Below are 69682 nucleotides of genomic sequence, written 5' to 3'. Positions count from 1 at the left end.
GTCTTTCTTCTTTCTACAGCTTATGGGCACAGTGCAATGCATACTTGGTGCGACTGGAGTGTGAGTGTGTGCCTGAAGAGGAAGATAAACTGTTCCAAGCGCATGCCCGGCATGTGCCCTGGAAGAAGCTTCTGTTGTTTGAGAATTAAGTGAACCCGAGAATTCAGGTGTCATGCCCTGACCCTTTGTTCAGTAAACTGAAGAGTTCATGTTTAACGTGTCTGCTCTAATTCTTCATCCACTGATTCATTTCTTCTGTCAACACCCATTGGCCACCTGCTGTGGGCTAGGAACTGTAAGGGTGGCTGGGGGACAGGTTCGAGGTCCCTTTGAAGATGCACACAGGCACGGACATCTTCTTCAGGTTAGGTGCATCAAGAATATCTTCCCCAGTGAATATGAGCTGACTCTTAAAAATGAGTAAGAATTAGCCAGGGAAAGCTGAAGGATATGAGTGTAAGAGTTCCAATAGGAAGAGAATAAAAGAGACCAGGGTCCCTGGCCACAGACATGACTCAGGGGCATGGCCCACAGATGGAGGACATGAGACTCTCCAGAGAATTTTACTTTATCGCTTAACCTGCAGGGAAACAGTGAAGAATTTTAAATGCCATTTAGGATATCACGGGAGAACAGAAGTGTCAGGGTGGGAGGTGCAAGGGCAGGAATGAAGACACTGCCAGAGCCAGACTTGGAGGTCAGTTACTGAGAAACTTCTTGGTAGGAGAAGCAGGAGGAGCTGGTCCCTGGAAGTGGGGAGCGAGGAGGAAGAAGGTTGCTGCTATGAGGGACTCGCTGGACAAGGGGGAGTTCCCAGAGTGGGGCCCCTGGTCTAGTTTGGAGGAGAGATGGTGATTTCCGACAGCAGGACTGACACAGGCCTTGAGGCAGCCCCCCAGGCCAGGCTTCCAGCAGAGGCTGACAGGCAGTAGAGGACAGAGGATTAGACCTTGGAGAGGCCGAGGAAGCTGGCAGGTTGAGTGCAACCCGAGGAGCTGCACCTGCGGCCGGTCTGGGAAACCAAGCTCCTACTTCCATTCCCACAACAGCACCATCAACTCGAAATGGCCTGAGACCTCAGGGTTAAGCCCATCGTGAGGGTACCTGAGCCCTAATGTCTGAGGCAAGGGTCGGGCCTAACTTAATAACTAATTAGATTTGTGGCACCCATTAACTCCATAATTAAGTCAGCTTATTAGAGTACTACATTATCTGGGCCATTAAACATCACCCTTTGGTCTCTGATAGTGTAACTTCCGCAGTGACATCAATGGTGGGGATTTCCCCGTTGTCCTCGGATCATAGAGGACAAGCATTATACAACTTTTCACACATTTGGGCTCCTGTCACTGATGAATGGCTCTGTGCCCTTGTCGGTGAGGGGAATGTCCACGGGGCCCTGGCAGAGGTCAGAACATACCTCTGTGGTCGCACATCATAAATCAATTCCAACATTCCTCCTTGTTTCAGATATCCTGACCCTCAAGTCTCTTCCACGTGTCCCTAAACTAGTGTTTAGCCTACTGAGCACCCCTAGCAGCTTGAGCCAAACTACTGAGCCCAGAATCACTGATTGCATGTGCCTGTGTCCTGCCCTGATCCCATGGTCTCTTGTCTCCTTTCTGTTCCAACACCCTCAGGATGAAGTAAAAAGCGTATTAGTTGGGTCAACGTTTGCAAAGCCTTGCAGTTCTTTTGATGTGCACAGTGTGTCTTCATGGCGAGGCCTTCCGAAGTCCTTCAGATTGCCGTCCCCATGATCTAGGGGACACACTGAGACATTGACGAGGTTTGTCTGCAGAAACAGCCCGGAAGCCTCTGCATCAGGCGAGGTCACCGCAGAGACTTTGGGAGGGAGGGGCCAACGTCCTTAGCCCAAGGAGGGGGAGGCATCCTTCAGGAAGGGATGCTAAGATCTGGGAGTTCAAGGTATTATGACGATCGGAATCCAGCCAACTTCAGGTCCCCTCCCTCTTGATAAGCCCTGTGTTGCTCAGGTGAGGTCAGGTGGGCTCAAAATTTCACCTGGCTCGTCAGTCAGCAGTCTCTCCTTTTCCATGTTGGGTTGATGTTCAGAGACACACACTCTGTCACTGCAAGAGTGAGTGAAGACCTTCGCCATGGCAGGGGGCGAAGTCATCGTGTCTCCGACCCTGCTCGGCTGGGCAGCACGAGAGTAGGTGCTGGGGTCCCCAGGGCTGAGTGGAGGGAGGAAGCTGATGACTGCACCTTTGCGCTTGTACGTTTTCATTGAATTAATCTGTTTTCAGCCCACAGCCTCACCGACCTCTTTGCACTGTCCAGAGTTCCAAGTCTGCCACCTTCCTGGCTCAGCATTTCCAAAAAGTAAACTCTCCACCTTCAACCAGGGTGGGGAGAGGGTGCAACAAGCCAGGGAAGGGGGTGTAGGGGCCAAATTTCTCCTTGTTCAGACTTCTGGTCACTTCTGCCCTCTCTGAGTTCTGGTTCTAGGAGCTGATGCCTAAGTGCCTACTGGTATCTTTCTGCTCCTTGGGGCCTAACTTGTTTCCCTGGCTCCTCAGTATTGCTTGATACCCAAGAGTCTTTAAGGGACATAAACATGAGCACAAAATCTCAGGAACTTTTCCACATACACTCCACATTCCCCTCCACCCCTCAAAGCTCTTTTCCTCAGTCCAGGGGTTTATAGACAGATGCGAGCAGATCACAGGCAGCGTGGGGAATGGTGGTTTCAACAGTTCGGGTGCAGAAACTCAGACTCGGAGAAGGCGAGGTCTTGCCTGAAGACAATCAGCTCATTAGGGGTGTGAGCCAACTTCGAACCTAGGACTTCCCCTCCAGTTCCAGGACCTGCCCCTCTAATAAGCACTCTCTCAGACAGACCTGACACGGGCCCCATGTGAGAGGTGAAGATTTTATTAGAAGCCGGTGGTGGCCGTCGCCCGTGCGTGGGGCGCCGCCCAGCTGACCCTAGACTCGGCAGCAGTGCTTGTACCGACTCCTGCACTCGGCGGGCAGGATGGAGCAGCCGTGGGTTTTCTGGTTTTTGCAGACACCGCCCATATTTTCACATTCCCGCTTTTTGTTCTCTTTTTTGTGTCCTGTGAAGGAAGAGGTGGGAAAAACAAAACAAAACAAAAAGAAATAAAGGCCTGTTGAACCAAAACTACGAATTCACCTTGTGCAGTGAGAATCTGAAAATCACTGGCCACGGGACAAAAATGAATCCTCTCCCCGCGTTGGCATATGACCTGGGAGCTGAGAATGGCTTTCACGGTTTTTAAGTGGCAGGGAAATAAATAGAAGAAGAGAAATATTGGATGATTTACGAAAATGGTATGACGTTCAAATTTTAGTGCCCGTAACTAATTTAATTTTATAGGGAGACAGGTGTCCCTTTCGTTTCCACATCACCGGCGGTGGCCCTCCGTCTGCAGCCGCAGAGGCGAGTTGTGGCGGCAGTGGCCCAGCGGCCAGCAGAGCCCAGGTGTGCGTCACACTTGGCCCTTCACATGGACAGCTGGCCCACCTCTACCAGGGAGGGTCTTCCCTTTTCAGATGAAGACACTTTAGATCGGAGACATACTTTCCATGCTTGTCTAAAAAGCTTCCTAAAGTGCCCTTTTCCTTGTCCAAAGGGCAAAATGGGACAAAAGCAGAGCCCTGGTGAGTGAGACAGGAACTGTGCTTTCTCACTCCTGAAGGCAGCGAGGCCGCAGCCTCGGCCCGCGGTGCGCATGTGCGCTCCCGTGCGGACTGAAACGGCAGGGCCCGGTGGGGGGACTCGGCCGGTCAGAAGGCATCATGGGAGGAGACAGAGTCTGAGTCCAGGCTAGAGAGAGCAGGAGGGAGACCGACTGGCAGGCACGAGGAAGCCACGGCAGAGGCCCCTCGTTGGGATGGAAAGCCAACTCTGCCTGGGGTTAGGATTCCTGGCTTCTAATTCCGGCGCCTCAGCTAGAGCTTTCCTCCGGAAGCTGCAGATTCTTCATAAGGACCCAAGGTAAAAATAATTATTAATTATGTATGCAATTCATATGTATTTATATGCACATTACAACTATGGAGATGTATTTATAATTGATATCATTCCTATTATAAATATGAATATACATTCATATATGGAGGTAAGCAAAAGTAGGTTTACAGTTGTGATATAAATAAATAGTACAATAAGTAATAAATACTACAAGAATGAAGTGTTTCGCATACCCACACCTGTAAGCCTACTTTTGCCCACCCTGTATATCCATGTCCATACTTATATTTATACCTATGTGTCTATATATCTATTGCGTGTCTATTTCCATTAGGCTGTTCACCATACAGGCCCGGCTGTCCATTTTCTTGACGCAAAGCAAGCTTTACCTTTTGTGTGATTAGGTGGGGCCAGAGCACTGGCCTGGGTCGTCAACTTTGAGCAGAAGTGACATGCCTTCTGGAGCCGGGAATCACCAGCTGGGGCTCCTGGGGGGGCTCGTCTCCAGCACCGGAACCAGCAACGTGCCCAGTGGGGGCTGCTCAGGCAGCCGGGCCTGGGCAGCCACGGTGAACACAGCGCCTCTCTGGCCACGAGTCATTTGTGACCAGAATGAAAACTTTGCCCCTTTAAGATGCCAAGGTTCAGATGTTGTTTTCCCCATGGCGTGACCTGGCAGGTGTCGACAAATGCGTGAGGTTGCCAAGTGAAATGTGGGACACCCATTTAGGTTTCAATTTCAGATACACAAGTCTTCTAGTATAATAAGTATGTTCCAATAGGTATTGTATGGGTGATAGTCATACTAAAAAGTGTTCATAGTTTTACATGTCATATATTTAAAAACATTTTTAAAAGATTTTATTTATTTATTTTTAGAGAGAGAGGAAAGGAAGGAGAGAGGGAAACATCAGTGTGTGGTTGTCTCTCATGCGCCCCCTACTGGGGAGCTGAACCACAATCCGGGCATGTGCTCCGACTGGGAATCAAACCGGCCACCCTCAGGTTTGCAGGCCGATGCTCAATCCACTGAGCCACACCGGCCAGGGCTTACATGTGATTTAATAAATAAACTTATTTTTCTGGGAAAATGTTAATCTATCATCATTACTAGTGCTGGGCAATCTTGGGAAAGCCTTTTTAATTTCTTCATGCTCCTCCATCCTTAATTGTCAGGGGGAGTACATGGGGCACACTGTGTCCCTTCCAACTACGGTGTTAATCGGTGGTTACATATTTCAGTGCCTCAGTGGATTACGAGACACTTCGGCCCCTTCTACTCTGGGCTCCTAGGTCAGCCACCGGCTCATCCTACCAGTTGGATCTACAGTTTACCTGCTGCCGCCTGGGTAAGGCACACGAGGAGGAGGATGAGAAGGAACAGGAGCCGCATCTCAGGAAGTGAGTTCTTGGATTAGAGGAAAAACTGGCAGTGTCTGGTGGTGGCTCCTTCTTCAGCGCACATTAGCGGAGGCAGGTGGTCTGCGGAAGAGTTTGAGATGTTAAGCCAGAGACAAAAAGCTTGTCTTCCTAATGAAGGTGTTCATTTGAGGCTCGTCTATAATGTGAGGAGGTTTTGTCTGTCACGTGGGTACAGATCCACGTTTCTGCCTGACAAAAAGGAAGACCTTTAGTCAGCATTTCCTCCTTAATTCTCACTTCTGCTTATGACTTGGAGGTTTGGTACTTTTTCTCCTTGAGAAAAAGATAATTTAAAAACTGAGTTGTTTTCGCAAATTATCTGGTCATTCATTCATCTTTATGGTAGGTGTCCATACCGCTTTCTGGCAAGTTAGTGTCTTGTTTAGGAATATGAAGACCGTCTCCCTTCTTAGGAGGTAAATAAGGAGGTGAAATTTTGTAAATTAAAATACTGTCTCCTGTTGTACTCAGTCTTTTTTTTTTGCTACCTATTTAAAAGAGTCTGGAGGCATCCTAGACAAGCTCTTACCATGCCACACTCTCACAGATGTCATGACCAGGTGAGACTTTGGGGACCGTAGTAGTTCTTCTTCTTTTTTGTTAACTTTTAAACAATTGAATTTATTGGGGTAAAATAAATTTAACCCACCGTGGCCGGGTTAAATAAGATTATATCAACTTCAAGCCTAGAATCCTGTAACCAATTATCTGTGTGTTACATTGGGTGCGCACCACCCAGAGGACAGTGTCCCTTTGTCACCATATGCTTGATGTTTTATGTCCCACCGGTGAGTGACATCCTATGGCTCTTGTCCTTCCCCACCTCACCTATTTCACTTAGCGTGGCATTCTCATGATCCATCCATATCATCACAAGTGACAGTATTTTTTCATACAGGTTTTCCATCAATGCATTATTGGGATGAAGCCCAGAAGCATCCAAGGTAGCACACTGAAATTCTCCTCCGTCTTTCCCTCTCCATCTCAGTTCTACTTTGTTGTTTATATGTCTCCCCTTCTCACTATGCCATGAATTCCTAAAATAGCAAGTCCTGTTATCGTCTCACATTCTCAACCCCTTGAACAGTGTGCCTGGCATAGACAAAATAGTCAAATATGTTTAAATGAATTAGTGCCAGTATAGAAAAACCGATTTGTGAGTGAATCAAAAAATGGACGCATGGAAGAAATAAACGAGGGAGGAAAGGAAGGAAAAAAAAGGAAGGATGGAGGGAGGGAGGAAGAAAGAAAGGAATGGAGAAAAGGGGACAGAGGGAATCTGATTTCCCTACTTATCTAAAAATAGCCACTAATATTAGGGAGGAGAAAGGTACATCATGACTAAGACACAAACATCAAAGGACTCATCCCAGCCATGAAGTAAGCACTTAAACTTTGGGGGAATAAAAACAAAAGGAATTTCACTTCACAGTTAAAGAACTTTGGCATCGGATTGACCTTGATTCACAGCCCTTCATCTGCCACTTATTAGCTGAGTGACCTTGAAATAGCCTTTTGAAGCTCCAGTTCTACCTGTACCTTTGATGAAGAATCAAGTGCCACGCTCCCGTGTCCCATCTCTGAAACGGGGACATCAGAGGAGTGAGTGGCTGGCTGGTACCTCTCTATGCAGAGCTGTGCTGTGGCTGACGTCCTTGCTCGGGAACCAACCCAATGCAAGAAGGGCTTCCCAGGCCACCTCTGGGTTTCAGAAATCACACAAGATGTTGGTTTCTTCCATTAAGGGCTGGAATGTCTCAGAAAAACACTGAAATTTAAAACTGGAATTTGACCAAATTGTGTGGCTTTTATTTTGAGCCCATGAAATTAGAAGCTGGTAGTGAAACTTCTGTCATTTCTGAGATGGAAGAAAGACCATCTTCAAAAGAACCTAGAATTGTAGGTAAGTGAATAAAATTCCCCTCTGCATTTCATTTAGTACATGGCTCCACAGAACAATAACTTTACATAATTTGTCCCTTTCTTTCTTGCTGGAGCAAAGATCAAAGGAGAGTTTTGAATCTTCGCATCTGCATTTGAATTTTTCACTTGCTGAAAAGCAAGAGACCTATTTTAGTTTGGTGATATTCACTTAAAAATAGAGTAAGTGTAGTAATCTGTTTAAATAAGTCACATTTAATTCTACATAGTAGCTCTGAGGGTTTTAAGAGCTACTATGTAGAATGACCTTGACCCTAGCAGAATAATAATAGTATAATAATAATAATAATAAGTATAGAACAGAAAGTATAGACTGAAAGCTTTTGTCCACATTCCTACCTCCTATGCTTGTGTCCTGAAAGCAATAATTTTTATTGACTCCCTAAATATTATGATTTATTCCCACCTCTTCTTCTACCACATATGGCTTTCTCCTGAACACCCACCTTGCAATAGGTTCCTTCACCCTTCACAGGCTGTCTGCTGCTGTCCTTTCAGGCAGGGACACCTAAGAGCAGCTCACCATTGCCACACAATTAGGGATTGGGTCAGGTCACAATGGGCAGGGAAAGGGCTGATTGAGGTCAACATACATTATGATTCCTTCTGGACAGGAGTCCGTTTGGTAGACAGGTGGGGATGAGTTAGACCTGAGTGATGTCAACCCCCCGAGAGAAGGGTGAGAAGTGGGGACTATAGACACTCCCTCCAATGGGTGTCACTCAAACAACTAAGCAAAGAGAAGAGGCAGGTGAGAGCAGCATCTCCGTGCTCCCCCTGTGTCTCTGTTGTCTTCCTTCTGGTGTTTGGTCCCCTCTGCTCCCCAATGGTGTTTGGTGTCCCATGCTTGGTTATCTTCTTGTATGTGTACCTTCGAAAGGACTGCTTTGCTACACCTCTGACCTGCCTCATGTCATGTCCCCCTGGAGAGACACACTGTGTCTGACTCCACATTGCCACTGAGTGGGTCACAATTCATGAAGCCATGTTCCCCTCAAAGACAGTTCATAGATGAAGTGGACCAAGTCCGCTCCCATAGCGGTTCTATAGCCAAAGGGAGATGTAGAGGTTGACCCCACATGAACCACAAAGAAGGGAGGGCTCTGGCGGCATAATGGAGGGAGGGGCCCCTTCCTGTGGGGAGCAGGGGTGGGGACTGGGTGAAGGAGGCACTTGTTGGAGGGGTGACATGGGGCAGGGGAGGGCACACGGGGCTGGAGGAAGCGAGAGCGAAGTGTGCCTGCTAGGAAAGCACGGGGGTCACTGGGGAGCTGAGGTGACCCAAAGGGTCCTCTGAACCTGAAAAGCAGAGGCAGATACCAGCCTGGGGTTCCTGAAGGTCAGTAGGGGAGCTTTAAAGGGGCCCCTAAGGGATTTTGGGATGGGCTGGTGTGACCCATCTCTCCACAGAAACCACCATGACAAAAGGGCAAGATTCTTGGTGTTTGAACCAAGCTGTTCAATTTTATTTAAATTTGACAACTTTGCAAAGGGCACATTTCTGACTCCTCTGTGACAACTGGTTCTTCACTTTCAAATTACTTCCGCACGCAGCATTTTACTCCTGGCACGAGACAGTTGCCTATTGATTTTGTACCTCTGTGGCAATGGGTCGGCAAACATCGACCTCCTTTCCTCACGCACGAATGAGGAGTTTCAGTTGCAGAAAAACCTACAAGGAAAATAAAAAGGCCAAAGAGTGTCAGAAATCAAAGCACCATTTCCAAAAGCAATCTGTGTCTGTGTGTCCTTGAGTGAACCCTCAAGGTCGTGGTCACCCCATTATAATAAGAGATGAGTATAAAGTTAGGATCCACTTTCCAGATAGATGAGAACTGCTGAGGTCCAAGAGGTCCTTTATGTTTCTAGAACCAGCTCATTAAAAGCTCTGAGCTGGGGCCGAGGGAGGGGTGGGATTAGACAGAGCCTGTGCCCGTTCAGGTCCTCCAACAGTGTCACCAGGAAGCCCCGGGAGGTCAGGTTCACACGCAGGCCAGTGGTTTCAGAATCAGAAACAGCCAACAGGTGTCTATTTTAATCTTTCTTTTCCAAATCATTTCCTCAGTGAAGTATTGGAGCTGAGATGCCGCTTAAGATGCAGAGATTGTTTAAGGAGAACCTAATAGCTAAGTAACTGGCCATTGACAATAGAGATCGCTTTTAGGGCTACTTTTGTGGCAGCATTCCTGATCTCTGGGAAGTACCTCAGACCTCACCCTTCCTTGATCCTCTCCTCATGGCATCTCCAGCCTTTCTGCTGTCCTTCTGCTCTTCCTGCTCTTCCCGCCTCCCTCCCCGATCCTGTTCTGTGTTGGAATACGGCCATGGACAAAACCAACAAAACAACGACTTTCCAACATAGTTTCTGATACGTAATTGGCGACCTCACGTCTCTGCCTCACGCTTCTTTCTCCCTCCTTGCCCCTTTCCTCCTTGTCATCCATTTCCGTAACACTGAAGACGAAGTCAGCCGTGGGCATCCTGATGTCAGAGCTCCAAGCCCTGAGCCAAGAGCAGCCCTGTTGGGGGTGTGTCCTCAGGGATCTTCGAGCTGAGAAGGCAAAGACACAAATGTCTCCCCCAACAGTGGCTGCCCGTGTCCAGGATGGGCTTTGTTATTCCCTAGGTTACTGGAGACTCCACCCTTTAGTATAAGACCTAGAAAGTGACACTCTACACTTCTGTCCTTGGACAAAATCAAATTTCTTGCTTTCATTAAATAAGAAAAACTACCCAACAGAGGCTTCCTCTGTCAGCAGCATCTGATCTTGGAGCGTGGGGAGTAGTTGGTGTCTACAAGCTGGTGGGCACCTGTGGGGGCTCAGGAAAGAATCTGAACCTCCTTCCCTGGTGGCAACAGGCAGGGCGCTTGGATCTCATGAACAAGTGAGACTCTCTCTTTGGTCTAGAAGGGTGCGTAGAAGGGAAAAGATAGAAGGGAGGGAGAGAGCGGGGAGACAGAGGAAGACAGAGTGAGGAGAGGGGGAGAGATAGGAGAAGGAGAGAGAAGGGGAGGGAGACAGAGAGGGATTGCCCTGCCCTTCCCACCTGTGCGGCCCCCTGGCTCTGCCCCTCTCACCTGGCACAAGCAGCAGAAACATGGAGAGGAATGCAAGCAGAAGGTGATGGAGCCTCATGCTGGCAGTTGGGAAGCTGAGTGGCTGACTGGAGGTGAAGCTGAGCCTCGCTCCTTATATGAGGTTCCAGGTTCCAGCAGAATCAGCAGTGGCTGCAACTTGGGAGACTTCAGAGTAATTAAATTGTTCTTCTCACCTGTGTGTTATGAGCAAGCCCTTCGGAACACAAAGCATACCTACTCTTTATGCAAATCGGGATGGGGAAACTCTGGGAGAACCTCCAGGTGGGGTAAGGACAGAACCCGGGCGGGGTTGTCTCTGTACGGGAACAGACTTCCTTTCTTGCTCAGTTCAGGCGGGGCCTGGACAGAACCTGGGAGGGGCAGTCTCCGTACCAGAACAAACTTTCTGGAGCTCGTCTGCTTGCCCCGTGAAACTTTGAACCTGGCAATGCTGTGTGTCCTGCACAGTGTCAGGTCATACTAGGAACCAGGTCTTTCTAGAGTAAGTGTAAGGGACAAGAGATAGGTGGGCCTGAGCCTCTGTAGATTACCGTGGATGGTGACATTCATGTGGAAAACCTAAAATTTATAGTCTTCCCGTGTGGCAGGTGATGAGACAGTTACATGCTCTTTTTCTCTTCCTCAGAGGAAAAGTGGAGGGTGAGATGGTGACCCAACCTGTCTTCTCAGAGTCTCCATAGCACAAAGCAAGGGCAGCCCTTGCAGCTTAGGGTCACTCAGATCTCGGGTGACATCCAGCTGCACTTAACATCAGTACTTCGGAGCCACCGACTTGTCCCCTCTCCAGACATGCCAACACTGGGCTCTCCCTGTTATTTGGATCCCGTGGGGACTCTCTGAAGGACAGCAGGTTCTCCATGCCCTCTCTGTTGTTGACGGGACCCAGTTCTGAACGTACCCATGATCTCAGGCTCTGCCAGGTCTGTGGGTGTCACCCAGGACCTCCCTGTTGCTCTGAGACCTGGCCGAGTAAACGGTGGCCCCAGGACTGGAACAGCCCTGTGCCCCATGCCCAGGGGATAGCATCTTCAGAGACCAGGGTTGGTACATCCGTCCCGATTTCTTCCTCTCCAGTCCCCGGATGTTTGAGAGAGATAAACATCTACTTACGTAGATTATAATCCTCTATAGAGAATATACCAATGTGTTTGTTTTAGATGTGGTTTTAGGGTTACTTTTAACCAGTGCTCTGAGGAGATGCTGGAGGGCGATGTGGAATCTGGTTACGGTCCACTCTGTGTGCTCGTTAAAATGCCGAGCTTCAGAGGCCCAAGGTGATGGGCTGGGTGGAGATGCGCTCACAAGAAGCTGTGGGCGCCATCAGGTGTCAAGGTGGGGGTGGCCTTCGTGGGGAGTTTCTGATGGGCTGTGGTGAATGGCGCAGCCAGGCATGGAAGGATGTTGTGAAGGGGTCCCCATTGGCGGTGCCCCACATCTCTGCAGTCACTTCGTTCCCTGCCCGGTGACCAGGTTTGCCCTGGGACCCAGTCCCCACCATCCTGACCCTAACACCGTCCCTTCCAGGCCAGGCGAGACTCCGGCAAAGCTGGGTGGGCAAGGGGGCCTCCATGCACTCTGCCTGGACTCATCAGGTTTCCAAGATATTTCTCTGGTTTGGTGAAAGGATGCAGCCAACACCGTGCGTGCTACCCTGGTGATCTCATCATGTCTCTGAAGAGTGAGGACAATCCCTGCACAAGCCCCAGTGCCAGTTACACACACCAAATAATGGCAGTCGTTTTTACAACGTGAGGCCGAACTTCATTTACGATCTAGGGAGCAGTCTCATTTCTCCAGGGGTTCCAGGAATCAGCTCTAGACCTGTCCATTCCACTCCTCATCCGTTTGCGATCTGGACCGACACGGAAGGAGGCTGTGCCCTGTCTGCGTTGCTCTCAGAAACCTTCCTTCAGGAAATTCCTCAGGGCCTTCGAGGAGGTTGAAGGCAGTTAGAAATTTTCAGGCTTTTCCTGTTTGGTATCAGTTCCGACTCCTAGTGACTAGAGTTTTTACTACAAAAGGAATACTCGTACACTGTTACTTAGATGTCCACTGTGGAAGAGGCGGATTGCAGGACTCTCCTGCAACCATTTTCCAATGCCGGACAGACAGCAAGAGCATTTTAAATGGATTTTTATTGAGATACCCTTGGCATATCACAGGATATGAGCCCCAGGTTACAATATGAAGATCTCCCATTTCTTTATTTTGTAAAATGATTTTCACAGTGAGTCTAATTAACATCCATTTCCCCAAGTCATTGAACTATTTTTCCTTATAACAAATGAAGACTTGTCAGATCCACTCTCCTAGCAAATTTCAGATACACACATCATATTGTTAATTGTACTCACCATGCTGTGCCCCGCACCCCCTGGGTTGTTGCCCTTATAACTGGAAGTTTCTGCCGTCTCAGACCACCTCCCACCCCCACTGCCCCTGGCAACCACCAGTCTGTTCTCCGCCTCTGAGTCAGTTTTTAGGATTCCCCACACGAGTGAGATTAGATAGTGGTGGTCTTTCTCTGCCTGACTTAACACGGCTCAGCACCATGCCCTCGAGTTCCCTCCGTGGTGTTGCAAAGAGCAAGGTTCCCTTTTTCCTGGCTGAGTCACCCTCCATGGCACCCATGCCTGTTTTTCTTTATTTATTCATGTGTGGGGGAAAACTTCGGTCGTTGCCCTGTGCTGTTGGGGGCATAGTGCGCAGATACCTTTCCCGGGCAGTGTTCTCCTTCCTCCGGACAAGAGAGTGTTTTTCTGTACTTCTTGCCCGGCTTAGGTCCACCCCACCATGTACATGTCACAGGACCTTTATTTGCTTGTCTGTCCGTGAACATGAAGGTTGGTTTTGTATCTTAGCTTTTGTGAATAACCCTCCACAGACCAGGGGAGTACAGATATCTTTTTGAGGCCCTGATTTCTGTGCCTTTAGATGCCTTTACGTTGGGAAGGGGGATGGCTGGATCCAATGGCAGTTGTATTTGTGGGTTTTGGAGGAACCGCCAATTTACAGTCCCACCAAACATGCAAAAGGCTTCCTTTCCTCCACGTCTTTGATCTTCTGTTTTCCTTCGTAGCTATCCTAACAGGTATGAGGTGATATTGAGGTTTTGATTTGTACTGCCTTGGTGATTAGTAATGTTGACCATCTTTGCACACCCCTGGCAGCCATGCGTGGCAAAGGAAAGCATCGACGACGTGAAGAGGCAATTTGCAGAATGGGAGAAATATTTGCAAACCCTGTATCTGACAAGGGGTTAATATCTGAAATGTAAAGGAATGCGTCAAACTCAGTAACCGCAGCAACAACAAAAATCCCTTGATAAACCTGCAGAGGACCTGAAGAGATGTTTTGCCAAAGGCATGCACGTGGTCACTGGACTTCTGTTAGGGACTGCCCTGAATTTGTAGTTGCTTCTGGCAGTACACCTCAAATTTCTTTAAAAAAAAAAAAAAGAGTGTGTCCTGACCTTGCCAGGTCAGGTCCTGAAGGAGGGTGCCGATTACTGCCGCCTTGTGGCAGCTCTTTGTCTCTGTCCCCTAAGACGCAGAGCTGTTGGCCTGCTTCCGGGAAGCTTGGGCTACACCCGAGGTTCCCCGTGAGTTCTTTCTTTCTCCCCAGTGACCCAGGGAGAGCACGCCCAGTGGCACTGATTCTCCCAAAGACCCAGCGTTTGCTTTTCGTTCCCTGCTGTGTGTGTTTTCGTTTCACCCGTGTTCACTGTGGGTTTATCTGCTTCAGTTCTGGTTTATTGGGGGTAGAAAGTCAGCCTGTTGCATCGTGAGCCTCTCTACCACACAGACATTTAATGTTATAAATCTCTGAGCGCTGCCTAAGCGGCATGGCTACAGATTTCTTTTTTTAAAAAAATATTTTATTTATTTATCTTTAGAGGGGAAGGGAAGGAGAGAGGAAGAGAAACATCAATGCATGGTTGCTTCTCGTGCGTCCCCTGCTGGGAACTGGCCCCTGCCGGGAACTGGGCTGCAACCCAGGCATGTGCCCTGACTGGGAATCGAACCGCGATTGTCTGGTTCACAGATCCGCGCTCAATCCACTGAGCTACACCAGCCAGGATCAGATTTCTGCATGTTGTGCTTTCACTTCTGATTTATTTAAAATGTTTTCCGATTTCTCCTGTGATTTGTCCCCGGCCCATTGGAAACAGGCTGGTCAGTTTCCGCGAAGTTGGAGACTCTCCAGATATTTTTCTGTTATTGATAGCTTTTAAATTCTGCTGTGGATACGACATACACTGGATGCTTTTAAACTGCTTTCATTTTTGAGACTTGCTTTGTAGCTCAGCGCGGGCTATGTTGTGCCACATTTTAATGTGTTCTGCTCGTATTGGGGCGAAGTGTCTCCTCAGTTCCCGTCAGGTCACAGTGGCGGACAGGGCTGTTCAAGTGTTCTGTATCTTTGTTGATATACTCTTATTTTGTCTGCTTTATTTTTCCCGGCGAACAGATAAATGTTGAGATATCCGCCTGTGATTATTCATTTGTTTCTTCTCTCTCTTCTATCAGGGTTTCTGTAAAATTTTTGCAAGTCTGCTATCAGGTACGTTCTGAGTTAGTATTAGTGTGTGTTCCTGGTGAACGCACCGCTTTGTCACTAGAAACTGCCCCCTGCCCCCGCCCCTCGCCCGTTTATTCCTGGTAACACTTTTCGTCCCACAATCTACGACGTGATTTGCAGTCAGTTAGCCAACAGAACCTGTCTTCTTTCTTCGGATTAATATTTCCAAAGCCTGTCAATTTCTATCCTCTCATCTTTAGTCCATCTCTCTCTTTATGTTTGATATCTCGAGTGATTTTTTAAAAATAAGTAATGTGCACCCGAGTCTCGTTTTTCACTGACTTTACAACCTTTAAGATGAATGTCTGGGCTCTTAGCAGCTGAATCCGTTTCTCCATGTGGAGCCGTGTTCCCACCTGGCCTTGCTTTTCCTTCTGCCTAAAGAAATAATTCATTTTTCTCCTCCTCCTCCTTTTTCTTCTTCTTCCTCGTCTGCTTTTAACTTCTCTTCCTCCTCCTTTTTCTTCCTCCTCCTCCTCTTCCTCCTGTTCCTCTTCTTCTTTTTCTCCCCCTCCCCCTCTTTCTCCTCCTCCTCTTTTTAAAAAATAGTGCCTACTTCTTTTTTTAATAGTGCCAGCGTTTGCGGGTGAGGAATTCTCTTAGATTTATTCTTGCTGTTCAAAAAGTGTCACCTTCTTTTAAGAATAGGCTTTTTTAGAGCAGTGTTAGGCTCACAACAAAATTGAGGGGCAGGTACAGAGGGGCCCGCACGTACCTTCTGCTCCTACCGGCGCAGCCCCCCGAGCCAGCATCCCCACCAGGCGGCAGGGGCACTTGGTAAAACCCACGCCCTGGCACTGGCATATCATCCTCACCCGGAGTCCGTTTTACCACGAGTTTTGAAATATATTTTTCTGCCATGGAATTCTGGGTTGACACTTATTTTTTCTTCTGTTACTTATCAATATGGCCCCAGTTCATTTTGGGTGTCATAGATTTTAGTGATTTTATTTTTCTGTTATTGATAGCTTTTAAATTCTGCTGTGGATACGACATACACTGGATGCTTTTAAACTGCTTTCATTTTTGAGACTTGCTTTGTAGCTCAGCGCGGGCTATGTTGTGCCACATTTTAATGTGTTCTGCTCGTATTGGGGCGAAGTGTCTCATCAGTTCCCGTCAGGTCACAGTGGCGGACAGGGCTGTTCAAGTGCACAGGGCTGTTTAGTGATTTGGGTGTCATAGATTTTAGTGATTTGATTTTTCTTTTTGTTCCTCTGAGTTTAAAGTGGCTTTCTTTCAGGCTGCTTTTGAAGGTTTTTCTCTTGATCTGCTGGTTAATTTGGTTGTGATGTGCTGAGCATGGTTTTCTTTATGTTTACTGGGCGTGATTTCTTTGAGCACCAAACTTCTTGGTTTGTGGCTTCCTCAGATTTGGAAAACGGCAGGCTGGTCTCTCCTGACCTACCTCTTCCCTCACTCGCCCTCTTTCTGACTCCAAACCCATGTGCCGCGGAGCTGGACGCTTTCCTGCAGGCCAGCGTTCATTCGCGTTGAGTCTTTCCTTCCTCTCTCCGCTTCGTTTCTTCATTCGTTTGTGTTTATGCAGGCTCGGGCTTACTTATCCCGTCTTCTGCCATATCTTATGCTGTTAATCCAGTTCAGTGTAGTTTTTACTCAGATATTATTTTTCATCTGGGGAAGGTCCCATTTGGTTCTGCATCATCTCCTCATCATGATGCGGGTTTTTTTGGGCCTCAAATTTGGAGACATTTGTGGGATTTGTAACAGTTCTTCTGAGTCCCTTGTGGCTAATTCTATCGTCTTTGTCATCATAGGGTTTGTTGGTACTAACTGATTTTTCTCTTGGCTATAGACCACATTCTCCTGCTTCTTTGCACACCTAGTATTTCTGATTGGGTTCAGTATATCATAAAGCTTATATTGTTGAGTGATGGACTTTGTTGTTTTCCTTTAAAGAGTGTTAGATTTATTCTGGCTCGTGTTTAAGTTGTTTGTAGACCAGTATGATTCTTTCAGGAATTAAAAAACTTGTCAGAGTAGCTTCAGAACAGGTAAATCTGGAGCTCAACAGCCTTGCTAATAATGCAGTTCCTTTCTCAGGACTTTCTTGGGGTCTCTCCACTCTGTTGGTGGAGATGCATCTTTTCCGGCCTTGTACACGCACCTGGGATTTTCCCTCTAACCCCTGCAACGTGTTTTCCTCGTGAACTTTCACCCTAAGTGTGCCCACCTCAGCTCTCAGGCCAAGATTCATGGGGCCCACTCTGCAGCCCTCAAAAGCTCCAACCCCCAGATACCCCTTCTGGTGCTCTGCCCTGGAAGTGAGGGTGCCTCTTGCTGTCAAAGACTTCAGTCACTTTGACTCAGAGGGTGGCTGGTCTGTTGGCCTGGAACCTAATGGGCTGGAGACACTGTACGTGTCTCTTCAATCACAGCCCTGCTCTGCTTATTGCCCAGCATCTAAACCACCGTGTTACACCTTTGTCTGGTTCTCTAGCTGCGTACTGTGGGGGGCAGTTCCCATAGCAGTTCCTCCTTTTGTAAGATTTTCTTCCTTTATTTTATTTATATTTTTTAGAGAGAGGGGAAGGGAGGAAGAGGGAGAGAAACATTGCCGTATGAGAGACAAGTCGACTGGCCGCCTCTCACACACTCCTAACTGGGGGCCTGGCCTGAAACCCAGCCAAGTGCTCTGACTGGGACTCAAAATGGTGACTTTTCAGTTTAAAAACAAACAAAAACCCAACCAGAACTAACAGAAAATTGGACTGTATGGAAGTCTGACAACGAAGGAATTAAAAAAGAAACACTCATCCGGACTGGTAGGAGGGGTGGAGATGGGCAGCCTGGTGGGGAGGACTTGGGGCAAGGCAGTGGCCGGAGGATGGGCGGGTGAGGCGGTGGCTGGTGGAGTTGGCGGTTCTACATTCATGTGTGGATACACCTCAAGGAACAACTGGGGAGTGAGACAGACTGTCTAACCCAGGGTTCCAGGACAGTGAAATAAAGCCTCAAAACCTCTGATTGAAAAAAACCTGTGGGGGTTGCGGCAGTGGGAGAAACTCCCAGCCTCACAGTAGAGTTCACTGGAGAGACCCACAGGGTCCTAGAACATGCACAAACCCACCCACGTGGGAATCAGCACCAGAAGGGCCCAATTTGCTTGTGGGTAGTGGGGGAAGTGACTGAAAACTGGCAGAGATCTGAGCAAACAGCACTGTTCCCTCTTGGACCCCTCCCCCCCCACAGTGCCAGGACCCAGTGATGTAGGTTGCCCCACCCTGATGAATATCTGAGGCTCTGCCCCTTACTACATAACAGGTGCACCAAGACCAAAAAAAAAAAAATGGCCCAATGAAAGAACAGGTTAAAGCTCCAGAAAGCAATGAAGAGATAGCCAACCTATCAGATGCAGAGTTCAAAACACTGATAATCGGGATGCTCACAGAAATGGTTGAGTATGGTTGAAAAATAAAAGAAAAAGTGAAGGTTCAAAAGAAACCTTACAGGCAAGAAGGGGCTGGGAAGAAGTATTCAAAGTCATGAAAGGTAAAGACCTGTATCTAAGATTACTCTATCCAGCAAAGCTATCATTTAGAATAGAAGGGCAGATAAAACGCTTCCCGGGCTAGGTAAAGCTAAAGGAGTTCATCATCACCAAGCCCTTATTATATGAAATGTTAAAGGGGCTTATCTAAGAAAAAGAAGATAAAAATATGAACAGTAAAATGACAACAAACTCACAACTAACAAGAACCAAACCTAAAAAAAACCCCAAAATGAACTAAAGCAAACAACTAGAACAGCAACAGAATCACAGCAATGCAGAGCACATGGAGGGTTATCAGTGGGGAGAGGGAGGAGGGAGAGTGGGGGAAAACGTATAGGGAGTAAGTAGCATAAATGGTAGGAGAGAATAGACAGGGGGAGGTTAAGACTAGTATGGGGAATGGGAAAGGCAAAGAACTTGTATGTACGACCCATGGACATGAACTAAGGGGGAAGGAATGCTATAGGGAGGGGGATTCAGGGTGGACGGGAATAAAGGGGAGGGGGAATGGGTCAGCTGTAATAGCTTTAATCAATGAAATATATACCAAAAGAAAGGAAAGTCTATTTATTTATTTATTTATTTATTTATTTGAGAGAGGGGAAAGGAGGCAGGAAGAGAGGGAGAGAAGTTAGTTTTCTTTTTTGGTGCAAGGCCCCTTACTAGGCAGGGCAGAAGTGATGAAGACACAGTCCCTGCCCTTTACGATGTGTCGAATACTAAGACTGGAAATAGGCAATTGTGTATGATGCAAACAGCAAGCAGTTTTGTGAACGGGGCACTCGAGTCAGGACCGCGTGCTGAATCAGAGGAGAGACAGTATTTCCGTGGAAGATGAGCTGTGTTTTCAAGCAGGAGGGAGGATTTGAGGTGGCTCCTGAGGAGTGGGTTAGTGTTGGGAGAAAAGCTAGGAGAGAGGTTCCACGCCAGGTATGAGGTTGGCCAGAGTGGAGGCATGGGCGAGAGGAAAACGGAAGGATCGTTTGCAGAAGAGCCAGCTGCCCCGCTTTCTCTGAGGTGTAAAGTGTTCTGCAGGGCTTGAGGTGATGCCCGAGGGATACAGCGATGTCTCAGAGACAGATTCGATGGGGAGATGCTGTGTCAGGTAGAGGGACAGGACAGCTCAAAGTGTGGGTGGCAAAACAGCAAGGAGTATTTCAGGACAAACAAGGGGTCTGATTCCCCTGGGGTATAAAGTTGACGAAAAAGGAGAAACCCTTGGAAACTCGTTCAGGACCCCTTGGGGATTCCTCTAGGAGATTGTACTTGACCTGGATTACAGGTGAGTCCTGAACACTCTCTAAGTGGCCGATTTGGAACAACAACCAAAGTACCCAGGACTTTAAAAGCACGATGAAACTTGTGATTTTTTTTGAAAAAATATTTAATTGAACTTGGCTTCAGCAAACTTCAAGCAAGCATCTTCACACTCAACGACATCCTCCTCACGTCCGGGGTCTGTCACTGCTTCCTGCGGCAGCATTTCCGGCCCCGGAGAGAGCAGGTGCCGATCTGCTCCTCCTTCGGGAGGCAGCTCAGCGCGGCGCAGCGGCCTTTCCTGGCCTTGCAAAAGTACCTTTGCACTCTAGTTATGATTCCCGCATCACCTGCAAAGAGACAGGGGAATATGTGGGCAGGTTCTAGGGAGGCTGTGGGTGTAAATACAGGACCTTTGGAATTCCTCGAGTAACCTATTTGTTGTCTTTCTATTATGCTTTCTATTTTCCTTCGTTCTATGAAATCAGGAGTCAAGTCGAAGGTAGCATCGGGCATCCAATCGACAAAGCATCTAAGGGCTACAGCTCAGCCCTGGTCCCCCCATGGCACCGTCAAGTGTGCCGACGGGGAGCACCCACAACAAGGGACTCCTGGAAGGGCTGGGCCGGCAGTGGTCACCGGGGCATCTCTAGGGCCCCAAAGACACTGCCTCCAGCCACTGAGCTACTAAAATGGAAGCCTGTACTTCCGTCCTCAGGTTAAGTCGAGCTTTCCTGTTGGTATCAAAATGTCGGTGTCACAGCCTTCATGCTTCATTAACAGGTGTGTATTTCCATAAAAAGGTGTCTTTTGTGAGCTACTTAGTCTGTTAAGAGAGGAAGGGGTTGGGTGCTGGGGGAAAGAGGGAAGGGACTAAGGGCCTAAGGACTTGGGTGCTGGGGGAAGGAGGTAACCCCAACTGGTAGTTACAAAACAGTCATGGGGAAATATGTAAAACACAGGAGATAAAGTCAATAGTAATGGCAGCAACTACGTGTGGTACCAGCTGGGGTTCTGGAAATATCAACGGGATCACTTTGTAAAGTATGTAACTCTTGCACACTTAAAGCTAAAACAAAACAAAACTAAGGAAAAAAAAACAGAAAAATAAAAGTTGATCAAAAAAGGTTGGGAAACCTGCTCTCAGGTTCTTGATCCTTTTAGGAAGATCAGCGCCTCCTTCCCACACAACAAACCTGCCTGGTCTACACCTTCCCGAGGAATGAGGAGGGACTGACTTGAATGACATGCTACCCATCCCTTCCATCCTCTCCCTCCCAGCCCGTCTTACCTGGGACAGGGGTCAGGCACAAGAGCAGCAACGCAAAGAGCAGGTAGTAGACCCTCATGGCTGACGGCGTCACAGCACACGGACACTGGCTGGGAAGATGAGCTTGTTGACTTTATAAAGGTCCCAGGCCCGCAGCCACAGGCAGAGTGAGCCGGGGTTGCAATTCCTGTAATATCACAGGGATGACAACATGACGTAGTTCCTGGTGCTTCATGCCAATGTCTCTTACCTGACAGGCCACACCCACCAAGCCGCAGGTTAGCCACAAACCTAAGGGGTGAAGCAAAGTGTGGCAGGAGCACACAGCTGTCCTCATGCCCTCTGGGCTTCGGGAGCTGGCCCAGGTCTGACTCCGATCTGGTTGCAGATGTAGATGGGAAGGACCTGCCTCCTCTTGGGTCAGTCCTGGGGCGTATCGCTGGGAGATGACTGATCCCGCTCCGGTACCTCCAAGCTTCCTGCCTTCCTCCTAAAGCCCTGGGAGTATCTGTGGCCACCTGAGAACCCATCGTTCCAGCCCTGGACATATTCAGAACCAGGTGTAAACTCAGGCTGGGCCACGCCCTGGGGCTGCCCAGGTACACCTGAAATTGGGGTAAAACAGGATCAGCTTTTGGGTGATGAAGAAAAGGAGGGGAAATGGGCTGCGTTCCTGAGGCTCTGAGCCGATGCCCCTTGGCCATCCTGGGTGCTGTGACTTGGGCGAAACACGGCTTCCTCTTCATTGCCACCTGAAAACTGCCGAACTCATGAGTCAAGAAGGTGTCTCATTTCCCTTCATCAGAGAAAGAGAATGCTGGGATGATCTACTGGGGAGCCCGGCATCCCCTCCCAGGGAATGACACTTCCTATGCAAATGAGGGGCTTTAGAAGACACACTGCAGACCTCTGGTTACTCACAGCTCACAGCTCAGGACCATTCAAGGAAGTCCAGGAAGCAGGAGATGTCCTATGGGTACAGAGTCCACGTTCAGTGGGCCACTGCTTTCTTTATTTCATTAATGATCAGATGTGCACATTAAGGACTCCAATCAATGGCTTATTTTGTCCATAGACTCACGGGGAGTTGAAGTCACCATGACGCTGCCTGGCTGCTGCCTCTCGTGGATGCAGCCACACGGGCTCCACCGCCCTCCCAGGGTGTGTTGGTCCCAGGAGCGCGTGCTCAGGGCCTGGCGCACTGGTTGGAGTCTGTAAGCAAACTCTGAACACGTGCTGAAGAGAGAGACAAGTGTCGTGTGCTTGGGGTTGTTGGGGCAGAGGAAGGACCACGTCTGGTTCTTTCCCTCGAGGAGCTCCCGTGGAGGAAAAGGCAGGTGGACCCGCAACCAAATGAACCCCACGGGGCGAATTTCAGTGAGCATCGTACTGAGGGTTCAAGCACAGGGCTGTGGAAACGCGTGAGGAAGGCAATTCACACTGAAGCGTGCATTCGGGTAGCAGATGTAAGAATTTGGAATTGTAGACTCTCTTTTTTTTTTAATCTGACTTTCCTCCTGAGTTTAGGAAGGAGGTGAGTATGGAGCAGGCCGGGCACTGACTGTGGGCAAGTCCTCCGCTGTCTTCCACAGGACGGCATGAGGGGCCTGGGGAGGCTGCCGCAGGGGGTCATCCAGCTGCTGGCCGGGCATGCGGTCAACAGGGCCGCGGGCCTCTGCTGGGGATTTGCTTTTCCACGGGGCGAACAGACTTCCCGGGGAATCCTTGCTCTGATCCTTCCGAGACTGGGAGGTGTTTCTAAGGCAATGTTCCCATCCCACAAGTGAATCTTTGGGGAGAAAAGTCCCCTTTCCACGTCAGCTGACTGGGGAGCTGGGGGCTGCAGACTGCACCGAGGCACAGCCCCTTGGAGCATGTCTGTGTTTTTAAAATGTTGTAAATGTCAGGCAGGTTGGTGGTAGACCCCCAAACAGCAGAAGGATGAGGTCATGTTCCTTGCCTCTCCTCTCCCACTGAGCACCTCTGGTAACCGGGACTTGCCTTCGTTTTGACACATTCTGCCTTTCTTTTCACGTGGAAAGTGCTTCCAGCCCCTCAGGTAGTAGCAGCAACATGTCACTGTCTGATAATTAATGGTGTCTGGACCGTGTGACGAGAGCTGGGAGCACTCCCTGGCCCCTTCGAGTCCTGGGTGTCGGACGGCTAGGGCCGGCAAATGCCTGGGACAGAGGCCCCAGGTTTTCTCCCAGGTCCGAGTTGATGGTTTTCTGCGTCGATGAGGTTGAGAAGAGAGACTTAGCTGCTTTGTTTCTGGTGTTCCTTTAATTTTTGGGGGGGCTGTTGTCACAACGTGGAGCAGAGGTTTGGTGGATCCCCGTTCTCCATTGGGGGTTAGCACTGCGTGGGGGGAAGAGCACGCGGGTTGGAGTGGGACCCTCTTCCACACGCACTCGCTGCTCCGTCACGTATTGTCTGCGTTTGCTGGGGTCGCTGACCGGAGTCTGAGAGCGTCTGTTCTGAGCAGTAAAGCTCGGAAAGTGCTATGTGCCATTTCTAGCCCGCAGGGAGAGCCCCGTGCGTCTACGATACGAGGTCGATTTGCGAACTGCAAGTTGCCACGTGGCCCATGCAGCACCCAGGGGTCCTCTGAGGGGACGACTCATGAGGGCTGCTCAGCAGTTGCCAAGTGGCTGGACGATCGTGACCCTGGGCTCCCAGCGAGGGAACCCAAGGTTCCAGCTCTTCATCGTCACGTCAGTCACTTCACCACGTCACCAGCCTGTTGTATTCATTACATAGGCCACAGTGAGCCCCATCTCAGCTTTACGTGTGGGGAGACTGCAGCTGAGAGAGGTGGGGTGCTTTGCCCTCGGCCACCCAGACAGCGAGGGGCACAGCTTTGAACTGTAGGGGGAGGATCTACATACACCTCTCAGGCTCCTCTGCCCTCTATGAGGGGCTGGCCAAAGGGACGCACTGACCGGAGAGGGAGAGGCGGGAGCTGGTGAGAAGCTGGGGTATTTCTCTCCCTGTCCTTCAGAAGGTATCTTCTCTCTGTCTCCACTTCCTCCCCGAAAAGCCACTTCACTCAGGGTCCCTGTGGCCCCTGTGTAGGTCTGGAGGGACCCCAGCATCTGTTGAGTGGCCCACACCCCGCTGGGACCATTGCTGCCTTCCACTTTGTCTTGTGGCCCTAAGGATTGTCCTGTCTTTCTGCTGTTGCCAGTTCTGAGACGACTCAGCGTTCTCCTGGCTTCTCGGCTCTCCTATCACCTATAAGCCGATTGTCTACATTAAACACCCCCCCCCATTTTGGGATTCTTACATTTCTTTCAGTTTCTCTTGTTGGACTTTGACTGTCTTGCAAGGTCACGTTCTACACCAGGGGTGCCCCACTTTTTGGCATCTCTGGGCCACACTGGAAGAAGAATTGTCTTGGGCCACACATTAAATACACAAACACTAATGAAAACCAATAAGCAAGGTTTTAAGTGCATTTATGATTTTCTGTTGGGCCACATTCGTAGCCATCCTGGGCAGCACGCGGCCTGTGGGCTGCGGGTTGGGCACGAACCATCACAATGTTAATGTTTTGTGAATTCTCCCCCTTGGGGTGACTTCCCTGCACTGCCAACGGCTGGGATAACGCTTTGCTCCCCGCTGCCCTCCTGTGCTCTTCACCAGCTTCTTAAGACGCAGCGTAAAGCGGGACCTTCGAGGTGGTGGTGGGGAGCTTTTCCAGTGCTCGCTCGCCCTCGCTCATGTCAGTGTGGGGGGCGCTTCCTCGCTTTCCACTCGTCTCTGTTGTTTGAGCTCCGCTGCGTCTCTAAGAAGATGATGTAGGCGAGGAGAGAGGAGAACCAGACGCTTCCCCAGCTACGACCACGAACTACCTTGTCTTCCAGGAGGTGGCCCCTTTGGGAGGCAGACGTTCTGTCTGGTCAGAGAGCCAGGCCTTCCTGACGTTCAACGTCAGCACTTCATCTCCTTTGCTCTGCTTTGCCGCATTTGTGTGTGTGACAGTTGCCTGAAGGCATCTAAGCTGTGACACCTACTTTGGAAGATACTGTCCTTCCTTTTCAAACACAGCCGAGGGCCCACCCAGACCAGCCCGTCAGACCCCTGTGGGGGGAGCCTGGGGCATCACGGGCAATTCTGAAGAGCTGCCACGTTCGCAGGAGAACCACAGGCCTAGAAAAAAGCCTGTCTCCTACTGGTGGGGGCAGTCCCCCGCCTGGGAGACACAGACCTTGCCTGGCGGCTGGTCCCCAGCCATGCTCCACGGGACCCTCCTGGTAGCACCACGGTGACAGCAATCAAGTGAAATGCGACGCTTCTCTGGTTCCTTCACCCTGCTCCCCTGTGCAGGGTTCCACACACCCAGAGCCAAGCCCCACACCCAGTTCTGTGAGTCACGGTGATCTTGGCTGTCAGCTGCTTGGGCGGACAGGAGCCAGGGAACGCAGGCGGGCCGCCCAGGGAGAGGCCCCCTCCTCTGCCTCACCCGCGCTGCCTCACTGTGGGAACCGGCCTACCTGGGGCCTCGTCTGGCCCCACCACCCCCAACCTGTTCTCCCAGGGACTCCTGCTTCTGCCCTGTGTTGCTCAAGTGGAGGGAAGAGACGTGAGTTTTGTGAGGGGAATTGGACAGCCAGCTTGTCGTGAGGATGCTGAAGCGCGGTCCTTCCTTCCGGGATTCCTTCAGTTCTAATGCTCTTGCCTCCAGGAGCTGGTGCCCACCCAGGACCACCCAGAGAGAGGGGTCTCACTGAAGCCAGTTTTCCCTTTCCTTCTCTGCCCCCACCCCTGCTCCCGAGTAGGGCTGGCCTGAGTCCTGGGCCCTGTCTGCATCCTGGGAGGGCTGGTCTAAGCCACGCTTCCTGACAGCACCCACGGGGCTTGTTCTTCCCTGCCATCCTTCGTTCCTTCCCTGCTCCCTCTCTTCCTTCCACAGATGTGCAATAGATGTTGAGCTAAACATTCAAAAACCAGTGATGCCCACGACATAGGTTCTGGGCTGTGAAGGAGGCAGGGGAGGGTGATGGGCGAGGGGACCGCAGGTGCAGGGCAGGTGGCAGGCACCAGCTGCAAGGAGCACAGGGGAGATGCCCAGCCCACATGGGGGACTCCCGCCCCCTGAGACTGCACAGCAGGGGAGAACACCATGAGAAGTTCAGTGGTGTCCTGGGTCCAGAAAACAGAGCCCGGGGAGCTGGGATTCCAGATGGCGTGGGCCGCTTGGTGCCAAGATGGAGAGGGTTGCAGCCAGGGCTTTCCCAGGAGTTTGGTGTGAGGGATCTCGGACAACACGTCCCATGTTGGGGAGCTCAGGGCTCACCATGGGGGTCAGGGGCAGCTTTGGGTGAGTTTGGGGCAGAGAGTGCTGATCGGCGCTTCCCAATGTCTGGTTTGACTGCAGACAGCGAGGCGGGGTGGTGTTCGCCCGCCGGGCCAGCTGGCCTTGGCCCCAGCTGCTCTGTTCTGCTCTTAGCCCCACACTGGTGCGAGACCACACCGAGCGGCTGGGGCCAGGCTGGCTCTCGGCAGAACCCGGGCTCCGCCAGCCCTCCCTGTTTCCTGCTCATGTGTCCCATCTGCTTGGGGCCCCAGCTGCCCACTCACCGTGCAAAGCCCCATTCTTTGGGGGGGCACGGAACCATCCCCCAGCTACGTCAAGTTTATCATTTCCGCTGCCACCTCCTGCGCCCTGCGGACTCACCATGGGGTCAGGTGTGCTTTGGCCCCTCCTTTGCCCTCTGGAAGGTCTGGCTCCTGAGCGTGACCCTTCCCCTAGCTCCACTGGGCACCTGTGAAGTCCCGGGGCCCAAGAAGGCCACGGTCAAGGCCTGTGGGGCTGATGCAAGCCAGGTTTCTGTGTCTCCTCCCAGGTTTTCAGGCAGAGAGACCTAAACAGCAGGTTTAGACCTCTCCCCAGTGTCCCAGCAGAAGGGCTGCCACCTGCCCACACTGCCAAGGGACAGAGGGACGTGGGGTTGTGGATGGAAATCCCGACTGGCAGGTGGCCCCATGTCCTCAGACACCTGCTGCCCCCACAGGAGGACAGGCGTCCTTCATCTCTTAGCGCCGCCTGGTCTTAGGCTGAGAGGTCACCACGTTGAGGGGATCCCTCTCTCGGGCGCCGTGGCCACGGGAACCCCTCACCTCGCTTCCCTCCTTGCCCAAACCCAGGGTTACAGAAGCCTTGGCAGAAGGCCCCACCACTTCACGCGGGGGCTGCAGCCCCTGCTGCCCGCCCTGTGCTGCGTGGGCCTTGGCCGGCTTCCTCGCCTGTCTCTAGAGCCCAGATATGGGCCCCGCCCCCCTCCCTCCACTGCAGATCAAGGGCGTCATGGGAAAAGCAACCCATCGTTCGTGTCTGCTCCTGACACGGCTGTGACCACGCCGTCACGTGGTCGCTTATGAAGTGAGGAGAGCTACAAGGACATTGTGCAAACATGGCTTCCTGGTTATTTCCCGGATGGGAGGATGTGGGTCACTCGGGGGCCCTGCCTGGACCCCGCCCTGGACTCGCTGCCCAGCCGCAGGCAGGCCTCTGCAACCTTAAAACTGGCGCAGTGACAGTCTCCGGCAGGTATGGCTAGAGCCCCCCGCCCCCCCCNCCCCCCCCCCCCCCCCCCCCCCCGCCTTGAGCTGTGTGGTTCTGGGCCAGAGCCTCACACCTGTGAACCCCAGGTGTCTCGTGTGTGACGCTGACACCCGTGACTGCTCCACAGCTGACTGAGCCGGACACAGGTGGAGCGCTTGGCCTGACTCTGGGGCAGAGGAAGCCCCCGTGAGCACCAGGTGGCGGGGAGAGGTGGCACCGCAAGGAAATCTTGAGAGTGTCCCTGGGTCCCTCGGTGTTGACACCAGAACACTTTCGAATCTGGATGCCCTAGGGGACCTGCAAGCTACCCAGCCCCCCTCCCCGCAGCCCGTATGTGGGGCAGGCCACCCCCCCCCGAGTGAATTCTCAGACTGATCCAAGACAGGCACGCTCCCCTGCAGGGGAGACTCATGACCGTCTGTGGTGCCACCCCTCACCTGCACTGGCGTTTCATGGGGAGGAGACCTGGCAACCGCAGCTCCCAGGGCATCCAGACCTGCGGAGGGCGGCCAGGACTGGGGACCCACTGTTCCTGGGGGTAGGGCATAGGGGTCGTGCCATTTCTGGTCAAAAACTGCTGAACACTAAGTGAGCAGTGCAGGCAGGTGCGCTCGGAAATCACCCACCGCGAAATGGGCAAATGCGTTGAGCCTTCAAAAAAAATTTCCTGGAACCCAACGCAGCCTCTCACCATACAGATGGGTCCCTAGAACACCCCCCCCCAAGCGGGGGAAGTCTGCACTGCAAGGGGCCTGCCCAGCAGGAGACAATTCCGGGTTATTTGGGGCCCCCCTCGTACATACAACGAATATTATTGGGCCTGCTGCGTTTCTGCTGCCTGCACCCCACCTCCTCACGCAGGTGAGGGTGCCCAGTGCTGGGCCCCAGGGGCGTCCAAACTGCAGCAGTCAGCAGGGGCGGGAAGCAGGCAGGCCCGGCCTTCACCGTGCACAGCTGTGCGGCCAGCCTGGCCTGGCTCCCGACTGAGCCGAGATGCACAGCGCTGCTTCGGTAAAGCAGCCTGACCCCGCTGCGTGGCTTCAGTGCACCCCCACACACCTGCGGTGGAACTCCGGGCAGGGCGGGGCTGACCGAGACCTTGCACTCTGACCCTTGTCGGGAAAGGTAGGCTCTCTCGGCCCAACGGGACTCCGATCCCCAGCAGCGGCTTTCTTCACCTTTCATTTTTAAGTCACACTTGACGTACAATGTTAGAGTCGTTTCCGGTGGGCAGCAGTGTTCAGAGCTTCATATCCTTTTCCAAGTGGTTCCTCCAATTTTTCCAGTACCCATCTGACGCCCTACGTCGGTATTACAGTCCCACTGCCTATAGTCCTTGTGCGTACTTTACACCCCTGACTGTTCTGTGACCACCAATCTGCACCTCTCGAGCCCTCCCCCTTTTTCTTTCTTTAGCCCCAGGACCGGCTTCACAAGTCGTTAAGGAAACCGGTGGGAGGTGTTGGCGGTGGCAGCGCGCCCTCTGCTGGTCACCGTCGGGATCGGCAGCTGCTTGGGGCCGAGGTAGTTGCTCGCTGTGAAAATTGGTCTGTCTGCCTGCCTTTGGGGCTTCCCGTTCTTAGGACCATACCAAGGTCCTTAAGGCCCTGTCCAAAGCAATGCTTTTAAAAATGGAGAGATGGGCGCTCTCCAATAGAGAGGAAGTAATTTGTTCCATATTTCAGAGAGGCGGCGCAAAACCTTGCATCTGGGTGTGGGGGAGGCTGTGTCACAGGACGGAGTAAACAAAGGATCGATCAACTTGTGTGTGGCCACTGAAGACACCTGCACTGCCTGCCCTCACCCGGCCTTCCTTCCCTGCCCTTCCTACCTGCCCCCCTCCCCCATCCCAAGCCTCAGCCAGCATCCAGGTGCCACACCGTGCTGTGGGGGCCTCTTGCCCACCACCCCTGACATCACCTGGTGGAGACCCACCTAGGGCCGCAGATGAAGCCCCCAGCCAGCGCCCGAAGCCTGGTGAGCTGTGCTGGGGTCTCGCACATCTGTACCAGCTCCCTCCTTTGGTTCTGAAAGGAAAGGAGGCCAAGAGAAAGGACCGGCTGGCCCGTGGCGCAGGCGCAGTGGGTGATGTGATCCAGACCCACTTCCCAGGGTCCAGTCGCTGGCCCTTCCCTGGGTTTTGTTTTTTCACTCCGCGTGGACAGAGGGGTTGGACATGGACTGTCGGTACTCTTGGCAGGGTCTGTGTCTGCCTGGCTGACATGACTTGCATTTCCCTGGCGAGGAGATGGTCCCACTGGGTTGGCACAGCAGGTCTGCAGCGGCTCCTTGAGCCTGTGCTCCCCACCCCCCCTGCCCGGCGCCCGTGGCTCTGGGAGGCTCCGTTCCCCCAAAGCCCGTGGGCTCGTCTGATATACTCAGAAAATCAAAGTCCCCAGACACTGCAAACACTCACTGAACTTGAGCTGGGACTTGGACCAGCGAGCCAGAAGCATGTATTCTAGGGGATGGTGGACATCAGCTCGGCTTCTTCGTGAGCCCTGGACTCAGGTAGGGAAGCGAAATATCGCAGCAAGGTGTCCTAGGCAGCTATTAGTGTAGGAAGAACTGGGATGTGGTCTTACACATTGGCTCGGTTGCTTTTGTTACCTCTTCACATTTCTTACCTGTGATTAACATTCACTGCCCTTGGGATGACTGGCTCAAGGTATGGTATGAAGAGCATGTTTGGGCAGGATCCAGAGAAAAACAAGGGGAGGGCTGGTAGCCTGAGGCATCTTAGGAACAGGGGCCCTACCTTGCTCTAATTGTTCAGAGGGTGTCCTTTAGAGGTGGCATAGGACAAGCAGCACCTGACCGAGGAGCTATGCCAAGAATCCCACTTACCCATGGCTGACCTGGGGCAGTGTGCTTAACCTTGTGACTTCCATTTTCCTTCCATTCCCACAAGGGATTGTCTTAATCACGTGGCATTACTAAGAGTCAATGTTTGAAAACAATAAAATCCTGTGGCCGTGTGACCTACTGGGGTTATTACTGGAGGTAAGAGGCGCAGTTCACTGGGCCCACTGGGTTCTGGGAATAGGCAGAAGGAGGCTGGTGTTTGGCCCTGATGACATGCCAGTCACGTCTGGACAAGAGGTGAGGGGGCTGGCTGTAATTCTGTCCCTCCGAAGGTGAGAGAGTTTGGCCTTGGTTTCAAGTTCACCCTCGCCGGTGGGCAGATGAGGGACCCTGTCTGGAACAGGGAAAGGAAGTGGAACATGACCAAATTCTGAGACTTTAAAAACAAAACAAAACAAAAAAACCCGAGGAAGGCAGAATAAACGTTAGGAAAATTCTTCCATTAGACCTCCGTCCTTGGGGCTGGATTAAATCCACAAAGGTTTATTGAGCACCTACTATAAGCCACACAGGCTGCTGAGCCCTGGGGGCACTTGAAGACCCAGGCGCCTTCCAGGAGCATGAAATTCAGGCCTCCGCCTCCGGTGATATGCAGCACCTGTTCCAGGGATGGGAGCAGATGTCCCCCTTTTTCTCACCAGAACGGCAGAAAAAAAGCCTGCAGGTCCCATGGCGCGAAAGGCAGATGGTATTTCGGATTCCGGGCGGAATGTCCCCTGTGGGTCCAAGAGAACAGAGCTGATATTTCCTTCATGCAGAGAATCAAGGTGGAGCCCAGGCCACAGCCAGACTCCAGGGGTTGGCTTTGTTCTTACAATGTTGACTGTCTCTGGGCAAGTTCAAGAGCAACTGCACTTCAGTCCTGAGCTCTAAATCAGGAATGATAATCTCCATTGTTACAGTACATCAGGGCTCTCCAGCTTCCTGGGGGTGGATGTGAGTGAAGGCATTAGGGAAGGCTGGGAGGGTTTTGGAGAACAGTGGAATAATGGAGGGGTGAGTCTCAGTCCCTGGGAAAACTGGAAATAGTTCTGATCCTCAGCTTTGGCTCAACTTTCAGTTTTATATCTTACCATGAAAAGCATAAAATAAGACCTCTCTCCTCGCCATAACTCATGGATGTATAGGTCAAACACAAGTACCTATGTTCCCATTAGGAAAATATTTTATACTTGTCACAAGGAAAAACATTACAGCTACGTGAAGTGACGGATGTTAACTAGGCATACATGCCGAACATTTTGTAATATCTATAGATATCAAATAGATATATAGAAATGAATACAATGTTACTTGCCAATTGCACGTTTAAAAAAAAGACACTTGCCATGTGGGAATGAGAGAATTGAGAGAAAGGTCTTATGTCAGATCTGCAAATGCCAACTATGGTGACTGAAAAAAAGCAGAACTCAAAGCCCCCGAACACCCACAGTGCTGGTCCCACAGGAGGTTAACAACCTTGCACCCCATCTCAGCCACACGTGAGGCCAACCTCTGATCCCGCGCCCTTGCAGGCTTGAAGAGGACAGGGAGGCGAAGGCACGACCCGACACGTGACACAGGAGAAACAGCTGCCGGCCTTGTGATCTGGACCTGAGGGGTCCAGCCTCGCTGGCTGCAGTGTGAGCTGTCTCTCCTTGGACAAGGCATTGCACTGGCCACGCCTCAGGGTTCTCACCGTCAGATGGGCTCTCTGTGACCACCCCCAGGACTGTGATGGTCACTGGCCCAGCAGAGCATTTCCCCGGGGCGGCCTCCTCTCCTTCCAGAGTGTGGAGCTGCCGCAGAAGGTCCCCAGCCCCTTCCAGTTCTGACATCCCAGTGACTGCCATCGCCTTCTAAAGATTCTTTAGCTGCATGAGCACTTCCTATGGTTCCAGGGCACAGGCGCCCCTTTGCCTTTATCATGACCCTGACAGTTCATAGGGGAGATGAGAACAGCCCAGAGCTGAGCCCCAGGGGGCTCCCCTGCACCCCAACATGCGTGAATTCTCGCGCCACCTCCCCCTGCCTCCCCAGTTCCTCTCTCTGGGCCAGAGGCGGCTCCCACACTGGCAGGGACACACTTACCTGACGTCACTGGGACCAAACAGTGCAGGACGGCAAACAGAAAGAGGACCTTCATGTGTGCCGTCTCCCTCGGCCTGCCCGGCCCTCCTGGGCGGGAAAGTGGGTCTGCCAACAGGTGCAGTGGAGTGGGGAGCACGCAGCACGGAAAGGGGACATTTATAGGCTTTGGGGACACTAATTAGGCGTGAGCACGTTTATCTGGTCTGCTGCGTAGGGCTGTGGGCAGACAGTTCTGAACACTTTTCTGCCTAAAAACAGACGGGCTTTTCTGCGCAGAGGAGCAGGGCGTGCGCAGTAACCCAGGAAACTGAGGCTGGAATGCAGAGGGGGCCAGATGCCGGGAACAACTACTTAGCCCCAGGTTCGGTGCCAGGGGACAGAGGCACAGGTGGGCAGGGACGTCTTCTCTGCCTTCAAAAAGCTAAACACACATATCCACTCTCACACACACTCCCAGCAGACAGAGGCCTGCAAGCACCAAGAGACAGGTTCAAGGCCGTCTGTCGGAGCTTTCTCCTTCACAGCAGTCAGCAGAATGGACGTGTGTCACAAGAGAGTACGAGACAATGACATTCCCACACAGCAGTGGACCAGTGGACGCAGAACACCACCGGGGACACTCCCCACAAACATTCTGTATTTTTAAAAGGAAGGAGACTGCTGGATAAAACCTACACAGCGTTATTTGTAAAGTTCGGCAAACCGAATCTGTGTATTAGAAATCAGGAAGAGGGTAGACTCTTTTCTCGTTTGACCAAGTTTCCTGACCCCAGGGGGAAGCAGGGCCTTGGGGGACAGCAGGCCATGTCAGCAGGCACTGGGGAGAGCTCTGCGGGTGCAGAGGGGTGCCAAGTGGGGTCCTGCTGAGAGGGGGACATGAGGCTGGTCTTCACAAGGGGGCTGGCATCAGAGCAGGGTCTGGAAGGATAGCTTCATGTGGGTCTAGTTCACGGTGGATGCTGAAGCGCCCAGCTGATGGAGCTAGACATTCGCCCAACCTGGCTGGAGACCCGGCACCCTTCGATTTGCTTCCCTCGCAGTTCACTCCCCAGAAGTGACAGCTGCCTCTGCCTCCCTTCCTGTCCCGTGCCCCTGCCTTTATGACGGCTGTCACCAGGTTCGTACCCGTCCTTCCAGAGGCCGTCTCTGCGCCATAAGCACACAGGACTCTATGCTTCCATTTTGCATAAACAGTAACAGGCCATACCTATTATTCTGGACTTGAGCTGTTTTCGCTGAAATATTTTGGAGGTTTTTGAAGTAGGTGCTTGGAGTGCTTCCTCATTCTTCGTTGCAGCGGCAGGTGGTCTCCCAGCTTGTTTAACCAGTCCCGTCGGAACAAGCATACCTGCCCATGACGCTCACCTAGAACGTGGATGTGGACTGACAAAAAGATGTCAGGTGTGGCCCAGGCTTCTGCAGGTGAGTAAGGGCACAGAGGAGCCATGTCCCAACCCGAAGAGCTGAGGGCCAGGCATTTGGTTTGGAGATTACAGGCTAAGAAATACTGTGATTAAAAAAGATTAAGCAAAGGTGGTGGGTGGGTCCTAAGAAAGAGTGCCCCGATTCACTGGCCTTTCTCCATCTTGCTAAAAAAATATATGAAAATCGGACTTAAGAGGCAGTGACTTGGGAACTAAAAGTGACTTTTCTCTCTTTGGCAATCAACAGGTCACCTTGTATGTAACCATGAATTACATAATTACAAAGTAGATATAAGTGTGTGTGTGTGTGTGTATGCGTGAGACCCAAGCAGTAAATAATAAATCTGTTAAAATATGAAATTCAATACATCTCTGGAAGCTCCCCTGGTAAAAAGGGCGTAAGCAGTTAGATCCCACCCTTGAGAGACTGGCTTCCACAGCAAGATCACAGCCTACGTTCAAGGGTGCCAGTGAATACTTGTGACTGCTTGTGCTCCCGTGCAGGAAGAACGCATAGCTATCAGGAAGGAGAGTTACTGTTTGACAAAATAACAGAATGCTTATATCCAAACCCATGGGCCATTTAAAAAGTCACCTTGGTGAAGGAGGTCATAAAAAGTGCATTTTATACTTTGTACTCATTCCTGCTATTTATACAAATTTAGAAAAGATTTAAGGAAGATTTAAAGATTTAAAGATTTAAAGATTTACATTTTTTCCCAGTAGTAAAGCCACTGCTCAAGTGTTGCGAAATGAGTTTGAAAGTTGTTTTCTGGATCTTTTGGAAATGCTAGAGGCTATATTAAAAAATCAGCTCATTTGAGGGAGAAATACATTAGTACTATCAGGATTTATCACCAATAAATTTCTTACATGAATTTAATTCCAAGTCACAGACTTGAAAGCAGCTACTAAGAAAGGCTTTCATGAACAGTCCTGGAGACTCAGGCAGGCCATTCCAGAGGACAACAAACTAGAAAATCAGGCCCATTGGGTAACCTCATTAATCTGGGCATAGGTTCATAAATTCCTGTAATTACAGGGTTGAAAGGAGCTAGAGCTCAGTTTGTTCCAGCAAAGAAGGTAATTGTTCTGAGGTGCACCGCACTCATACCAAGGGGGGCAAAACAAGGGGAGAGAAAAGATACCCTTGGGTTTGCTAACACTGGGCAGCGGCAAACCATTTCTGTATATTAAAAGAAAGTCTTCGACAATGATAAGACAAGCAACCCAATTAAAAAATAAAGTGAGCAAAGGGCTCAAACAGACTTTTTTTCAAAGAAGAAAGACAGATGGCCGACAAACACAGAGAAGGAGGCTCAAATTCAATGGTCTTTAGGGAAACACAGTTGAATCCACAGAGATACCAGCTCCTGTGCACCAGGGTGGCCATAAACCAGAGCAGCAGCAGATTGGAAAATAGCAGGATGTGAGGATGAGGAGAGATTGGACCCTCTTCCATCCCTGGTGGGAATGCCAAACGGTGCAGCCACTATAGAGAAGTTTGCTGCTTCCTCAGTAAGTTAAATACAGAGTTATCATGTGAGCGAGCAAATATTTACAAATATATGTATGTGCATATATATATATATGTAAAATGACAACAGTGTTTAAATAAAAACTGGTACGTGGATGTTCATAGTGACACTGTTCACAATAGCCAGAAAGTGGAAATAACCCGCATGTCCATCCGCGGATGAGTGAATACACAGCTGCAGGACAGGCAGGCACTGGAGCACCCCTCAGTGACAGCAGGCGTGAAGTACCGACACACGTTCTCACAGGAACGGAGGCTGAAAACTTGGTGGAGTGAACCGAGGTGGACACAAAAGGCCGCGGGTGTGATTCCTTTGATGCGAAATGGGAAGAACTGGCAAATCTAAGAGAAGAGCAGGTATACGGGTGGTTGCCAAGGGCTGCGAGGGGGGTGGAATGGGGAGTGTCTGATCACTGGGTGTTTTCCTTCTGGGGCGATACCATGTTGTGGGACTAGGTTGTGGTCCTGGTTGCCCAACACGGGGAACGCATGTAATGCCACCGAGGAGTGCACTTTACAGTGGCTACAGTGGTAAATTTTGTATTGTATATGCGTGTATTTTACTAGAGCTAAAAGAAAAAACCTTGAGGATTTTGGACGTCATATATTACCAGGACAGAAAGGATCTGCTAATGATTGTGCTGTTATGATCTTCCTTGTGTTAAAGAAATCGATGTACCAGAACACACAGGGACCAGACCTCTGCCCAGATGCAAGGTGATTCCCCGGTAACGGGTTGTGATGCTAGGTAGACTAACATGCACGCGCGAGATACCCACCTCCATGGACGACAGAATACACGCCATGGGTCGTTCTGAAATCCGAGGCGAAACTCTTTCACTTTCACTTTTCTGCCTCTAGGTGGCAGGCAGCGCACGATTCTTACTGGACTTGGGACAAATGCCTCCCTGAGACAATGATTTAAAAATCCATAAAAAGAAAAGGACTGGGTGTCAGCCACATTTCCAAACAAACTAAAAAATATTTCACTAATCTTATACAATGGAGAATGTATCAAAACCAACGCAATAGTCTCTGAAATCTTCATAAACTCAATAGGCTCACCGGGCGAATTCTTCATCTCTCTAGGGGCTGGACTTCTCCACCTGCAGAATGAAGTCTGGTGGTTTTAGGTCCTTTAGAGTCAGGACATTATGCAGTTCTTTGATTTGATGTATGGAATGTGTTGATAGTAACGCAATAATAATGAAATGGACATACAATTGAGCTGCCAGAAAAATTCCTGTTGGAAAAAGACCACCGTAATAATATGGTCTGTAGACTCAAAAATGGTGTGCATTTCCATGGTATTTCTGAACTTTTCATTTGGCTTCGTGGGAAACATGAGGCAGTGACCTAGAAGTTAAATGATGATGATCAAATAGAAAAAAAAATCTTTGTTTCTTTAAATAGAATCAAGTAATCATAATACCTCGCTTTTGTGTACTTTTTTATCATTGAAAATTAACTTTCACAAATTTTGTGTTTTCTTCGGCCATTCCTGAATGTCAGCAGGTCAGATGTGATTCCAGTTTTAATAGTCAAGAAACAGAGCGTAGGGAGGCAGGTTGGAGGAACCCTATAACTTGAGTTTGTAGCAGGGGTTTTAAATTGGCACATATTTGGTCATAATTGCAAATCTACCTTCCTTTACATGTATTAGTCCTGTAGGGTCATGACTTTGCTACTTGGGCTGTCAATGACCTCGCAGATGTTTGATAGAAACAGCGGGGCACCCGGGGACTCCTTGGCCAGAGAACTCTCCTGAGTTGGCTGATGTCAATACCCTGTACTTCATATGAAAGGTGTGATAAACAATCACTATAAAAGCCTGTCGGAAAGGACAGCCTCCTCACTGCCATACTCTTGACAAGCTCAATCCAGGCCTGTTTCTATTGTTTTAAAGCCTGAAAAGAGAATTCCCATTTGTTAAAAAACCAGACGTTAAATTGGCCATTGCTGTCCATCTCGGTTCCTCATCTGGCCAAGAGAAACAATAAGAGTTGCCTCCGGAAATTGTTTGGGGTCAGTAAATGTGGCCAGTGAAGTTGTGAGCACCACGTCTGCGATGAGGTGTGTTTGGTAAATGGGGCAGCTATTGGGGTCGAGGTGGTGGATTGGAGCCTGTTTTTCTTCGGGTGCACAGAGACGCAAAGCATGGGAGCCTTCAGGCTCCGAAGCGTGCTGGCGTTCTGCAGCCCAGGAGGGAGGAGGTCTTGCCCAGTTTCCATTAGGGTCAGCTGGGAGGGCTTCAAGGCTGTAGGGTTGCTGCCCAGTGTGTCCTTGAGTTTGCATTCCCACTTTCGGTCTGACCTTTTCGGTAAATGAGTGGCTGGAGACGGAACTGGACTGGAGCTCCCTGCCACCTGCCATTCTGACTTAAGGTTCTGCTGGTCTCCAAGCGTCTGTGTGCAAAGCCATTCACCCCCTCCACTCACTTTTTTATCCCACTGGAACGCAAGCTCTGTGCAGACAGGATTTAGCCTGCTTGGTTCTCTCCTGTATCTTTATCTGCTAGGAGAGTGCTTATCTGATAATAGGTGGTCGCTAATATCTGCATCCATGTCTTCCAGCAGAGGTAGACCTCAGTCAATTATTGGAGAGCACAGGTCCAGTAAGGTTGCTTCCTCTGACTCAAGAGGGACAGGTGAGCTATCTCTGAGCAAGCCAGGCCTGCAGGAGTGACCATGCCTGTGTGCCCAGGAAGACAAGGCTAGGTGTGGTCATTATTAAAGTCATAGGAGCGGAGTGGGGATAGATTGACCAAGCCTGCCCTCCTGCCCTGCCCTAGCAGGTCTTGGGCACTGAGGAGGAAGCAGACTTTCTAATGACAGGGAGTCTCTGGGGGGTGGGTGAGTTGGAGGGATCAAAGCCCCTGGAGGCACCAGGGTGCAGTGGGAGGGCAGCACACTGTGTGAGGCTGGTGGGCTTGGAGGGCAGAAAGAGATGCCCTTAGGTGAGCAGTGACTGGCTCTGCAATGACCTGAGGCCACTTGCTGCCTCAACGGTCTCCTCCCACCAGGGGTACAACGGGTGTCCATAAAGGCCGGGGTCATGCACTTCTGGGCCAAGAACTACACGGTGTAACTCATGGAGTCGCCGGCCCAAACCTGACCTGGACAGCCCACGAGACGCATCCAAGCAGAGCTTCCAAAATTACCATGGAATGGTTAAAAAAACACACCCATTTTTACCTGTTTCTTACGAATCCCAAAATAGGTTCCAAAATCTCTCTGGGTAACCAGCTTTACTGCTTTATCATCTTAATGCCCAGGAAGTTCCTTCTTCTGTTCAATGTACGACTTTCTTGATACAACTTAAATCTAGTGCAGAATGTCCTGACCTCCCCTCCCCTCTGCCTGCCCCGGGCTCCTGCTGCTGCAGCCACATTGGCCGCCTCTCGCTGCTCCTTCACGTGTCCTTTCCTCTCCCTGGAATGTCACCGCCCACCCACACAGACCATGGAGGGCCACCCTCACCCCCTTCAAGTCTTGCCTCAACATCTCCCCTCCTGGTGAGACCTTCTCTAATTCCTGTCTCCAAATGCAGCCCTCTGCCCACAGGTGGTATTTCCTGCCCGACGGTTTTTCTGTGTCATTGATCACTTTCTAATATATCATATATTTTACTTACATATCTTGCCTATCATCTGCCTCCCCAGTTCAAGTAGGAGCTGCCTGGGGATGGAGGATTTGGTTCATTACTGGCTCTCCTGTCTCCAGAACAGCACCGGGAGCCTGTGCATGCTTGCTGCCTACTTGTGGAGTGAAGGAGTGGATGAACCAATGAGGGAATGAATGAATGAGGGAATGAGTGAATGAGCGGCGGGTAACAAGGCCATCATTAGTGGACTGAAGGAGAAGGGTGACGTATTCACAGGGAGGCCTCTGGTTTTCTCTGTCACCTCAACCTCACGCTTTCTTTCAAAACCTCCCCTCATAGACACATTAACCCACCACTCGGGTCTTATACTTCAGCATATTTTAACCCTTACACCAAAAAAAGAAAAAAAAAAGACAAGTAGAAAACCTCCTTTGTAAGTGTTGTTCCCATCACCCAGAAGGAGACACTGCCATCCTCAAGTGTAGTAGCCAAGGCTGTGCTGCTGGTGGACTTGATCTAGGCCCAGAGCTCTCTGAAGCCCAGTCTCAGGTAGACGTGGCTGAGGGCATGTGGGGACAGACGGTGTTCTCCACTTTCCTCCCGTCTCCTCTCTGCCCTGCTTCCCGTCCTGGGCTGTCTCCCGTCCCACCCAGCTTCCTCCTCCTCGCCTTTCACAGCCCCATGGCTCTGGATTCAGGAGTCCATGGGCACATGTCTCAGGCCTTCAACTTCAATGCATCCAGAGCTGGTCTAGTCTTCCCAGGCCCCTCCAGGTCCCTCCATGTGGCCTTGGGGAACACAGTCTTTCCCCCCTCTCCATCACAAAGCCTGTGCTCTGGTCTCTTCAGTTGGCCCCTCTGTTCCCTCTTCAAAACCCGTATCCCCACTTTGTCACTGAATGGCTGTCCTTGGGCTCCACCCATTGCCCTCTTCCCTTCCCTGGGGTTCCTGCTTCGAGTCTCAGACCTTTCCAGGCTTTTGTGAGGACAAATATTCTGAAATGGAAACTCTGTTGATGCTACTGGCTTGGAGTGATGGACAACCTTCTCTTGTTTAACGGTCCAAGGCGTTTAGCCTAATACTTTTCTTGGACACTTTCATATAATATTCCCACGCCAGCCTCACCAGAGACTTGGAATCAGTCCTTCTGTTTGCATTTCCCCAGCAAATCAATCTTCATGCCTCTATGCGTTTCTATAAACTCCACCTTCTGTCTGGAAACATCTGTCTCTCTCTCCCACTTAACAAACTCCTGCTTATCTTCCAAAATCCTGCTCAAATATCTCCAAGAATCCTTTCTTACTTCCCTCATATGTATCTTCCCCACATATTGCCGTGGAGATATCCGCATATGAGAATGTGTAGCATCTCCTGGTTTTATTTATTTCATGTCCCCCCCCCCCCATACACACTCATGTTCTCCATTCATTACAATGTCAGTACCTGGAACAAAGGTGGACACTGAAACACATTTTTAACATAAAAGAACGAAATACTTGAATGCTTTCCTATAAAACTTTATTACCGCTACATGACCAGCCAAGAGTATGTGATTTGGACGATTTCTCTAAGATCACATGAGTAAGACTATGTGTGGCCCATTTGGTCTTTTTTTTTTTTTTTTTGCTACCATAAGATGTTGAGTCTTCCTGGCAGAGGTGACAGTGTCAGCTCCTGTCTGCTCAGGTCCTGCCCCTCAACACCTGCGCTCGAGTGGGTGAGGGGCCTGGGGACAGTGGGGGGTGGGGCCTCAGTTCCCCCGGCGGCAGCCTCAGGCTGGAATCAGGCAGCAAGCCTCCTTCTTCTTAGAGCAGTAGCCGACCTGGGTTTCCATGTAATTACAATATTCTTGACAGCGGCCTTCACTTTTTCGGCAGTTGACGACTTTGAAATTCGGTGTAGGTTCTATATCGAGAAATAGCCAACATTAGCATTGGGATGCAGGCCCATTTCAAAGCAGTATTGACCTCTCCTTTGCACCTGCCATTTGGAGAGCTCACCTGGGCGACTGCCCACTGTTGGGTGTTGAGGGCGGGGGAGAGGCCAGTCCTTGGTAGCCCCAGATAGCACAAGACACACATCTAAGTTCTCCCAGTGGCTCTGCTGAGGGATGTCTCCACAGTTTGCAGCTGGAGCAAGCTGCCACCAATGTGCTTCCTGCTCAGCCCAGCAATGGACCTTTCTGAAACAATTCTTTCGAAACCTTGCCTCAGTTTCCACTCTTCTGTAATGCTGTAGACAGGGTGAGGATTTAAGGCTTTTCTCACTGGTATTTGGTTACCTTTTGAATACAGAATGGTCTGCCTGTCCACTTACTATACTATTTTGAATCTCGGTTGAAAAATTTTATTTTAGCCACTTCCCAAACACACTGTTACATATAGGAAGCTCATAATTCTTTAGAAAGAAGGGGAGACAGCATAGAAAGAGAGAAAAACACGAATAGAACAAATACCGGAGGTATTTGTGTCCAGAGGAGGACACACAGGTTTCTATTCATTTAGTAAATTAATTCACTTCCTCATTCCTTCAAGGCAAGATTATCTAGGACATTTTAACGTCCTGCGACAGAGTGGAGGGATGTTCTCCAGGTGAGGAAGTCTGAGTCTGGTGGGGAAACAGACATGTAAACAAATATGTAAATTCCATATTATAAGTCCATTGCGGAGTCTGTATAAAGTGATTTGGGAACATAAAGAATAACCAGACAAGGTCACAGAGAATTTTAAATTTAAATGGGTGCTGTGCAAAGAAATGAGAGAGCACGTTATTTCATAGGAGTCATGACATGGCCCGGTACCATGGAGATGGCAAAAAATGATGGGGGACCACCAGCCAAGATGGAGGCATAGGTAGGCACACTGTGCCTCCTCATACAACCGAAAGGAGGACAACAACAAATTTAAAAACAGAAAAAAACCACCCCAACCAGAACTGACAGAAAATTGAACTGTATGGAAGTCTGACAACCAAGGAGTTAAAGAAAAAAACATTCATCCAGACTGGTAGGAGGGGTGCAGATGGGCAGCCGGGCAGAGAGGACCTGTGGCAAGGTGGCGGCTGGAGGACCAGGCGATGAGGTGGCGGCTGGCGGAGCAGACAGTCCCACATTTGTGGGCAGAGAAACTGGGAGGAACAACTGGGGAGTGAGGCAGACCACACACTCCAGGGTTCCAGTGCAGGGAAATAGAGCCTCAAACTTCTGACTATAAACACCTGTGGAGGTTGTGGTGGTGGGAGGAACTCCCAGCTTCACAGGAGAGTCTGTGGAGAGAGCAAAAGGTCCTAGAACGTACACAAGTGCACCCACCTGGGAATCAGCACCAGGAGGGCCCACTTTGCTTGTGGGTAGTGAAGGAAGTGACTGAAAGCCAGCCCAGAGCTGAGCAAGCAGCACTGTTCCCTCTCGGACCCCTCCCCCATAGACATCACCACAACACAGTGACATGGGTTGACCCGCCCTGGTGAATACCTAAGGCTTCGCCCCTTACTACGTAACAGGTGTGCCAACACACACACACACACACACACAAATGGCCCAAATGAAAGAAGAGATCAAAGCTCCAGAAAAAAATGCAACAAAGTGATGAAGAGATAGCCAACCTATCAGATAGAGTTCAAAACACTGGTCATCAGGATGCTCACAGGATTGGTTGAATATGGTCTCAAAATAGAGGAAAAAGTGAAGGCTATGAAAAGCGAAATAAAGGAAAACACACAGGGAACCAACAGTGATGGGAAGGAAACCGGGACTCAGATCAATGATTTGGACCAGAAGAAAGGAAGAAACATTCAACCAGAACAGAATGAAGAAACAAGGATTCAAAAAAAATGAAGAGAGGCTTAGGAACCTCCAGGACAACTTTCATTGTTGCAACATCTGAATCATAGGAGTCCAGAAGGAGAAGAGGAAGAGCAAGAAATTGAAAACCTCTTTGAAAAAATAATGAAAGAGAACGTCCCCAGTCTGGCCAAGAAAATAGACTTCCAGGAAGTCCAGGAAGCTCAGAGAGTCTCAAAGAAGTTGGACCCAAGGAGAAACACACTAAGACACATCATAATTATATTACCCAAGATTAAAGATAAGGAGAAAATCTTAAAAGCAGCAGGAGAAAAGGAGACAGTTATCTACAAAGGAGTTCCCATTCTACTCTCAGCTAATTTCTCAAAAGAAAACTTACAGGCAAGAAGGGGCTGGAAAGAAGTATTTGAGGTCATGAAAGACAAGAACCTACACCCAAGATGACTCTATGCAGCAAAGCTTTCATTTAGAATGGAAGGGCAGATAAAGTGCTTCTCAGATATGGTCAAGTTCAAGGAGTTCATCATCACCAAGCCCTTATTATATGAAATGTTAAAGGGACTTATCTAAGAAAAAGAAAATGATAAAAAATATAAACAGTAAAATGACAACAAACTCACAACTACTGACAACAGAACCTAAAAAAAAAAAAGAAAGAAAAAAACAAACTATGCAAATAACCAGAACAGTAACAGATTCACAGAAATGGAGATCACATGGAGGGTTATCACTAGAGAAGGGGAGGGGGTGAATGGGGGAAAAGGTACAGGGAAACGCAGCACAAATGGTAGGAGAGAATAGACAGGGGGAGGTTAAGAATAGTATAGGAAATGTAGAAGCCAAAGAACTTATATGTATGATCCATGGACATGAACTAAGGGGGGGAATGCCAGTGGGAGGGAGTATTCAGGGTGGAGGGGAATAAAGGGGGGGAATGGGACAACTGTAATAGCATAATCAATAAAATACATTAAAAAGTGGTGGGAAGCCCTGGCTGGTATAGCTCAGTGGATTGAGCATGGGCCTGCAAACCAAAAGATTGCAGTTCGATTTCCTGTCAGGGCACATGCCTGGGTTGCAGGCCAGCTCCCAGCAGGGGATGCACCAGAAGCAACCATACATTCGTATTTCTCTCCTTCTCTCCTTCCCTTCTTTTCTAGAGATAAATAAATAAAATTTAAAAAATTAGTTTAAAAAATGGTGGGAAATGGGGGTGAGATGACTTGATGGTGGATCAATACAGATTTTCATGGCTGGTTAAGTATTTTAAGAATGCTTATTTTAGTTGTTTTTTATTTTTATTTTTTAAAAATATTTTATTTATTTGTTTTTATAAAGGGGAAGGGAGAGAGAAAGAGAGGGCAAGAAACATCAATGTGTGGTTGCCTCTCACACGCCTCCTACTGGGGACCTGGCCTGCAAGCCAGGCATGTGCCCTGACTGGGAATCAAACCTGTGACTCTTTGGTTCACAGGCCACACTCAATTCACTGAGCCACACCAGCCAGGGCTTTTTTTTTTTAAACTAAACTGCAGAATGCATGTTTCCAGACATAGATGGAGGCATTATGCCAATACAGGAAATAATGGAACTCTTTTCCTGAGTCAGAGAAAAAGCAATTAAGAGAGAATTTTCTCCTCCAGCCACTGAGCTTCCAGCCTAATTATTCTTGTGTCCGGATCAGGAATGAATCCGAAATTAAGGGCGTCTTGGAAATGACTATCCTCTTGATGCCCTTAAGAATTTGAAGCTGTGGGTTGCTCATCCTTTGTCATCGCTCCCCCCGGCAGGGCCTCCCCAGCCAGCCCATCCCAGGATGCACTGCCCAAGCGCTCCCGTTCACCAGGACCGCAGCACTGGGTCAGGGGAAGTCCTGAGCAGGGAATGGACCCCAAGGACAAGGGAGGAAGACAGACTCTTGCTAGGCCTCATGTCCTCTGGCCCTAGGGTTTGAGTGAGGTCAGAGAAGTGGTCTCAGTATTTTCACCTCTGAGACTCCTGGAACTCTCCCGTTTCAGGAGACCTTCAGTGGTCCTGCCCCTTGGGAAGCTGAAAGACCCCCCACTTCCAGACCCATCTGACAGGCAGGGCAGCCTGAGCAACTCACGTAGTGTTTTCATGCAACACAGCCTGCCCTTGGTCTTAGCCCCACCCTGCCCGTGCACCCTCTTTCCCCCACTCACATGTGCTGCGTGCATGGACTTGTCGCGAGTGTGCTCACTTACCAGGGTAAGGCGGGGTGCGCGCTAAGTAGCTGCGCTTTACTTGGTGGCGGAACCCTTGAGACTCGTTTGTTCCTCGTCCACGGGCTTCTTCCGTGGGCACTCCGGGCCCCGCGATGCCGTGATGGTTAACATACTCAGCCCGGGATAACCCTGGTATGAGGGGACACTCAGCAGAGAGCTTTCAGCGCGCCCCGGTCTTTGCGCCCCAGAGGCTGCGCGCCCGCCCCAGGGCTATGTTCCAGTCTCGGGCGGGTGGGCTGGGGGCTGCCGCAATGTGGCCACCAGGTGTCGTTCACGTGAGGCCCGCAGTTCCCGAACCCGCTGCACAGCACAGCGCCTGCAGTTAGTGCGGCGTTGTGAGCGTCGTAGTCGGTTAAGAGGGAAGACCTCGCAGTACGAGTTACCGCCAAAGATACAAAGAAAAAACAAATGAACACACGAAGGGGCACAAGGAAGCTGGAGGGTGTCGGGCAGGTCTATTCCCTCGGCTGTGTGACGGCATTATGGCCTCTGGATGTGCCCAAACTCATCAAATTGTATCAAATGTGCATTTCTTTATCTGACAATTACACCTCAAAAAGCTGGATGAAAAAACAGGAAGTGGAGGATGGATGGAGTGGGTTGGAAGTGGGGTAAATGTTTTGTGTGTGTGTGTGTGAGACAGAGAGAGAGAGACAGAGAGAGAGAGAGAGAGACAGAAAGCGCACAGTGACACCAGCAAAGGGCCCCTGAAGAACCGGGCACCTCACAGACACGGAGCTGAGCTCTCCCTGGGGCGTCACCAACAGAGCTGCTGAGACCCCTGAAATGCAAGGTTCTTCCTGGTGCAGCCTGTCCTTCTCAGCAAGGGGAATGTTAAAGGGAGTGGAGTCAGGGCTGGAGCCCTCTCTCCCCAAAGCTGGTGCCACCTGCGTGTTCAGTGTCACTGGGATGCACAGCCAGGAGCCCCCTGCCTGAAATCCCCCACCAGAAAATGTGCTCCCAGGGCTCAGTATTTTACTGCCCAGCCTGGACACCTGTCCCCAAGGTGACCAGTGCAGACCGCCAGCCCCACGGTCTTGGGCACAGTTCCAATCTACCTGGAAACAGCAGGGCCACAAGCAGGGCACAGGGCAGGAGAAGTCGCTCCATGTGGCTGAGGGGACAGCAAGCCAGGAAGGTCCTGTGGGTGGGCAGGCAGCCTGGAGCCCTTTATTGCTGAGCTGGGGGTGTGGCCTGGGGCAGGGGAAGGATTGTAGCTCAAATCAATGTCCCATCACAAGGGACACATTCTTTTCCCATTGCTCATGCTACAAACGTTAAACCATTTTCCTCAGGATGTAAATACTATATCTTGATGCCTGGGGGGTTGGGGGTGGCAAATAAGAAAGAACAGGGAAAGGAAAGAGTAGCAGAAGGAGGGAAAAAAGAGCCCAAATTAATGTCATTCACATAAAATCACTGATCACAATTTCTTAAAATGGTGACATAGCTAATGCTGTCACATTAGTTGTGTCCTGTCTTCTGAACGTATTTATGTCAGTGTAAAACAAATCGTGCAGAAAAATACAGAACACTTCCAGGAGGACCCAATCTCCCAAACTGCGCTCTCCAGAGGCTGGACTGTGGCTGCTCCCAAAGCCTCTCCTAGTCTTCGCTCCTGTTCTCTCCCCCCTGAGCCTCTCCCTGCTTTTTGGCCCCTCCAAGGCTCAGACGTCACTTTTACTCTCCCCCTTTCGATTTTAACAATCTGAGTCTTCTTCATCCTCCCCCCTTCTATCCTCTTTTTCCCCAGACGCCTGACCCCTGATGCCTTTGGGTTCAACTCAATTCTGCTTTAAAAAATTCTGATCTGACATCGAGACAGGGTTTTCTTTCTTTCTTTTTTGTTTTTTTTTAAACTTATTTTTAGGGAGAGGAAGAGAGGGAGGGAGAAAGAGGGGGATAGAAACAGCAATGTGTGATTGCCTCTTGTGCGCCCCCTACTGAGGACCTGGCCCACAACTCAGGCATATGCCCTGACTGGGAATTGAACTGGCAACTCTTTGGTGGGCAGGCCCATGCTCAATCCACTGAACCACATGAGCCAGGGCTAAGCGTTTTCTTTTTCAGTGATAACAAAGCAAAAGTCTCTTCCTCCCCTTCTCTTCCTCTGTCTTCTCACAGGCAGGCACAAAGTTTTGTGTTTTGCATCATTCTGGGCATGCACCCCCTCCCCACCAGGCAGCGTGCCCTGGNTAGAAACAGCAATGTGTGATTGCCTCTTGTGCACCCCCTACTGAGGACCTGGCCCACAACTCAGGCATATGCCCTGACTGGGAACTGAACTGGCGACTCTTTGGTGGGCAGGCCCATGCTCAATCCACTGAACCACATGAGCCAGGGCTAAGCGTTTTCTTTTTCAGTGATAACAAAGCAAAAGTCTCTTCCTCCCCTTCTCTTCCTCTGTCTTCTCACAGGCAGGCACAAAATTTTGTGTTTTGCATCATTCTGGGCATGCACCCAGAATGATGGGTGCACCCATGCACCCAGGCAGCGTGCCCTGGGCTCACCTGGAGGGGTGTAGGCTCTGGTCAAGAGCACCATAATCATGTAATGCCTGACAGAGCATCAGTGTCTGGGAAAGACACTGTGTCTTTCTCCCATGTGTCCCACTTGCTGGTGCATTTCGGTCCAGAGAAAATGTCTTTGTGCAAATGAACATACTGAGACTCTACTTGAGACAGATGAACATGGATGGGCAGAGGGGCAGCAAGCACAGCAGAGACTCGGCCAACAAGGAAGCAACGATGAAGGGGAGGAGGTCGGGGGCCACAGAGGGGGCTGCCGCAGCGTGGACCGCAGTGGTCACTAATCTAGGTCCTGAGACAGGTTCCGGGCCAGGGGGCACAGTTAGCGCCGTTCCTGGCCTTTCATCTTTGGGCACGAGGAAACCTTCTGATTCAGAGAGGACACAGAGCTGGAGGCAGCTGGCCCGGGCAAGGGGCCAAAAGATCCTGGCCACCAGACATTGGGGAAGGTAGAGGGTGAAGCAGGGCCATGGGAAGCTGCTGTTACCTCAGTTCTAATGCTCAATGTTTCCCTTATTCCCTAGTTCCACACACTCTCTGTCCTTTTATACCCTGGTCAGCAGCTATTTATTATTTCAGGTGTGTCTATATTTATTTCAGTGTGCAATTGGGATCTTTGATAAAACATGCAAATTTTAGAGTATATAGGCAGCTTATTCTTACAGACGTTTGTTTTCCCTATAAATAGAAAAAGGTGAGCACATATAATATTCAGATATTACTAATGATGAATTATGAGTCAAAATGTAGCAGGATTTTAATAACCACCACACAGCTAAAGATTGCTCTAATTCATTAAAATCACTTGATCTAAGTAGATGAAGAAATCGAGGCAAAGGATAATTGTCTCATGTCCTCTGTCTAGATCTTAGGATAAAATAAGCCCCCCCCCCCCAGTTTTCTGAAAAGAACAACCTGTGAGAAGCTGGGTCGGATCTGTGATAGACAAAGGCAGGGAGCAGAAGTCGTTAGAAAGGTCGCAGGTGTTCCATCCGCCCTCACAGAACAGCCCTTGGAGCCCCGGCCAAGCCTGCCAGCGTCGCGTATCCTAAAAACACTACGGAACAATCCGCCGGCCGAAAGCCACGTCCATCCTGATGGGCAGGGTAGCAGAACCCCTCCGAGAATATTCTCATCCTTGCTTCTGCCTCTTTTTAAAATTATTTGGTCCAGGCAACTGATAAATTGTATTGCTTTTTCTTTCTGAGCCTCTCGGGGTGTGAGATCTTCGTTCCTTTGCGCCAAGGAGATGGAGGAGAGTAAAATGGCAGAGGCTGAGGGGCCAGCGACGGTGTCCTTCGAGGCACCTGCCTGCGCCCCCCGTGTGACTAGCGCTGCTGGGGGCGCCAGAGCGAGGGTGTGCCCCGGCGGCGCTGTCACCCCGCTCGCTCCTTTTCCAGTGCGGGCCTGGGTGCAGAGCTGCTCACGGGATGTTTGCGCGCACGCTCTCTCTCTCTCAACTCCAAATCATACAAAATGTGTAAGTTATAAAGTGAAATAATGTCCAAACTCAGTCTTCCCTCCGGTGGTTTTCATTAGGCGAGTTTCGAACGATGGTCGGCCTTCCATGTTGAACTTCAGCCTGCAGCGAGTTCCGCCGTCTCCCGCGTTTGGAGCGTGGCAGCCTCCGGGCTGCACCCACTGTGCCGAAATCCAGAGACCACTCAGAGGCTCGCTCGATCTCGGGCGCGGCGTGGAACAGGCGCCTTGGCGAGTGGACGTCGCCGTCCGGATGAGAAGCCTTGGAGACAAACGACCAGACGCCGTTCTCGGACCTTTTCAGGATCTTAATTCTTAGAAACTGGCTGACAAGCGAGCCCTTACGAGACAGGGCCCTTTGAACACTCAATGGCTATTAAGTTGCATCAAGAAAGTAGTACTAGTTTGCGCCTGGGGTGGAAATGGTACTGTGATGCTACTCTGCAGAGTCCTTTCCTCCGAGTTACGGATTCAGAAGTATTTTCCGAGGGAGCGCGAGGGCATCTTGGGTATTCTTGGAAATCTGGGAGGTGGAGCTTATCAAGGGGTGCAGCTGAGAGCGGAGGGCTCCGAGCCGTGCCGCTCTATTTGGCTAAAAGGTCCGCCTAACAGCTCAGGGAGGCTCTGTGGATGCGCTAAGGGAGGCGCACGACACCAGGTGGTCCTTCTCACTTGCTGCAGCTGGCTAGCTCAGGAGTTCCCCGGGCGTCTGCCAGGTAGTGATATTCTCATTCGGTTATTCTCACGTCATCTGTTACCTGGGCTACTTTTGTGCAGAGACGCTTGTCGTCATAAATCCTCTGGTTACCCCGAAACACAGCTTGGGCCAGAAAGTCAGGTCGAAGTTTCTCTCTCTCCCCTCTGCCCTGCACTGCCCAGGGCCGTGCTGCTCTCTGCTGCCACCTGCTGGACGTGAGCCTCCCAGACATCCACGTGCTTCAACCCGAGTTTGCCGGCTTCTCATGGCGTTACCCTTTTCTTCCCTCCCCGAAAGCTGATATTTTCAATTATAGTGAACCCCAAATGAATGGCATTTAATATTGATTTATTTTCCATTGTAATGAACGACACGCTTAACTGCTGAGCAAAACTTCTTAATCAGAAAACCAATGTTATAAAAATCAATTGGTATAATTCAGCCCCCCCCCCCAAAAAAAAAGCTTGCTTAGGCTTGTGGGTGATGAGATCACTTTTCATGTAAGCTTTGAAAGTGTTGAAGCTCTGAGACTAGCGAAATGGTTGAGCTGCATCGCTAGCCTTTCTTACCACCCGTGTGGGGCCCAGACCGCAGAGACCCTGGGGTCTGCTGCCCCCTGGCTGCCCTGGGGGTCTGCTGCCCCCTGGCTGCCCTGGCTTCGGTCTGGGGCTGCACCTGGACAGTGAACTGTGAGGCCTCAACAAGGGGAGACTTAGGGTCCAGCTGGGGCTAGGGACCTGGCACCGGTGGGTTTGGGTGTCTCATGGGCTTCGGTGAGGGGGCGCCGTCCTTTCAGACAACACGGGTAGGTGTTGGGACATATTCCGATCCTGAATTCCGCTCTTTTGCAATTCCTCCGGCAGCGAGCGGTCCCATAGCCACAGATCTTCTCCGCGTTAAGGTCCCCTCTCACTAAAATGACAAAGTCAGTCAGTGTGAGTAAATCGTGTCCGAGGACGAGAGGCGAGACGTTTGGTTGCAGTTTTTTTTTAAATTGTGGGGAGTGGCTTGAAGTCCCCCGAACTTCCTCAGGTTCCTGGACCTGCCAGGAAGTGGCTCACCTGTAATGCTGTGAAGCCCGTAAGCCAGGGACCAGGTCGGTGTTCCCACGAGGGCTCCCTGAAGTCAACTGAGTTCCTTAAACTGGATGCTCTGTGCGTAATGCCCCAATGTGGCATTCCGGTCACAGCTTTGGTTATATAACCAGTGTTCTCAATTGTGTCTCCTTACAAGGAGAACATAATCTTATTGCACTTATGCAAATAATTACATTGACATACAAGTGAGAAGAAATAATAGTTTCCTAATTCTGGAAGGATGGATGAAGGAGCAAAAAAAAAAAAGTGTTTGATTTTGGACCAGGAACCAGGTGACTGGAGCTACTGTTTCGATTCCTGCCCGTCAGAAAATTCGGCGTTAAGAATTTTGACTTAGGGACACAGGACAAATGCATAGGTGTTTAAACGTCTTCAGTGAAAGGCGTGGAGTCAAGATGTTAATTTAGACAGGCGTGTGACATACGAGAGTTTAGATGGGGGGTTATTTATCTATTTATTATTAGTATAACTATTCGTCCTGGTAGATGTTCATTTCTCTACCTACCCTACCCCTACATATCTATGTCTCATCTCTATCTGTGGATCTATCTCCACAGGTTCTCAGGGCTGACTGCCTGAGAGCGAGCTGGAGGTTTGTTCCAGAGATCTGTTGATTTATAGACTTTTGGAGTCCCTTTTTTTAAAAAAAAGAAAATATTTATTTACTTATTTTTAGAGAGAGGGGAAGGTAGGGTGACAGAGAGGAAGAGACACATTGATCAGTGCCTCTCGCATGCCTCGACCGGGGACTGCACCCAAGTCCAGGCATGTGCCCTGACCAGGAATGGACCCCGTGACCTTTCTCTTTGCAGGACGATGCACAACCGACTAAGCCACACCGGTCAGGTCTGGAGCCCCCTTTTAAAACAAATATCCGATGACTTTGGGATGGTTCCCTTACCAAAAAAGAAATAAAGAAACAAACAAACAAACAAAAAAACAAACCCAGAAAAATAACCCAGGAGGGAGGGACGACCAAGGTTAGCTACGCAGTGAAGTACTTGACAAATTGATAAAAGTCAGTCATTCATTTTTATTGAAGTGTCTTAGGGGAGGGAAGAGGCCAGGGAGAGAAGAAGGCACCGCCGGCCCTCTGAGCTCTCCAGGAAGCCCAGTCTTCAGGGTTCATCATCTCAAACACGGCTGGAGCATGAGGCAACATTTCAGAGCCTTCTGGCAGAGAGCGACAACTTCTTCATTTTTCTGACAAGAATGCACGCATCTCCCTTTAAGCTTGTAGCATTTCTCGTCGAAAAATGCATTCCTGGCTAACAAGGGAAGGAGCCACCTGGATTAATGCTCGTGTCAGGTAAAGCCTCGTTACCAGGCACAGGCAGGTCGGTACCGAGTTCGTGAAGATTCTTCACAAGTTGGCACAATGCTTTCCCCATGAGATGGCAGGGGGAAGATTTCTCTTTGAGTTTTTGGTCCAGGAAGAACCGATTTGCCTCCCAGGGTCCTGGGGGCCTTAGAAAACAAACGCTAGTGTTCTTTTATCACAATTTGTTGGTGGGTAAGTCACGATCCATTTGTTCCCTATAAATACCTCCCGAGTCAGGAACTTTCCCAACACTCTCAAAGTGCTCCTTGGTGAGGGGAGAGCGCAGCCTGAGGCTGGGAAATAGCCGAGATGGGGGTGAGGAAGAATAAATACAATATGTAGAAGAAAACGCTTTCCTGAGGTGGGTAGAAGGAAAGAGACTGCTAAGAAAGGGCCAGTCTGATTTCTCCTCCACTTCCATCAGCTGCACTCAAGACCTGGGAGTGGAGTGTGGTGGGGGCTCTCCAAGCCCCCCCTTGTGTCAGTCTGCACAGAGGCCCGGGGCTGGCTGGAGGGCTGTACCTGTAGTGGCCCTCAGACACATCAGAATCCACAGTTCTGAGTGGCCTAGGGGGGTATTTGCAACCAAAGGGTCAGATGGGCACGGACCGCAATTAATGTCCACATGCAGCATTGACATTCACTCAGCCCGATAGACCGGTCTCGGCCTGTGTATGAATTGCATCTTTTGTGAGCACATAAGTCCATAAGGAGAAACACCCCAGAATTGGAAAGCTCAGTGAGCGACGGTGCCCCTGCCCTCCTAACTGTGAGGCTGTCTCAGGCTAGAGGTCCTGGACCTCAGTGGACAGCAGTCCTTGTCCTGGGTTCAGTTCACAGGGACGGCCCCGGTAGAGAAGGGCCCTGAGATGAGAAAGAGCATCTGTGCCCACAGGGCCCCCAGTGGGGGCTCACAGATGCCCACCTGGAAGTCAACGTAGCTGTTTGTGCAGGTGTGCCTACCTCAGTCACACCCATAAGTAAGTTTTCCTTTACGAGTATCAGCTTTACATCATGTGGTCTTTATTGTGTTGGCTAGTTAGACGTTAAGTGTGAGTGATGTGAAAATGGTACGTAGGTGAGTTTCCAATGTGCATCCTGCCGGCAGAATGAGCAGCTCACTGAGAGCCCCGGGTCCCACCCCCCACCCCCCTGACAGGCTTACTGCACACAGGCACGCACAGTGGGCCTGGAGGCTCTGAGCCCGGGAGCCCTCACCAGCATCGGGGGCGAACTTGGGCTCGCTGTGAATTCGGAAAAGCCCTTCCCTCTGCTCTCTGGAACCTGGTGTGAGTCTAGTCTTAGACTCCATTTCTGGGGAGGACCAAACTACATCCCTCAGAGGTTCCCAGGAGCAGGGAGAAGGGCAAGAGTTCTGACAGGGACAGATAAGTCCTCTCACTGTGGCCACACAGACAGGGGCTCAAATGTTGGCCACTCCTTCACATCTGCAGGACTTTGAGCAACTGCTCAGCCCTTCTGAGCCTCAGGTTCTGTGTCTGCAAAGGAGATGCTACGTGGCCCTTCCAAACCGAAAGAGTTGCTCTGAATGTCACTGAATCAGAGGTGGGGCGGAGTTTCCCTTGAAGGCACTGCGCTGGAGAACTGTGTGAAGTTTATGTCGCGCTGTCCGGCTACCCAGCATGTGACCGAGGAATGGTAGCTGGCTTTACTCTTTCTCCTACTGACTGCCATGGCTGGCGCGAATAGAGTATCTCTAGGTTCCACTCCTCCTATCTTCCATCGCTTCCCGTCTCTGTCTTTCTTATCTGTCCTCACCCTTATCACAACTATTTTTTTAAAGATTCATTGATGGTTACCCTCACTTTCAATCTTCTTAAAGTCTTTTCTTTGGGTTGGTAAGCATGAGACTGGGCCCTAAAGGCGTCTTTCTGGGCATACCTGTAATTCTGCACACCTGGGAGAGCCCCTCCTGGATAACAGTGGGAAATGCAAAGGATTTACGGAGAGGCAGGAGGGGACAGTCACCCCCTGCAGCAAGTGGCCCCCTGCAGGGCCATCACATTCCAGAGCTGATCTTGGCCACGTCCTCCCTGAGGCAGAGCCCCTCCCTGGGCCACAGCCTCTTTTACCCTCCTGCAAAGGTGCTCGTTTTACCTGGGGCCAGAAAGAAGAAAACAGCAAAGAGGAAGAGGAACATCCTCATGACGTGCAGGGTCTCCAGAGATGTGAAAACAATATGTCAGTTTCAGGTCAGCTCCGCGTTCACGAGACAATGAAGCCAACACCCACATTTATACGTCTTTGCAGCCCAGCACCATCTTGATCGCTGAGGCATAGCTGAGGTGACTCTGTGGGCGTAGAGCCCACAGACCTCAGTGGGTGTAAGTTGGCAGCTCAGCAGGGTTTTTTTTTTTTTGAATTCTGGAAAATTCCCAAGGAAAAAATGGGGATGGAGGGAGGATAGAGTAGGGTGTGCACAGACAACCAAGGGTACACGTGTGAGTCAGCAGGAAGGCAGGAGCTGGGACCCTGCCTACGCGCCTTTGTCACCTCAGCATGCTTCTGTGTGCAATGACACCACAGGGTGTCAGTGCCAGGGGTGCCCAGGGCTCAGGGGAGCCTGCATGCCAGCTGCAGCATTCTTGAGCTGTGCCCACTTGGCGATTGTGTCACTGAGCATTCTTGTCACCATGTATTTTCACACAGGTGACTCTTCCCATGTGCTGCACACTGTAAATGCCACATTCATCATCTCAGGTAATTCTCAGATGGCTCCCTGGAGAGTTGTGAGCTTAGTGGATGCTTGACTGAGATTTCATGTGTGTGTGTGTGCATATATACTATTTTAATTGTCATATATATATATGTATATATATCCTTCAAAATCTTACATAAGAACAGGTACCATGGTTATTAACATTAATAATTATTAACATGGATGTTTCATTAGGGGTGGGTGGGGAAGGGAACCTAAGGACTCGGTACTATCTTTGCAACTTTTCAGTACATCTAAAATCATTACAAACTGAAAATTTTCATTTGAAAAGCCTGTTATGGACTATCCCATCTATCCTTAGCCTTGGTCGCCATGACATTTTTGTTAAGCATCTTTTGGGCACATCGATGATAAATTTTGAATAATCCAATTAAGGATGAGAGACTGAAAATACAAGTTTTCTCTTTTCCCTTCTAAACTTTATAAAAATGGTTTAAATCTACAAGAAGAGACAAAAATCCCCAGACAGTCTCAGTTACACACAGCTTCATTATTTCACTTATTACCTCATTAGCTCACTGATTTCTGCCGTCACAAAGTGGGTCTCTCTCAGCAAGTGAGGGGTGCAACAGTCGGAGTTGTTCGTCTGGCACCAGCGAGGGCTCCCCAGGTGATGGACATGCTCCTTCATGGTAGGGTTTCCACGGCTTCTCTTCTAAACCAGGATGGCCACCATCTCAGTCTGTTCTGGCTGCTGTAACAAAACACCAGACACCAGCAGCTTAGGAACACCAACCACTCGTGTTTCGCAGTTCTGGAGGCCGTGGGTGTAAGATCGGGGGGCCAATCTTCCAGGTTGCAGGTAGCAACTTCTCCCTTTGTCCTCCTGTGGCCCAAGGGGACAGGAATCTCCCAGGTCTCTCTTCTCAGGACCTGACACAAATCCCATTCACGAGGGAGTAGCACATACTCACCTCTCAAAGGCCCCACCTCCTCACACCATCACTGCGGGAGTCAGGGTTGCAATGCTAGAGTTGTGTGTGTGTGTGGGGGGGCAGGGGCGTGGCATAAACATTCGGGTCACAGTGTAGAGTCAGAGCTCTCACAAAGAGCCACCTACCCCCCTGAAGGACGTGCTGTGCTGCAAGCCTCCTGTTCACACCTCACCAGGAAGAGGAAGGCGCATTTGACGAGTGAAGTCTCTGCGTAGGAGTGCGGTGAATTCCAGGGCTGGGGGCTTGTTGAGGGGGCGGCGGTCACCCAGCAAGCATGGCTGGGTTTGCATGGGGGGAGCGGACCTTTCAGGAGGGGACCTTCTAGAAACGGTGGCCTGAGGCCACCACCCCAAAGCTGAGGGAAAACTCAGAGAAGCCTGGGATCAGGAGTCCAGCTGACGTCACTCAGCAGCAAGGTGGGAGCTGGAGGTCAGAGAACTCAGAGGGTGGCAGCCATCTGGAGTCTTCCAGGGCTACAGTGTTGGTTTGCACAGAGTGGGTGCAGTCTTGTGTGGCAGGCGAAGCAGGCAGGCCCTAAACGGCCAAACAAATGCTTATTGGCTCTATGCTCAAAGCAGTTGGACGTGGAAGAGTTTGAGTTTGGAACCAGAAAGCAGGGAGCTCTGAGCTAAAGAAGTAACGTGAAGAGCAACCTGCAGGGGCCAGGTGTGGCCAGTGACAGAACAGGAGGCCCTGAGATTTCCACAATGGGGACAAGCCTTTACAGCGAGGCAGTTTCAAGGTGCTGACGGCCATCTTACTTTTCTAAGAGTGAAAGTCCACCCCGGGTCAAGAACAGCTACATAATTTGCTGGGTCTAGTGCAGAGAGAAAATTCACAGTCCCATGCTCAAAAAGCAGGGGAAAGATGCTATCCACCACAGAAACTTCCTCCCTTCCTCCCAACACTCTCCACCTGTTGTGATATTTTTTTATTTGCTATTTAATGTCCTACTCCCTTGGGCCCGGAAATACTCGAGGGACACTTGCAGACCCTCACAGGCGCCTGGGAAGGGGCCCCACCTTGACACTCTGCACACAGGCAGGGGCCCCACTGCCTACTGAGTAGTCTCCTCCTGCCAGCTGCAGCTGGACCAGTGTGCCCTGCCCCAGAGAAAGTCAGGCCAGGCATTTTTTTCTTCCCATGGGCCTGCCGCTGCTACCATGGTGACTGGGTGGCCCCCAAGGAGAGCCCAGCCTGTGAGGCAGTGGTACTAAAGTGGAGAGGGGAGAGGCTCATGTGTGCTCTGGCCCTGTCAGCTCAGAGAGGGGTGGATCGAGGCCCCGCTGTGTCCTGAGACCCAGGTCCCAGCCGGGGTAGATAGTAGTGGCAGCTGTTCCTGGGTGGGAGTAGAAAGGAGGAGGCCAGGTGGGCCCAGAAACAGGGCAGGAGCCCTCCCAGGAAGATGAGGATGGAAGGTCTGCAGGAACATAAGATAGCCAAGCTCCAAGGCTCCAGCGTGCTCCTGAGGCCCCATCAGCCTTCACCACAAAGCAGATGGTCAAAGGTAAACTCCAGGATTTTTATGCAGTGAGACAGAGCAGTGAACCCCAAGGCAAGGGAAGGGCTGTGTGACCACACTCATCATGAGACCACCAAATGGCCTGGCTAGGGTTGCTAAAAATGTGTACATGGTAAAAGGCATTAGGCTCTGTTCTGCCCCTAGTACACACATATTAGCTTGTCTTTTTTTTAAAGATTTTATTTATTTATCTTTAGAGGGAAATGGAAGGAGAGAAGGAGAGAAATATCAATGTATGGTTGCCTCTTGTGAGTCCCCTGCAACCCAGGCATGTACCCTGACTGGGAATCAAACCGCGATTATGTGGTTTGCAGGCCTGCGCTCAATCCACTGAGCTACACCAGCCAGGGCTTTTTTTTAAAAGATTTTATTTAGGTTGTCTTCTTGAACCCTGGGCTGAACCATGGGCAAAGCATGGACACAAACTCAACGATTGGCTCTGTCGAGTTCTGTAGTCTAGGAAAAGTTCCTTAGGAATTAGTGGACCTGCAAAGGAGTTAACGGAGTGTTGGGTTCCATGCTGGGCAGAGAGGAAAGTGAGTGGAGTCCTAGACCCAACAGCCAGGCACTCTGGTAAGTACTACACGTGATCTCAGGTAGTTCTCTCCCAATATCCTATGAAGGGTGTATCATTATCACATCCTCATTTTAAGGGTGAGGAAAGTGAGGCTCAAAAAAATGAAGTGCCCCATTCAAGGTTGTGTACTTAAAAAGTCAGTCTGTTGATGTTCGAGTCTACATCTGTAAGTCACCCAGTTTTTTATCCCAGAAACGAAGGACAGAGCATCGCACAGGCATGGTCAGTGGGATGGGACCGACTTGGGGGTGCAGTGACGTGACTATGACTTCTGACAGCCACGTTCTTAGTGAACTCAAAGGATGTGGTGATAGCGCCTGCCGCTGTTACAGGCTCAAGGACTCAGGCTGCCCTGGTTGCGCTCCCTCCTCTCTCCAAGGGACAAGTACAGACAACAGAAACGAAAGCCACTACAGGAACAGTTCACCTTGTGGAGCTTGGGCCAGGCCTCCCTCTCTGCCCTCCAGGTGCTCCAACTGTTTGCCTCGTCACCACAGTCAGGTCCAGCAGCAGCCGGGAGAGGCCGACGGAAGAGCAGCAGGCTCTCCTTTGGTACAGGAGGGGCACCCTCCTACTTCCTGGAGAGTAGGGTGCAGCTGCACGTGGCCCTGGTCTTTCAACTCCTGGCCTGGTGTTCTTTGCACTCCCCTAGGGCAGGTCCCCCCAATGTCAGGTTTGAGGGAGACCGAGGGCTATTATCCATCATGATTGCCCTTGAACTTGGGAAATGGAGCATGAAAGTGTGCTTTCTTTGTTGATTCACTTCGCTGACCAAGAGCAGACCTCGTTGCTTTCAAATATAAATGAGCCTCTTGTCCCCTCCAGAAGGCTTTGTGCCCTTGTCCTGAAGAGTCTTCCACCAGCCATGGCCCTGAGCAGGAAGCTATTGTATTTTGTCTTTGTCTTTTTCTTCATATTGGCTCAATGTCCATCAGGTAAAGGGGAATGGGTGGGATTTTGATGGCAAAGCATAAGGTTTGATGATTCTTCTATGTGCCACCCTAAAATTGAGAGGAATGGTCAGCTCCCCGCTGTGCTTCTCATGGGAGTGTCTTGAACTTGCTGATGAATTTTATACAAGCAAATGGCAACTTTGCTTTCTAAAAAACACTTCTTCCTGGTTACCAGTAGACTCAATCTGCAGCCCCTGTGATGGGCTCTCCCTGACAGAAGGTCTGTGGGGTTGAGGATACTGTTTCATATGGTGCTGTTCCCTGCATTGACCTTGATTTCCAATATGTGCTTTGTTTTGATTTAGGGTGCTGGGCAGGACTCGAATATTCCCAGCCCTTCCCAGGAGGTAAGTTCAGTCCCGTGTGTTGATTTTACTTTAGGGACTCTGGCTGGTCAGCTCCCTCTCACTTCTGGAGATAAGTGAGTGATACAGATAGCAGTGAAAATATAACTGCCTGAACTTCGCTAATGCTTGACTTTTCTTCCTCTTGTTCCCAGCATCCTACCTGGATTTTCCATTTCACAGGAAAATCTTTTTGTGACTGGATTATAAGTTTGGCCACAGAGATTTGGACCTGGTGGCTACTGTCATTAGCTCATGATGAGGTCAAGCTAAACCCAGGTCACAGGATTAAGCCTGGACTGGCCGATGAGCATTGTCCTGGAGACGTGTTGTCCACCTCTTACAGGCTCTTTCCCAAATCCAGTGCAGCATGAGACAAATGCATGCCGGTGGTCTAAGAGGGCCTAATAAAGGAGTGTTCTAGAACTACTGAGTGAAAACTCACCCCCCTTAGAGAAGAGCTGTTCTTAATGAACAGCCCATGGGGGATTTTTTTGGTGGACTTATAGAGAAATAAAGCGTATTATACACAAGATGAAAAAAAAGGTCGTTAAGGAGTTGCAAACAAAATAAAAAAATGTTCAGACAGAATTTCAGAGCGAGAAAAATTAAGGCTGATACTAGTCATTGAGTGTTCTCACTATGCACCTGGCAGTTTATTGACAACTTGATGTGGATTATCTCATTGCATTTACACAACTTCCCTAGGAAGTAGGTACTATCATAATCACCCATTTTCGCAGATAATGAAACAGGGATATAGATGAGCTATTAAGAAACTTTGCCCAGGTGTCGCACATAGTAAATGCTAAGCCAGGCTCCCAACTGAAGACATCAGAGTCTTCAGTTTTAATTCTGTGGTTCTCAGCCTGGTAGTGTAGCACCGACATTACTGTTAAGCACAGGCGGAATACAGGGTTTTCAACACACTGTGCAGCACAGGATGGAACACTCGGACCATGCACTCCCTGAAAAGTGCTGCCATATGGAATCATTTTGCCTAAGCCAGTGGGTACCACCTACGTGTAAACATCTCCAGAGAGGGTTTTCAGGACGATGGGGGGAGAGTGGGTGTTCTTGTGCTGCAGCCAATGGCCTTGCAGAGATAATCCCTGGCACTCCAGAGTAGGCCAGATTGGAAACACCACATCATTTTGTGTCTCACCTGAATCTAAGGCTGAAGATGCTGATTCTCCCCTGCATCACACAGGAGAACAGGCTGAGCCCCCAAAGCACAGACTTCCACACATCCAGGTGGAGAGAGGTGGAGCTTACAGAAGCCTGGCTTAGCACTTACCATGTGTGATGCTTACGCAAAAGATCCAGGTGAGGAAGGACGTGGACACTTATCAGTAGAAAAATCATAAAATTAGGAGCTAGACAGGAACAGGGAATTGAGGAGTCTGAGACTTAGTCACCGAGTGGAGGGCCCTAGGAGCCTCAGAATTGTACTGCAGAGAAGGCACAGGATAGAGAAGACGATGCTGGTTCTTTGTAAGTGTCGTCGGGAGGCGTTTGGTGGCATCTGAGGTTGGCAGAAGGGCATCTGCAATAGAAGTTCAGTTTTTGTCTTTCCTCATTCCCAATGTAGGTTAGAGGCAAAGCCACCAGGGACTTTGTTTTGTCCCAGATGTGGTGAGTGCACAGCATCAAGAAGAAGAGGGGGTGATGTGAACCTGGGCTTGCTAGAGCAAAGGCTGGGGGTATGGCTTTGACTCGGACAGTAAACTTCAGAAACGGATAAAGCAGGTGGTCCCTAGGGAGCACAGTACTTTCCAACACCGGGAAAGGTAAGCAATGCTTACCAGGACTGTGAACCATCTTTGGGTTCAAGATTAGGACAGAGCCCCAAGACCGGACTCAGGCTAGCCAGGAATGCTGCTGGGCTGCCGTCGGAGAGGGAGGAGCAGGGAGTGAGGCAGAGAATGCCAGGCTGAAAAAAGGAGCTGCGCAGGTGCATGGGGTAGGGGGCAGGGCAGGGATGAGGCGGCTCCCACCTGTAAGGGTCAATATGGCTCTGAGGTTACTGGAAGAGGGTGGTTAATAGGAATGAAAATAGGGAGTAACACCCTAAATGCTGGCCCTGGGGAAGCAGATGAGCAAGGGAATTTTCCTGTGGTGGCAAAGACACTGGGCCCATGGATGTTGCCTGAATGTTCTTTGTGGTCATGGAGGAAAGTTGTTTTAAGCACCAACAAAAAGAGCTCACTGAGTGAGCAGTGTTTGGGAAAATAGTTTCAGACAACTTATTCCATTTCACCACTAAAAAATTCAAGTGCAGACCAATATTTACAGCACGTGCCCTTGACAGAGAAGGCTGAGGTTAGGCACTTCCCTGAGGACACATGGCCATTACCAGACCTGGACAAGAACTGAACCTGAGGCTTCAATCCCTCCTCCAAGGTCCTTCCACAGCCCTGCGGGGTCCCTCCCACTGTCATTGCTGAGCCTCTGTGCCACTGTGAGGGTTCCCTAATCTCTCCGATGCTGGTGGTGCCTCCTTCTGACCAGGCGGCGTTGGAAACACAAGGAGAACAGGGGTGCTACCTTGCTCTTGCTGGAAAATGAACTCTCTCCCACTCCTTTTTAAAAACAGCAGAGCTCTTTGACATATCTAGGCTGGTTCTTGAAAACACTGTCTCTAGTCCTAACTACACCCCTTCTCCTTGGTGGCCCTCGACCTTGTCCCTGTTCCTAGAACCCCAGGAAAGGCCCATGAGCAGCTCTTTCTCGGTCCAGGTGAATTTGCTTCTTGTGAGTCGTGCAGACTGGGCCGGGGAAAGTGCAGACAGACGTGCAAAGAGGATGAGAAGGTGGTTGGCAGCTGCACACTGAACTACTTCTGCTGCCGTCTGAGGATCTACTGAGCCAGACCCGTGCTCTCCCAGCCCCGGAAGCAGGACTGGATATTCGAAGAAGGTGAAGAGAAGTTCTGTGTCTTAAGAGAGCCATGCAATGCATGGGTGTCAGGGTCCTTCTTGTTCCTCTCTCCCTTTGTTTTGTGTCCTTGTTTCTTTTTAAAGATAATCTTGAAAAACACCAGGCACGTGTGGGTACCTAGCAGCTTGAGGACGCGTATGTCTCCTGAGTTTTGATCAAACGCTACCACTGTCTATACTCTTTGTAGCAAGTCTGATGATGGATGAAACTTCCCACACACTCCTCACGTGACATATGATCCCTGTATGAAGTGTGTTTTATGATCTCTCTTTATGTTGGAAGAAATTGAGACCCCGAGTCATTTCTTAAAGGGCATAGCTGAGCCAGTACACCACTGCCACATTGAGTGGATCTATCTGTGTGAATGGACCTCACAAGACAGGAGCCCATTGGTGATAGTGGAGTTAGGATTCCACAGAGCATGATAAGCAGCTGTTTCCACACAGCTGCTTGGTAGACCAACAGATGGTCCTTTCTCGATCCTAGCACATGCGGTGTATTTACGAAACAACTCCCACCAATTCAGTTAATGCCATGCCCACCTTTGCCCTTTTTCCTGCATGCTGGTGAATGAGAATGTTGGAGGTCACTTTAACATGTGCAGCATGGAATGTTCCTGAAGGGTTGACTGTGTACCTCTCACCTTATGAAATGCAATTCTAGCTTCACACAATGAAGGTCAAAAGTGCCAGTCCTCTGAGCAGCGATGCAAACTTGATCACTTGGTTTGAAGGACCCGGTGAAAATTAGAGTGGAAATAAATGAAACGGAGACTAAGAAAACAATAAAGAAAATCACCAAAGCAAAAAGCGTTTTTTTTTAAAAAAATGATCAACATGAGAGCTAAACCTCCAGCTAGATTGACCAAGGAAAACAGAAAATACTCAAATTACTAAAACCAGAAGTGAGAGACCATTACTACCGACCCTACAGAAATAAAGAGTACCATGAGGGAATGCTACAGACAACAGAATGGCGACAGTTTAGATGTCTTAATAAAACTCACATATTTCTAAAAAGGCACTATGGGGCCTAGACAATAGGCTTTTTCTCCCACCTTCTAATCTCTTCTGGCTGGGCTAATAATCAGTATAACAGAAACAGATTAACAGGAGAAAGTCAAAATTGGAATACATGCACATGAAAATTTCAAAGGCTATGAGGAAATGCTGAGTTTAAGGCAATTTGGACAAAGCAGAAAAGGGGGGAAGAGAGTGTTAAATTTCATGGTTGAGAGGGGGTGACTTACAGGTAGTTGGAGAACAAGGGGACAGAATGGCAGGCAAACCTTGGGACATTGGGGGTATATAGCCAAAATTCTCCTGCTGAAAATTCTTCTTTACCACACTTACGTCAGCTTAGAGAAAATGTCTGAAGATTCCCTTTGTGAAGGAGGTTTTTCTGCCTGAATCTCTTGGGGAGGAAGGAAGGATTCTGGCAGAATTTTGTGCCTTTTTCCTCGTGGCTTCTTACTCCAGCCTATGTGGATGGGGGTCTTTTTTCAGGCCACCTTCTGAGTTCTGTCATCTTTCTGTGAGCACCTGGTGAGGTCCATGAGAAAGATCTTGGATGCCAAAGGTGTTCGCTGTTCTCTTTCTAGTTTACACTTGCTCTTAGCACGACCTCACAGACCTACCTGAATCGTTTCACCCCGGTGTCTGGTGGAATTTGCCTCAGGCAAGTGAGTGCTCATGTCTTCCTTTTCTTGGAGTTCCCACTTTTATCTTCCATATGGGGAGAGTGAGCCACCAGTGGCTCAGCTTTCCGGTGATTTCTGGAAACACTGAATATTTGCAGCCCACCCTACACTTTGGTGTGCGTTTGGCTGATGTGGAAATGTGTTCTTTCCATCTTCGTACATCCTAAGGAGAAACCATCCTTTGTTTCATAAAAAATTTCCATTTCTGAAAAAGATAAAGACACATTCAGATTCTCTGCCAATACATGTGTGAATTTTGGTAAATTGAAGTTTTGAGGGATCTTGTCCATTTTTGTGTAGGTTGTTGACTGTTTAGGCAGAGAGGTGTCAATAATATTTTCTTGCTTCATTTTAGTCAGAAACAGCTTTCTCTTGGGTGCAGCTCTTTGACCTTTTGTTGGGGGAAATTGATAGCTATTTTAAGACACAACACAGTGACTAGAGAGTGATTTGTTTTTGCAGCCCAGTGGCTTGTTTTGGCCCAAATAGGCCAAAAGCCTCTTTTGGCATCTCTGGACTGTTTATTGTCTACATACCAGAGATAATTCTCTTCTTTCTGCTTCTGTAACTGCCTCCTGCTTTCCTGCCAGAAGTAATGGTCCAAAGGATGGGCCCTCCCTTCCTCTATAAAAATAACTGCTCCCCGGCCACTCAGTGCCAGAATTTGGAGACTGACTTCTTTGGGTCTGCACGCATAAAGTAAAGTTCCACTCCGTACACCCGAAAGCGGCTGAGTTGTTTTCTGTAACACTTTGACCTGTAGTTAGCTACTTATTCTATGAGAAGGTGAATCCCTAATTCTATCAGCCATCATGCAAGCTGATTATTTATTTTTAAAATAAGGAACACAATGTGCTTTCCTGAAGCAAAATGAGGCTTCTCATAAAGGGGATTTTACCACTCTGTCCCCAGGGCTGGGAATGTTGTACTTCAACAAATGCCAACACTGAACCTCAACACCCAGGAGAAATGTTCCCAGGATGCCCTGGGCTCACCTGTGCTCTGACCCCTAGTGCAGTCTCCAAAGGATGGGATTGACTGAGACCCTAATTCCCCAGAAAATATCTCCCCAAGGGACTCCACTGTAGAGGCAGGGTGGGGAAATGAAAAGCCCTGTGTGAGGATGATGAGGAAGGAATTTTACCATCTGCCCAAGACCTTACAGGTTTCTGCCCCCAAACACCCAGGTTGAAGTCAGCTGCAAGTCTGACCTCTTGAAGGACTGAACGACCTGTGTGATTTTCCTTCTTCATTTCCATTGAGAGCCAGGACCAGATCAGCTTAGGTGAACAGGGGGCCTCTGCTTCTGATGAATAGTGGGCCTAAAGGCAATCCTGGGACTGTGCCTCTAAATGTTCTAGGTTGCCTCAGGGGTCCAAGAAGAGGTTGCCCCCTCAATGGGAAAGCTCAGAGAAGGCACCCACCCCCTGAAAGCATACTTGTCTAGCTCCTCCACAGAGGCCCAGATGCTTGGGTGCTCTCTCAGTGCACTCCTGCTGGGCCCAGATCCCAGAGGAAGTCACTGGCCAGAGCAATGGGCTGACATTTGGGAACTGAGGAGAAGACTAGGCGATACTCCCAGGAGGAAGGGAGGGCAGAGTCCCTGGACAGTTAAGGATGACGTCCTGCTGGACACGTCCTTAGAGTGTTCAGAGTCTGGGAGGGTCGGATATAGCTTGGGAGAGCTGCCTGCCCTGCAGGGTGCCCACGGTGTCAGACACTAACACACTCACTGTAAGCTGTTGAGTGTCCTGGGAGGCAGGACAGGATGTGTGCTGACAGTTCTGCCCACTAGCACTGGGCTGGAGAGATTCAAATAGGAGCTGTGGTTGGGTCCTGCTGCATCCCTTTGTCAACAGAGGACAAGGGGCCTGGTGCACGCCAGGGACACTGGATACAGGGACTTCAGGAGACCCCTTACTGGGCCACGTCATTCACTTTGGGGGGGGAGGGTTGTAATTTAATTTCCATCTACTTACTTTATTGTTGACATCACTAATAAAAGTATTTACTTCTGTTGTCATGGCCATTACTACGGGTCTCTGTCACTCTTTTCATGATACTTTGCTTAGGAAGGATGTCAGTGGTCCTGACTGCTAGACATTGAGTGGATCTTTTCTGGCAGAGGAGTTTCTATTTTCCTGAGGAAGAGACAAGTTGTCCGCACAGGCAGAGACATACGTGGGTGACCCCTTGCTGCCTCTGAGACGGCTAACCAGCTTGAAAAGAGGAGCCTGCTGCCAGGGGCCTTCCGCCTCAGTCCTGCGGTGGTTCTCTGGACTCTGGCCCAATTCCTGTCCCCTCTTTTCTCTCAGCCTCTTCACCCCAGTGCCCTTGATTCCCTGCACTGGTTTTGCCCCAATTGGACCTACACTCTCCTCACAGCTCAAGGATAGATTTGATCTTCCCTCAATGACAGGGTGGGTCACCTTCTCAGTGGTTACCTGTGGGGGCAACTTTACCCACAAAGTCCCTCGGTTTGCCACGGATGAAAGTAAACTACCAAGACATGATCTGCTTGGGGAGAAAATGTGGCTGATCCCTCCAAGGGGAAGGGCCAAGAGCCCCATTCTTAAGGGGCTTTTATTGGGTTCATTCGCACAAGAATACAGGTAAGGATCAAGCAATAGATAGCATTCAAAGAACTATGAGGGCTTATTCTCAGTCAGGTAAGATAGCTAATGAGCCATAATACTTCTTGCTTGGACACTTATCATTCAAATGAGAGGACTCTAAAGAAGGCAGGTTTCACAGGATTTTTACAAATTCTTTCTTATGCCTGATTTACCACCCTTTCCAGCACTGGGCTACACTGCCTTCCCCAGGATAGGTTTTTAGGCTTAAGTGGATTAGAGCCAGGAGCACTTCTCCCAGAAGGAAATGGGGACTCGGGCTATGTCACGGTAGCTTGCAGGACGAGGGTCCATCTCTCTCTCTTTGCCGCAGCCCCCAGAGTCCTTCCATGATGGCCTCCCAAGTGATTGTGTCTAGCCTACGTTGCCCCTCTCTGAGGGGTAGTGCCTGCCATGGACATTGACCATGCTTTGGGAGCAGAGAGGAAACTGAGGCAGCATTTGCTATCAGAGACAAGCTTTTTCTCCTGCAGCTCGCATTCCAGAGGTCATCGCTCACTCATCCTTAGCCACAGGGGGAAGAGTTACAATTCCTGAAACCAGGAAAGGTGGTCCACAACAGTTACCCAGGGGCCTGGTCCTCACCAAGCCCAGGTGCTTTTGTCCTGGACCCTTCCCTCTTCTCATACATCCCTTCAGGTCAGGCCCAGGCCCCCTTGTGAACCCAGAACCCCCCTTCCTTTCCTTCCCTCTCATTCCAAAACCTTCCCTGCTTTCTTCCTCTCATCTGCCCACTTCAAACCACCAGGATCCTGCCACAGGAACTTGACTTCCTGCCTCAGTTTACCTTCAGAACTTGGGCCCCTTCTGTGGGTCCCTGCACATTTCCTTCCTCTCAGTCAAGAACATCCCCTCAAGGTGCACAGACAGACTTCAGTGCCTCTCTCTCCACACACGTCCTTCTCTATAATCCTTCAGAAACCTCAGCGCCCCTCCCAGGACCCCTCAATCTCCACCCCCCACCCCAGACAGCAGTCCCAGACCTGTAGGACTTGAGAACGTACCCAAGTCCTGCCTTCTCCTCCACCCTGACCTGTGACCAGGGGCTCTCTGAGGGCTCCAGAAGAGGGTCCCAGACGGTAATTCAACAGAGAGAGAGTAGACCCATTTTGAGATGGCTTCCTTTAGAAAACGTCATCCTATAAGAAGTCATTGCTTCATTCTATTCATTATGGATTACACAATTTTCAAGAATCAAAATCCAATACCCAGTGGCACTGTGTCTCCCTCTGAAATGGGTGAGGAAGAAGGGGAGGCAGCTAAAGCTACATGTATAACCCAACTTCAAAAAATAAATGTACTTTACACAGTAGGGGGATGGGAGGGAAGTTGAAACTTACCCACTACAATTAATGGGTGAGTTTCAAAAATGCCAATCCCTGTATTGTACACTCATATAAGTAGTATAAATTTGTATACCAATATTCTTAGGTAACATACGCTATAACATGAAAAATAATTACTGACAACACCCTTCAAACAACAATAAACTAGTTCATCGTGCTCCGTTGAGAAAGCCTTTGGAGAGTGTTTTGGAAACAATGTATGGAACACTCTAATTGAAATATGGAACATTAAAAAGTTGGTAGTTACACGTATTCAGATTAGGAAAAATTCTCACAAGAAACGTTATTGATAACATTCCAAATTCCAACAGAGTCCATGGGTAACACAGAGGAGCCAAAGGAACAATTAATAAGTAAATTAGACTACACACGTGTGCAGCTCTGTATAATTCCCACAATAACAGGGACTTACCCTTCAGACAGGACCCGGTTAACCAGGCCTCAGAGGGTGATCCTCAGGGTAGATGGTAACACCAGGCTCTGGCGCAGGGCGTCTGGATCACAAGTGGTTGTGGCTTGGGGTGTCTGGGCGGGAGATAAGTCCCTTGGTAGGACCAGCACTGGCAGACAGCTGCTGAAGGTGGGGTGGCCAGAAGGAACCCCAGGCAGCTGGGGGAAATCTCAGCTGGTTCTGCAATGCAACCTGAGGATCCCTCAAGGTGGGGCCAGAGTTGCAGGACATGGACCAGGATTACCATGGGGGCATGTAAATCAAAAGGTAAAGATAAAGTAATGGAGGGGGTCACCCGGAGGTCAAATGTATGCAGAGGATGAGATGCAGCCACAGCCCAGGTGCCCACACTATCAAACACTGCAGATGCCCATCCGACAGGTGCCAGTGTGGGCCAGGGGTGGCGAGCTGCTTTGGAGGGCATGACGGACATGGAATGAAGTAGAAAGTGTCTGAACATGGAATATGACGCAATCCTAGGACAGGACCTTAGGAGTCACCTCACTTGGTCATTGTCATTGACTTCGGGGGATTTAAATTCAATTTCCAACTGTGCAGTTTAGTTTAACTGAAACATCCCTATTGAAATTGTCTATCTCTGTGGTCATGGTCAGTATTTTGGGTCCTTGTCACTCTTTGTGATAACTTTCCTTAGGAAGGATTTCAGTAGTTTTGGCTACTAAACATTGAGTAGACCTATTCTGGGAGAGGTCTGGCTGTTCTTCCCATGAAGAGACAAGTTGTCCTCACAGGCAGACAGACGCGCCAGTGAGTCCTGGCTGCCTCTGTGCTGCCCACCCACCTTGAAAAGAGGAGCCTGCTGCCTGGGGCCATCCATTGCTTCAGTCCTGCAGTGGTCCTCTGGGCTCTGGCCCAATTGCTGTCCACTCTTTTCTCTCAGCCTCTTCACCCCAGGGCCCTGGTATCTTTTGCACTGGTTTGCCCCTCATTGGATCTACGCTCTCCTCACAGCTCAAGGCTACATTCGATCTGCCCAGAAAGACAGGGAGGATCTCCTTCTCAGTGGTTACCCAGGAGCCTGATCCCCACCAGGCACAGGTGCCCCTGTCATGCCACCTCTCCTCTCCCCACCCCTTTCATGGTGTCAGGCCCCAGGCCCCCTTGTGAGCCCAGCACCCCCTTCCTTTCTTTCCCTCTCATTGCGAAACCTTCCCTGATTTCTTCCTCTCATCTGCCCACATCAAACCAGCAGAATCCTGCCTGAGGGCCATGACTTCCTGCCTCAGTTTACGTTCAAA

General features: G+C 50.0%; 3 protein-coding genes and 1 long non-coding RNA gene across 4 annotated transcripts in view; 2 read left to right on the top strand and 2 right to left on the bottom strand.

Annotated features, from left to right (window-relative positions):
* The window catches only part of LOC118999065 (uncharacterized), a 3094-nt gene extending 2878 nt beyond the window's left edge, over positions 1 to 216 (top strand). The window contains exon 3 of the long non-coding RNA XR_005069028.1: positions 20 to 216. This is a non-coding gene — a long non-coding RNA (uncharacterized LOC118999065). The remainder of the gene's footprint in view (positions 1 to 19) is intronic.
* A 19707-nt stretch (positions 217 to 19923) lies between these two features.
* Positions 19924 to 21393, bottom strand: LOC118999064 (beta-defensin 103A-like). Its single transcript, XM_037063400.1, has 2 exons — positions 21068 to 21393; positions 19924 to 20126 (listed from the first exon to the last, which is right to left on the bottom strand). The coding sequence occupies exons 1-2, from the start codon at positions 21123 to 21125 to the stop codon at positions 19981 to 19983; spliced, it is 204 nt and encodes a 67-aa protein (XP_036919295.1). The 5' UTR covers positions 21126 to 21393; the 3' UTR covers positions 19924 to 19980.
* Positions 21394 to 30942: 9549 nt separating this feature from the next.
* SPAG11B (sperm associated antigen 11B) lies at positions 30943 to 46271 on the bottom strand. Its single transcript, XM_037063397.1, has 3 exons — positions 46220 to 46271; positions 45141 to 45290; positions 30943 to 31195 (listed from the first exon to the last, which is right to left on the bottom strand). The coding sequence occupies exons 1-3, from the start codon at positions 46269 to 46271 to the stop codon at positions 31047 to 31049; spliced, it is 351 nt and encodes a 116-aa protein (XP_036919292.1). The 3' UTR covers positions 30943 to 31046.
* Positions 46272 to 58907: 12636 nt separating this feature from the next.
* LOC118999059 (beta-defensin 12-like) lies at positions 58908 to 62221 on the top strand. Its single transcript, XM_037063396.1, has 3 exons — positions 58908 to 58992; positions 59316 to 59357; positions 62094 to 62221. The coding sequence occupies exons 1-3, from the start codon at positions 58923 to 58925 to the stop codon at positions 62219 to 62221; spliced, it is 240 nt and encodes a 79-aa protein (XP_036919291.1). The 5' UTR covers positions 58908 to 58922.
* Positions 62222 to 69682: the final 7461 nt, after the last annotated feature.

This window comes from Sturnira hondurensis, unplaced genomic scaffold (genome assembly GCF_014824575.4).
Source record: "Sturnira hondurensis isolate 20B ecotype Veracruz unplaced genomic scaffold, ASM1482457v3 Scaffold0014436, whole genome shotgun sequence".
In the NCBI taxonomy this organism is placed as follows: domain Eukaryota; kingdom Metazoa; phylum Chordata; class Mammalia; order Chiroptera; family Phyllostomidae; genus Sturnira; species Sturnira hondurensis.
The sequence above is the reverse complement of the archived record's forward strand: the minus strand, read 5'-3'. Positions and strand labels throughout refer to the sequence as shown.

Bases quoted from the DNA above. Each gene is read 5' to 3' on its own strand.
- SPAG11B (XM_037063397.1), bottom strand. From the start codon at position 46,271: ATGGAGCGACTTCTCCTGCCCTGTGCCCTGCTTGTGGCCCTGCTGTTT. The intron at 45,291-46,219 runs GTAGATTGGAAC...CCCTCATACCAG, and splicing joins TGTGGCCCTGCTGTTTCCAG to GGTTATCCCGGGCTGAGTAT. The intron at 31,196-45,140 runs GTAAGTGAGCAC...TTGGACCCACAG, and splicing joins GCGCACCCCGCCTTACCCTG to GGGACATTCCGCCCGGAATC.
- LOC118999064 (XM_037063400.1), bottom strand. From the start codon at position 21,125: ATGAGGGTCTACTACCTGCTCTTTGCGTTGCTGCTCTTGTGCCTGACC. The intron at 20,127-21,067 runs GTAAGACGGGCT...GTCTCTTTGCAG, and splicing joins GTGCCTGACCCCTGTCCCAG to GTGATGCGGGAATCATAACT.
- LOC118999059 (XM_037063396.1), top strand. From the start codon at position 58,923: ATGGCCCTGAGCAGGAAGCTATTGTATTTTGTCTTTGTCTTTTTCTTC. The intron at 58,993-59,315 runs GTAAAGGGGAAT...GTTTTGATTTAG, and splicing joins ATTGGCTCAATGTCCATCAG to GGTGCTGGGCAGGACTCGAA. The intron at 59,358-62,093 runs GTAAGTTCAGTC...TTCTCGGTCCAG, and splicing joins TTCCCAGCCCTTCCCAGGAG to GTGAATTTGCTTCTTGTGAG.